Here is a 72,089-nt window from a genome sequence, read left to right as displayed (position 1 = left end):
AACAACCATCCTGACCCAGCTCCACCACGTACCTTCGTTCACTAACAACCATCCTGACCCAGCTCCACCACTTTGTTCACTAACAACCATCCTGACCCAGCTCCACCACGTACCTTCGTTCACTAACAACCATCCTGACCCAGCTCCACCACGTACCTTCATTCACTAACAACCATCCTGACCCAGCTCCACCACGTACCTTCGTTCACTAACAACCATCCTGACCCAGCTCCACCACTTTGTTCACTAACAACCATCCTGACCCAGCTCCACCACATACCTTCGTTCACCAACAACCATCCTGACCCAGCTCCACCACGTACCTTCATTCACTAACAACCATCCTGACCCAGCTCCACCACTCCATTCACTAACAACCATCCTGACCCAGCTCCACCACCTACCTTCATTCACTAACAACCATCCTGACCCAGCTCCACCACTTACCTTCATTCACTAACAACCATCCTGACCCAGCTCCACCACATACCTTCGTTCACTAACAACCATCCTGACCCAGCTCCACCACGTACCTTCATTCACTAACAACCATCCTGACCCAGCTCCACGACGTACCTTCATTCACTAACAACCATCCTGACCCAGCTCCACCACATACCTTCGTTCACTAACAACCATCCTGACCCAGCTCCACCACATACCTTCGTTCACTAACAACCATCCTGACCCAGCTCCACCACTTCATTCACTAACAACCATCCTGACCCAGCTCCACCACATACCTTCGTTCACTAACAACCATCCTGACCCAGCTCCACCACATACCTTCGTTCACTAACAACCATCCTGACCCAGCTCCACCACGTACCTTCATTCACTAACAACCATCCTGACCCAGCTCCACCACTTCGTTCACTAACAACCATCCTGACCCAGCTCCACCACTTCGTTCACTAACAACCATCCTGACCCAGCTCCACCACGTACCTTCGTTCACTAACAACCATCCTGACCCAGCTCCACCACGTACCTTCATTCACTAACAACCATCCTGACCCAGCTCCACCACTTCGTTCACTAACAACCATCCTGACCCAGCTCCACCACGTACCTTCATTCACTAACAACCATCCTGACCCAGCTCCACCACGTACCTTCGTTCACTAACAACCATCCTGACCCAGCTCCACCACGTACCTTCATTCACTAACAACCATCCTGACCCAGCTCCACCACGTACCTTCGTTCACTAACAACCATCCTGACCCAGCTCCACCACTTCGTTCACTAACAACCATCCTGACCCAGCTCCACCACTTCATTCACTAACAACCATCCTGACCCAGCTCCACCACATACCTTCATTCACTAACAACCATCCTGACCCAGCTCCACCACATACCTTCGTTCACTAACAACCATCCTGACCCAGCTCCACCACGTACCTTCATTCACTAACAACCATCCTGACCCAGCTCCACCACTTCATTCACTAACAACCATCCTGACCCAGCTCCACCACATACCTTCATTCACTAACAACCATCCTGACCCAGCTCCACCACTTCGTTCACTAACAACCATCCTGACCCAGCTCCACCACATACCTTCGTTCACCAACAACCATCCTGACCCAGCTCCACCACGTACCTTCATTCACTAACAACCATCCTGACCCAGCTCCACCACTCCATTCACTAACAACCATCCTGACCCAGCTCCACCACCTACCTTCATTCACTAACAACCATCCTGACCCAGCTCCACCACTTACCTTCATTCACTAACAACCATCCTGACCCAGCTCCACCACATACCTTCGTTCACTAACAACCATCCTGACCCAGCTCCACCACGTACCTTCATTCACTAACAACCATCCTGACCCAGCTCCACGACGTACCTTCATTCACTAACAACCATCCTGACCCAGCTCCACCACATACCTTCGTTCACTAACAACCATCCTGACCCAGCTCCACCACATACCTTCGTTCACTAACAACCATCCTGACCCAGCTCCACCACTTCATTCACTAACAACCATCCTGACCCAGCTCCACCACATACCTTCGTTCACTAACAACCATCCTGACCCAGCTCCACCACATACCTTCGTTCACTAACAACCATCCTGACCCAGCTCCACCACGTACCTTCATTCACTAACAACCATCCTGACCCAGCTCCACCACTTCGTTCACTAACAACCATCCTGACCCAGCTCCACCACTTCGTTCACTAACAACCATCCTGACCCAGCTCCACCACGTACCTTCGTTCACTAACAACCATCCTGACCCAGCTCCACCACGTACCTTCATTCACTAACAACCATCCTGACCCAGCTCCACCACTTCGTTCACTAACAACCATCCTGACCCAGCTCCACCACGTACCTTCATTCACTAACAACCATCCTGACCCAGCTCCACCACGTACCTTCGTTCACTAACAACCATCCTGACCCAGCTCCACCACGTACCTTCATTCACTAACAACCATCCTGACCCAGCTCCACCACGTACCTTCGTTCACTAACAACCATCCTGACCCAGCTCCACCACTTCGTTCACTAACAACCATCCTGACCCAGCTCCACCACTTCATTCACTAACAACCATCCTGACCCAGCTCCACCACATACCTTCATTCACTAACAACCATCCTGACCCAGCTCCACCACATACCTTCGTTCACTAACAACCATCCTGACCCAGCTCCACCACGTACCTTCATTCACTAACAACCATCCTGACCCAGCTCCACCACTTCATTCACTAACAACCATCCTGACCCAGCTCCACCACATACCTTCATTCACTAACAACCATCCTGACCCAGCTCCACCACTTCGTTCACTAACAACCATCCTGACCCAGCTCCACCACGTACCTTCATTCACTAACAACCATCCTAACCCAGCTCCACCACGTACCTTCATTCACTAACAACCATCCTGACCCAGCTCCACCACATACCTTCATTCACTAACAACCATCCTGACCCAGCTCCACCACTTTGTTCACTAACAACCATCCTGACCCAGCTCCACCACGTACCTTCGTTCACTAACAACCATCCTGACCCAGCTCCACCACATACCTTCATTCACTAACAACCATCCTGACCCAGCTCCACCACGTACCTTCATTCACTAACAACCATCCTGACCCAGCTCGACCACTTCATTCACTAACAACCATCCTGACCCAGCTCCACCACTTCGTTCACTAACAACCATCCTGACCCAGCTCCACCACTTCATTCACTAACAACCATCCTGACCCAGCTCCACCACTTCATTCACTAACAACCATCCTGACCCAGCTCCACCACATACCTTCATTCACTAACAACCATCCTGACCCAGCTCCACCACATACCTTCATTCACTAACAACCATCCTGACCCAGCTCCACCACGTACCTTCATTCACTAACAACCATTCTGACCCAGCTCCACCACATACCTTCATTCACTAACAACCATCCTGACCCAGCTCCACCACGTACCTTCATTCACTAACAACCATCCTGACCCAGCTCCACCACGTACCTTCATTCACTAACAACCATCCTGACCCAGCTCCACCACTTACCTTCATTCACTAACAACCATCCTGACCCAGCTCCACCACATACCTTCGTTCACTAACAACCATCCTGACCCAGCTCCACCACGTACCTTCATTCACTAACAACCATCCTGACCCAGCTCCACGACGTACCTTCATTCACTAACAACCATCCTGACCCAGCTCCACCACATACCTTCGTTCACTAACAACCATCCTGACCCAGCTCCACCACATACCTTCGTTCACTAACAACCATCCTGACCCAGCTCCACCACTTCATTCACTAACAACCATCCTGACCCAGCTCCACCACATACCTTCGTTCACTAACAACCATCCTGACCCAGCTCCACCACATACCTTCGTTCACTAACAACCATCCTGACCCAGCTCCACCACGTACCTTCATTCACTAACAACCATCCTGACCCAGCTCCACCACTTCGTTCACTAACAACCATCCTGACCCAGCTCCACCACGTACCTTCATTCACTAACAACCATCCTGACCCAGCTCCACCACGTACCTTCGTTCACTAACAACCATCCTGACCCAGCTCCACCACGTACCTTCATTCACTAACAACCATCCTGACCCAGCTCCACCACTTCGTTCACTAACAACCATCCTGACCCAGCTCCACCACGTACCTTCATTCACTAACAACCATCCTGACCCAGCTCCACCACGTACCTTCGTTCACTAACAACCATCCTGACCCAGCTCCACCACGTACCTTCATTCACTAACAACCATCCTGACCCAGCTCCACCACGTACCTTCGTTCACTAACAACCATCCTGACCCAGCTCCACCACTTCGTTCACTAACAACCATCCTGACCCAGCTCCACCACTTCATTCACTAACAACCATCCTGACCCAGCTCCACCACATACCTTCATTCACTAACAACCATCCTGACCCAGCTCCACCACATACCTTCGTTCACTAACAACCATCCTGACCCAGCTCCACCACGTACCTTCATTCACTAACAACCATCCTGACCCAGCTCCACCACTTCATTCACTAACAACCATCCTGACCCAGCTCCACCACATACCTTCATTCACTAACAACCATCCTGACCCAGCTCCACCACTTCGTTCACTAACAACCATCCTGACCCAGCTCCACCACGTACCTTCATTCATTAACAACCATCCTGACCCAGCTCCACCACGTACCTTCATTCACTAACAACCATCCTGACCCAGCTCCACCACATACCTTCATTCACTAACAACCATCCTGACCCAGCTCCACCACTTCGTTCACTAACAACCATCCTGACCCAGCTCCACCACGTACCTTCGTTCACTAACAACCATCCTGACCCAGCTCCACCACATACCTTCATTCACTAACAACCATCCTAACCCAGCTCCACCACGTACCTTCGTTCACTAACAACCATCCTGACCCAGCTCCACCACGTTCCTTCATTCACTAACAACCATCCTGACCCAGCTCCACCACGTTCCTTCATTCACTAACAACCATCCTGACCCAGCTCCACCACTTCATTCACTAACAACCATCCTGACCCAGCTCCACCACTTCGTTCACTAACAACCATCCTGACCCAGCTACACCACTTCATTCACTAACAACCATCCTGACCCAGCTCCACCACTTCATTCACTAACAACCATCCTGACCCAGCTCCACCACATACCTTCATTCACTAACAACCATCCTGACCCAGCTCCACCACATACCTTCATTCACTAACAACCATCCTGACCCAGCTCCACCACGTACCTTCATTCACTAACAACCATCCTGACCCAGCTCCACCACGTACCTTCATTCACTAACAACCATCCTGACCCAGCTCCACCACGTACCTTCATTCACTAACAACCATCCTGACCCAGCTCCACCACATACCTTCATTCACTAACAACCATCCTGACCCAGCTCCACCACATACCTTCATTCACTAACAACCATCCTGACCCAGCTCCACCACTTCATTCACTAACAACCATCCTGACCCAGCTCCACCACGTACCTTCGTCAGGTCATTGAGTTTATGGCTCTATTTATTTGTTACATAGAGCCCAACCCAAAATAAATATATAATTTGTTTACAATAACAATATGCCAGACCAAAATAACCTTCAAGTTCGTGATGAAATAACACATTATTATTAAACCCCACATTATTAAAAACATCTTTTAAAATGTAAGCTACCATTTCAGCAGAGGGAGGTTTGGTAGTCATTAATAAAGTATTAGGTCATTAGCTGTCTAATCGCCTAAACAGAATTGGGTCATTTGTTGGATGATTGACAAGTGAGTGCCAGCAGCCTCGAAACACCATACAAGGATAGATTGACTTATGATTAGCGACCTGTAACAACAATGTAACTATTCAGGAATGCACCAAGATACAATTGTATCTCCTCAAAAGATGTAGGCCTATGTATGGCAACAAAACAGCTGGCAACAAAATTAATTCAAACATTGGGGGTGGTGTTACATAAATCGGCCCAAATAAGGCAGCCCTCAGAATTATCTACGTGGCAACGCACGACTCCAACACCATCATTAAGTTTGTTGACGACACGACGGTGGTAGGCCTGATCACCGAAGACGATGAGACAGCCTATTTTGGGAGGAGGTCAGTGACCTGGCAGTGTGGTGACAGAACGACAACCTCTCTCTCTCAACATCTGCAAGACAAAGTAGCTGATCGTAAAAAACTACAGGAAACGGAAGGCCAAGCACGCCCCCATCCACATCAACGGGGTTGTAGTGGAGCGGGTTTTAAATTCCCTTGGCAACACCTCTTCCCCCTCAGGAGGTTGAATAGATTCGGCATGGGCCCTTAGATCCTCAAGAAGTTCTACAGCTGCACCATTGAGAGCATGTTGACTGGATGAATCACCACTTGGTACGGCAACTGCTTGGTATCCGACCGGTAGGGCGCTACAGAGGGTAGTGTGTACGGCCCAGTACATCACTGAAGCCGAGCTCCCTGCCAACCAGGACTTCTATACCAGGCGGTGTCAGAGGAAGGCCCTAAAAATTGTCAAAGACTCCAGCCACCCAAATTATAGACGGTTCTCTCTGCTACCGCACTGCAAGTGGTACCGATGAACAGGTCTGGAACCAACAGAACCTTGAACAGCTTCTACCTCCCCAAGCCATAAAACTGTGAAAATGATTAACCAAATAGTTACCCGGACAATCTGCATTGACCCCCTTTTAGCACCAACTCTTTGACTCATCACATACTAAAAGCTTATTATCTTTACTTAACCTTTACTTAACCTTTATTTAACTAGGCAAGTCAGTTAAGAACTCATTCTTATTTACAATGATGGCCTACCAGAAGGACTCCTGCGGGGGGATGGGGGCCTGAGATTAAAAATACATTTTTTATTAAATAATAAATATAAGACAAAACACACATCCTGAAGAGAGACAACACAACACTACATAAAGAGAGACCTAAGATGACAATATAGCATGGCAACAACACATGACAACACAACATGGCAACAACACAACATGACAACACAGCATGGTAGAAATATAACATGACGACAACATGGTAGCAACACAACATGGTAGCAACACAACATGGTAGCAACACAACATGGTAGCAACACAACATGGTAGCACAACATGGTAGCAACACAACATGGTAGCACAACATGGTAGCAACACAACATGGTAGCAACACAACATGGTAGCAACACAACATGGTAGCAGCACAAAACAGGGTACAAACATTGTTGGGCACAGACAACAGCACAAAGGGCAAGAAGGTAGAGACAACAATACATCACGCAAAGCAACCACAACTGTCAGTAAGAGTGTCCATTGCTGAGTCTTTAAATGAAGAGATGGAGATAAAACTGTCCAGTTTGAGTGTTTGTTGCAGCTCGTTCCAGTCGCTAGCTGCAGCGACCTGAAAAGAGATAAGTGTGGGATGTCCGAACCAGGGATGAGTGTGCGTTGGGAACCTTTAACCGAATGTGACTGGCAAAACGGGTGTTGTATGTGGAGGATGAGGGCTGCAGTAGATATCTCAGATAGGGGGGAGTGAGGCCTAAGAGGGTTTTATAAATAAGCATCAACCAGTGGGTCTTGCGACGGGGATACAGAGATGACCAGTTTACAGAGTATAGGAGTGCAGTGATGTGTCCTATAAGGAGCATTGGTGGTAAATCTGATGGCCAAATGGTAAAGAACATCTAGCCACTCGAGAGCACCCTTACCTACCAATCTATAAATTACGTGTCTGTAATCTAGCATGGGTAGGAAGATCATCTGAATCAGGGTTAGTTTGGCAACTGGGGTGAAAGAGGAGCGATTGCGATAGAGGAAACCAAGTCTAGATTTAACTTTAGCCTGCAGCTTGGATAGGTGCTGAGAGAAGGACAGTGTACCGTCTAGCCATACCTCCAAGTACTTGTATGAGGTGACTACCTCAAGCTCTAAACCCTCAGAGGTAAAAATCATTCTTCTTATCTATTCTGTTGCCCAATCACTTTACCCATACCTATATGTACATATCTACCTCAATTACCTCGTACCCCTACACATCGACTCAGTACTGGTACCCCGTGTATATAGCCATGTTATTACCTCGTACCCCTACACATTGACTCAGTACTGGTACATTTACATTTACATTTAAGTCATTTAGCAGACGCTCTTATCCAGAGCGACTTACAAATTGGTGCATTCACCTTATGACATCCAGTGGACAGCCACTTTACAATAGGAGAGAGATAGGCCGTAATGTCAATATTACCAGAGAGATAGACAGCATGTCAACATTACCAGAGAGATAGGCAGCATGTCAACATTACCAGAGAGATAGGCCGTAATGTCAACATTACCAGAGAGATAGGCCGTAATGTCAACATTACCAGAGAGATAGGCAGCATGTCAACATTACCAGAGATAGGCCGTAATGTCAACATTACCAGAGAGATAGGCCGTAATGTCAACATTAGCAGAGAGATAGGCCGTAATGTCAACATTACCAGAGAGATAGGCAGTATGTCAACATTACCAGAGAGATAGGCAGTATGTCAACATTACCAGAGAGATAGGCAGCATGTCAACATTACCAGAGAGATAGGCAGCATGTCAACATTACCAGAGATAGGCAGCATGTCAACATTACCAGAGAGATAGGCAGCATGTCAACATTACCAGAGAGATAGGCAGCATGTCAACATTACCAGAGAGATAGGCAGCATGTCAACATTACCAGAAAGATAGGCCGTAATGTCAACATTACCAGAGAGATAGGCCGTAATGTCAACATTACCAGAGAGATAGGCAGCATGTCAACATTACCAGAGAGATAGGCAGCATGTCAACATTACCAGAGAGATAGGCAGCATGTCAACATTAGCAGAGAGATAGGCCGTAATGTCAACATTACCAGAGAGATAGGCAGCATGTCAACATTACCAGAGAGATAGGCCGTAATGTCAACATTACCAGAGATAGGCAGCATGTTAACATTACCAGAGAGATAGGCAGCATGTCAACATTACCAGAGAGATAGGCCGTAATGTCAACATTACCAGAGAGATAGGCAGCATGTCAACATTACCTGAGAGATAGGAAGCATGTCGACATTACCAGAGAGATAGGCCGTAATGTCAACATTATCAGAGAGATAGGCCGTAATGTCAACATTACCAGAGAGATAGGCCGTAATGTCAACATTACCAGAGAGATAGGCAGAGCTACTATTTCAGCCATAATTTTCGATCTATGCTAAACAAGAAAAAATGGACATCAGATTATGACCAGAATTAACAAACATTCAGGCACTTAATCACAAGACTCCTTCATCAGTAATGTCATCTGACCAGAAATATGATGGAACGTCCATCTAGATTACGAGAGAGATAGGCAGAGCTTGTATTTGCTTAAGCTTGCCCTATACACCCATCCAAACCATTCAGAACGAGGAGAACTTTATTTAACTAGGCAAGTCAGTTAACAACAAATTCATATTTACAATGACTGGTCTACCCGAGCCACACCCGGACAACACTGGGCCAATTGTGTGCCGCCCAATGGGACTCCCAATCACGACCGGATGTGATACAGCCTGGATTCGAACCAGGGACTGTAGTGACGCCTCTTGTACTGAGATGCAGATGCCTTAGACCGCTGCGTCACTCGGGTTTCAGGACAACAAGAATCATTTTGTGACAAGCAAGAACAATCATTCACACACCTAATCAGAGTCAATCAGGACGCTCTTGAAAAAGAGATTTTAAATCTCAATGAGCCCTTCCTGGTTAAATAAAAGGAAAATAAATAAATCAGTAATCATTCATTTCATCAATGTAAAGCCTGCCCAGTAATATGGTAGAGGTCCAAACTAGATAGATTTACTATATACACGGGGTACCCGTGTATATAGCCATGTTATTACCTCGTACCCCTACACATAGACTCAGACTCAGACCCTACACATAGACTCAGTACTGGTACCCCGTGTATATAGCCATGTTTTTACCTCGTACCCCTACACATCGACTCAGTACTGGTACCCCGTGTATATAGCCATGTTATTACCTCGTACCCCTGCACATCGACTCAGTACTGGTACCCCGTGTATATAGCCATGTTATTACCTCGTACCCCTACACATAGACTCAGTACTGGTACCCCGTGTATATAGACTCAGTACTGGTACCCCGTGTATATAGCCATGTTATTACCTCGTACCCCGTGTATATAGACTCAGTACTGGTACCCCGTGTATATAGCCATGTTATTACCTCGTACCCCTACACATAGACTCAGTACTGGTACCCCGTGTATATAGCCATGTTATTACCTCGTACCCCGTGTATATAGACTCAGTACTGGTACCCCGTGTATATAGCCATGTTATTACCTCGTACCCCTACACATTGACTCTGTACTGGTATATATAGCCAAGTTATCTTTACTCAGTGTATTTATCTTTCTGCAATTTCTCTATTTTCTTTCTCTCTGCATTGTTGGGAAGGGTCCGTAAGTAAGCATTGCACTGGTAGTCTACACCTGTTGTTTAAGAAGCATTTCCCTGTTAGTCTACACCTGTTGTTTACCAAGCATTTCCCTGTTAGTCTACACCTGTTGTTTACCAAGCAGTTCGCTGTTAGTCTACACCTGTTGTTTACCAAGCATTTCACTGTTAGTCTACACCTGTTGTTTACCAAGCATTTCACTGTTAGTCTACACCTGTTGTTTACCAAGCATTTCACTGTTAGTCTACACCTGTTGTTTACCAAGCATTTCACTGTTAGTCTACACCTGTTAGTCTACACCTGTTGTTTACCAAGCATTTCACTGTTAGTCTACACCTGTTGTTTACCAAGCATTTCACTGTTAGTCTACACCTGTTAGTCTACACCTGTTGTTTACCAAGCATTTCACTGTTAGTCTACACCTGTTGTTGTTAGTCTACACCTGTTGTTTACCAAGCATTTCACTGTTAGTCTACACCTGTTGTTTAAGAAGCATTTCACTGTTAGTCTACACCTGTTGTTTACCAAGCATTTCACTGTTAGTCTACACCTGTTGTTTAAGAAGCATTTCACTGTTAGTCTACACCTGTTGTTTACCAAGCATTGCACTGTTAGTCTACACCTGTTGTTTAAGAAGCATGTGACAACTACATGATGATTTGATCTAAAGACTGTATTGGCATCATTTTGTTACCTGTGATAAGAAGGATAAACAGCCGCGGAAGATGGCGAGAATTACATTGTCATTGTTCATCCAAATGTAAGCAATACAATAACAGAGAAAATACAAAGTATGAAAATATATTACCAGATAGTCCATGAACTGTCATTTGAAATCAGTCTTCCGATGAGTCGATCTACTCAATGCGGATGATTGCTGGAGTGCACTTTGCTTTGTATTTCCTCGCCTTTCCATAGAAAACCAGACAAAATAACATCAAGCAGGTTGGGAATACCGTTGGAGTTTGTCTGCTTGTATAGTATATGCACCCAACTGTGTATCTAAAATCACTGTATCCACGTTGAATTACATGAATGAATGGATCTATTGGCTGCTACGACCACTTCTGTGTTTCACTCTGTGATAGAAACACTCCCACGACCACCGCGCAACATCCACCGGCTCCGTTTGCGAATGTGTATCCCGTCAATATCAGTGTCGGTTTGGAGGAAACTACAGCGCTACGTTATTTGTCTCCTTTCACAACGTAGCATATGGATGGTCAGCTGACCAAACCATCCCATTGGTTGAATCAACGTTCTTTTCCACGTCATTTCAACATAAAAAAATAAGTAATTTCTTGACGTTGAGTCAACGTGGGAAACTAATTGGGTTTTGCCCCCTCAATAAAGTTATCAGCGTAAGGGAATTTTTAACCACGTGTTGTACATGAATCCAATGATATGGAGAAATGTTTTGTTGATGTCACGTTAGTTGATAACTCACAAAAAATGTTAATCAAAACTAGAGGTCGAACTGACATCTATGCGCAGTGGTTACTGTCCATGATGTAGACCGTTTGTGTTACTACATTACACAAGCTGACGTGTTGACCACATCTAGTGGTGAAGTGAAGGGTAATATATTGTAATGACCTGACTAGATCATAAATGAACAATTGTCCAGACAGAGGCTTGAGTTTGCGAATTGACGGTTTATTGAACCAACTTTACACAGGCTACTGTTTGGGCCGTAGCACACGCCAAATAGATGACAGATAACCCACAATCCAACCGTGACCTTCTCTTGTGAAGCCCAGATGTAAGAGAGAGAGAACAAAGGCTGAACCTGGTCTTAACTTCCAATGCCCAACCCCCCCTCCACGCCACTCCGCCAACCACCAGGATGCCCGGCATCAGAACATTCCAGGCATTCCCGTGATTGGCAGATAGCAGGTTGATTGACATGTCGGACCCCGCGAACACCGGGTACTGGTCAGTACAACACAACCACCTCCTAGCCTAGCACATAACACACAGCTGTCTGTGCGGGTCGCTACACAGCCCCCCCACCACAAAGTCCCTCGTCCCCGAGGGAACAAACAAAGTCTCTGAAGCGACCCGGAGGTCTCCTTTGCCTGCGTGGCCGTGATGGTCGCAGAGTGCCCCTCTGGGAACCAGGGGATAAAGGCAGGGATATGGGGGACAAGGAAGCGGGAACGGGTAATACAGTCCGTGGTTCTGGGGAACCACGCGGTGACACAGGGGGGGAGACAGGGGGAGTGGGCTGTCTGGAGCCTTGTCTGCGGCACCTGAGGGTGGGTGCCTGGAGAATGTCATTGCCAGAGAGGGGAATTGTGGGGGTTCCTGGGGTTTGGGGAGAAGAGGCCCCTCTGTATGGGGCTAACCTGTCCCGGTGCAGTGCCACCTTTCTCCCCCTGGGAGGAAGCTGCACCCGTACACAACCTCCCCTACCCTCTCCAGGACACTGCAGGGTCCCACCCAGTGACTGTCCAACTTGGGGCATCTGCCTTTTTTCCTTAGGGGCTGTAGACCCAGACCAGCTCCCCAGCCACAAAGTGCCTTCCCGGGTGTGCACGTCATAGTTCCTTTTCTGCCTCACACCTGCATTCACCAGCTGCTCTCTGGCGAAGGTGTGGGCTGTCTCCAGGCGGTCCTGGAGTCTTCGGGCATACTCCGGCCCCGGAGGAACATGAGGGCTATCCAGGGGCCGACCAAACGCCATCTCCGCAGGGGTGCGGATCTCTCCCCAGCATGAGGAGGGCAGGCGTGCAGGAGGTGGAGTCTTGGACAGCGGAGCGGCATGCCATGAGGACCATAGGCAGGTGCTTGTCCCAGTCACGCTGGTGTTTGGAAGAGACGATGGCCAGCTGCTGTCCAAGCGTTTTGTTGAAGCGCTCCACAAGGCCATCACTTTGAGGATGGAGAGGAGTAGTGCGGGTCTTGTGCATACCCAGCCTCTCACACATGGTGGCGAACACACGGGACTCAAAGTTTCTGCCTTGGTCGCTGTGGATGGACTCTGCAGCTCCAAACCTGCTGAACATCCCCGCTGTCAGGGCGTCGACGATGGTCTCTGCCTCCTGGTCAGGCAGAGCATAGGCCTCGGGCCATTTTGTGAAATAGTCCATGGCCGTGAGCACCCAGCGGTTTCCACTGTCTGTGGTGGGGAACGGCCCAACTACATCCACTCCCACCCTCTCCATGGGAGCCCCCACTGGGAACTGTTGGAGCTGAGCATGAGAGCGGCCTGGGGGCCCTTTCTCGCTGTGCAGTTGTCACAGCGGCGACAAAAGTCCTCCACATCCCTCTTGTGCTGCCCCCAGTAGAAGCCCTGACGGAGACGGCGCAGTGTTTTTGTGACCCCAAAGTGTCCAGTCCCCACCCCCATGAGTACTCTGGAGCACAGCCTCCCGCAATGCTTTTGGGACCACCACCTGCCACCTCTCCTCTCCCGTAGCTGACTCCTTCCATGCCCGCTGTAGCACGCCATCAGCCAGCCGCAGTCTCTCAAACTTCGACCACAACCCTTTGGTCGCGAGTGAGAGCGCTGTCACCTCTTCCCATGGTGGCCTCACCTGCGCCTCTACCCACTGTAGCACTGGCTGTAGGTCTGTGTCCCGTCCCTGCTGCTGCCGCCATTCAGCCACGTCGACAGTCTGCAGCTCACAGCAGACAGGCCCGCTCGCCCGACACACTGTGGCACAGACACCCTCCTCTGCCCGCAGCTCTCTCTCCCGTCCCTCTCTCCGTTCACAGTGGCGGCAGCCGTCTGCAGTACAGGGCCGACGGGACATGGCGTCGGCGTTGGAGTGGCGTGCCCCTGCCCTGTGCACCACCGTGAAGTCATACGGCTGAAGCTCCTCCAACCAGCGTGCCACCTGCCCCTCTGGCTCTCTGAAAGACATGAGCCACTGGAGAGCAGAGTGGTCAGTCCTTACAGTAAAGGGCAGACCACCCAGGTAGTACTTGAAGTGTTTGACGGAAGCCACAACAGCCAAGAGCTCCCGCCGGGTGACACAGTAGCGGCGCTCATGTTTGTCAAATGTTTTGCTGAAGTACGCCACCACTCTCTCCCCCTCTGGCCCCACCTGGGCCAGCACCCCACCCATGCCCACATTGCTCGCGTCTGTGTCCAGGATAAAGGGCAAGGTGAGGTCAGAGGGGCGAGCACGGGGCCTCGATCAGTGCACGTTTGAGGGTGTTGAACGCCTCCTCACACTCCACTGTCCAAGTGAAAGCCTTGTCCTTCGGCAGCAGGCGGTTCAGTGGAGCAGCAACGCTTGAGAAGCCCCGTACAAACCTCCTGTAGTACGAGGCCAGGCCCAGGAAGCTCTTCAGCTGACGCTGGTCGGTGGGGGTGGGCCAGTCTCTGACAGCCCCTACCTTGTCCTCCATGGTGCTGATCCCCTCCTTCCCCACTCGGTGGCCCAAGAAGGACACCTCTCTCCTCATGAAGTGGCACTTCTCGGGGTGGAGCTTCAGACCTGCGGCAGCCACCCTCTCCAGCACACGCCGTAGCGCCCCAGGGCTGACTGGAAGGAGCTGCCATGGGCCAGGATGTCATCGAGGTATACCAGACACTGCTGTCGGGGATGCCATCCAGCACCCTGTCCATCAAACGCTCAAAAGTAGCTGGAGCGTTGCACAGGCCAAAGCACAGGACCTTGAACTGCCAGTGTCCTCTGTTAGTGGAGAACGCAGTTTTGGCTCTGGCCTCTGGGGAGAGGGGCACCTGCCAGTAGCCACTGCGGAGGTCTAGTGAGGAGAACCAGGAGGACCCCTAACCAGGTCCAGCGACTCATCGATACGTGGTATGGGGTATGAGTCCTTCCTGGTTACCTCATTCAGCCGCCTGTAGTCCGCACAGAACCTCAGCTTGCCCCCTTCTTCGGAACCATGACGACTGGCGCCGCCCAGGGGCTGTCTGAGGGCTCAATGAAGTCTGCCCGCTGCATCTCCAACACAGCCTTGTCTGCCGCCTCCTGGCGTGCCAGCGGGATACGGCGGGGACGCATCTTGATGGGTCGAGCATCACCTGTGTCGATCTCATGCTGCACCAGAAGAGTCTGACCCACCTCTTCCTCACTCAACGCAAAGCTGTCTCTGAATTCAAACAGCAACTGCCACAACCGTTCCTGCTGCTCAGGGTCAAGACCAACACAGTTCCTCCCCATATCTCCCTCACTGCAGACAGTGTCCTCTCCTCTCCCATCTGGGGTAGCTGGGCTGGGGGTGCGGCCCGGGCTCACAGAGGGCTGTGTCATGGAGGTAGCTGGGGGAATGTAACACACCGCCGTAGGTGACAGGGGGACTGGGGAAAAGTCACACACAGCTGTGGGGGAGGGCGCAGCCATGAGTCTCTGCTGCTTTAACTGTTGGAGTAAAGGGTTTGTTGGGTTGAGTGAATGTGACATTAGGGGGCCATGGTGACTTCCGTCCCTCCCTGGAAGCTCAGTGTGCCCCTATTTAGGTCTAACTGGCAGCCTGTGCTCCTAAGAAAGTCCAACCCCAGGATACAAGGGTCCTGCACAGCCGCCACCCACACAGGATGACGCACAGTCCTGCCCCTACTGTCAGAGTCATTATTCCCTTCCCTTTCATGGGTGCCAGCTCACCTGTGACTGTGCGGAGCTGCACAGTTGTAGGCTCACACTGAGTCCAACCTGGCACAATATCTGGCCTCACCAGGGTTACTGTGGACCCAGTGTCCACCAGGGCGGAGCAGGGCACCCCCTCCACAGTGACAGGGACATGACAAAAGTCCCCAACACAGGTCCGGCCCACCACAACAACAGGCTCCCTCCGCTTGCCCTCGTCTGCTTCTGGGGGAAGTGGAGCCTTGCTTCCCCGTCTGTGCCGGTGGGCTCCTCCTGAAGATGATGGTGGTTGGGATAGAAAGCCAGGGGTCCGCACTACCCGGTCTATGCGGACCCCGAGCCGTTTCCCTGAGCTCTGGGGGACATGGGGCAATCTCGGCGCAGATGGCCTGGCTGGCCACAACCCCAGCAGACCCTGGGACCAGGGCTTGTGTTTCGTGCCGCCTGTAGCGACACAGCCCGAATGAGTTCTGTCATTTCGGCCACCCAAGCAGGCTTTTCCGGCTCCGGGCTGCTCTGCCCCCCAGCTCGCACAGAGGGTGTGTCTCCCTGCACCCCCACCAAAGCCCCAGCTGAAGCCCCAGCCCACACCAGCTCCCTCTCCAAAGCCATCTCCAAGGCTGTCTGCAATGACTCAGGATGAGCCAGCTGGGTCTGTATGCGCAGCTCCGTAGGGGAGAGCGCCTGTATGAACTGGTCCCGTGCTAGCTCGCTCTGCACGGAGGGGGCATGTGAGCATATGCCCGCCGAGAGAGGCTCTCAATGTCATTAGCTAGCACCCGCACTCGGGGTCTTAACAGATACGGACGCAGCCGGGAACTGGGCGCCGCCATGTTTGTTTACATCCTGAGCCCCAGATTCCTCGTCACGCCGCGTCGACGTCGCCACTTCGGTCCGCCCACCAGAATCCGCGCGAAATACACTCGACGAAGCACTCATGCCCGCTTCAGCCACCATCCCTCTAACGTCCTCCCTCAAGCGGCCTCTGCGCTCCGACGCCCTGGCGATCTCCTCAGACAGAACCCCCGACGTCCATTCACACGCACCTCCTTGGCCATAATCGTCCCCTACCTCCACCTTCACTTTCGGATTCCCTCGAAGCATTTTCAATCCCCGTTCTCACCTACGGTAGCTAGCCACATAAGTCAGCTAGCTAGCTGGCTAACTTGTATCAACGTTTTTACTTCTGACACCAATGTAATGACCTGACTAGATCATAAATGAACAATTGTCCAGACAGAGGCTTGAGTTTGCGAATTGACGGTTTATTGAACCAACTTTACACAGGCTACTGTTTGGGCCGTAGCACACGCCAAATAGATGACAGATAACCCACAATCCAACCGTGACCTTCTCTTGTGAAGCCCAGATGTAAGAGAGAGAGAACAAAGGCTGAACCTGGTCTTAACTTCCAATGCCCAACCCCCCCTCCACGCCACTCCGCCAACCACCAGGATGCCCGGCATCAGAACATTCCAGGCATTCCCGTGATTGGCAGATAGCAGGTTGATTGACATGTCGGACCCCGCGAACACCGGGTACTGGTCAGTACAACACAACCACCTCCTAGCCTAGCACATAACACACAGCTGTCTGTGCGGGTCGCTACAATATTTTTAAAATAAATCTATGTCTTGTCCATAAGGGAGCAGCGACGGCATCATTTTCAACTTAACTTTTAGGTACATAAATGGAACTTCCTACATTAACTTCCAATGATAAATACTACTGAATGGGTCCAAAAACATGCTGTGATTGATTTATTTTGATATTCCAGAAATCACCAAAACGGATTTGCCCTGCCTAGTAGAAGGCTAGAACGCATTGGAACGGAGGCAGCAGTATGGAGTCACTGTTTTGGATTCATTCAAACAAATATGTGGAGTTCCAGGTACCGGTGGGCATTACTTACAGTGCACAGTAGGACAAACACAAGGCTTAAACTGGGTGTTTTAGGTTGTCCCATTTGGCTTAGGCCCTAAAAAGATCCTGGCTTCCACATCAAAGGTTTCCAATGGTCTGCCGTTTACCAAAGCACTCTACTCTAGACCGTACATACTGTACTTAGCTTGGCACTTACTGGATATAGAACAAACATAGTTAACCCATCAAACAACAAAATATTCAAAAAATCACATATTCTCCTAAATATAAGATACAAGTAGTATAAATGGATAATGAAAATCAGACAAATTACTAACTTTTCATAAACAATTTGGAGTTGAACTTCTTATTTATCGTGAGGCTACTTGGTTTGAACCCCGAGAACCAATCTACATAATTGAAATATCCCAACTCCCAAGTTTTTATTGTAAATCCAGTGATTTACATATAAACTTCATAAAAGTCACCTTGTCTGAGAGATATTTACATGGTTGTCAAAATGTCACGCCAGGGTAAGCCCTTATGTTAAGTGTTTCTAAAATCCCCTGTGGGATAAAATTAATGGTCGAAAAACGATTGGAACCTTTTCTTTGTTTGACTTCTAGGTTTCTCTCTCTGTGTCCAGTGCCCCCTCTCCCAGCTATCCAGGAGGTGTCGCTGTTTTGCATGCTATACCGGTATTCATTGATTGATTCTAGTAAAAATAAACTTTCTTCCTAAAAAAACAATTTTGCTCCACTCCTGTGGTCTTCTGTACAATATTTTTGGGTGTTCATAACTCTTCATAGATATGGCTGATGATGCATTATCACATTAGCCTGGTTAAAACAGTTGTTTCGATGGTGAGTGGAGCATTCAGTCTGGTTTAACCAGGCTATTATCACCAGCATCAAAGAGAAGAAGAAAAAATCACATTTGATTTTATAATGTGACGCAGACTGTATGCCAGGCTGAAGTAATCCTCTCTCTCCCTCTCTCTCTTTCTCAAATCAAAAGGACTTTATTGGCATGGGAAACATATGTTACCAAAGCAAGTGAAACGTTGTTTCAAATCGAATTCATTTTACGCGGGGTTCGAAATACGGGGGAGCTAGGGGGGGGGGGGGGCGGGGCTCAGCTCGGCTGAATGAGACGTCATCTCTCCTAAATGCAACAAAAGTCAAACGTTACTACGTCTAAACAATGCTAATTAAAGCCAATGTTTGTTTAAAACGCAGTGGTAAATATGTTTTACAGTGGCAAATATGAAAATAAAAGCTTCAAAATGAAACGAACACCCCGACCTCTTGTCATTTCCAAATGACTGCACGAACCGTTTCCCTGTCCATTAATGGTACTGAAGAGTGGACGTCGTCACTGGCTAGACAATGACGTGGTCCACTCAATAGTGCAACATTTCGGGCCTCAGCTGAGCTCCTTTTAAACGCATAGCTTTTCCTTTGTACTTCCTCATTTTCGCAATTTGTTTGCCTTGCGTCCTCGATCAAAATAAAATAGCCTTAATTCCAATGTGTTCGATTTATCAATTGATTTTTATCATTGTTTGTTTGGTTTTCAGGTGCCGCACGGGTGTTGGTATTCTCCGTGCCTTCCGTGGCCAGAAGAAGTAGATCATTTTATTTTCTATCAATATTTGTTTTCTTTTCCTGGATCAGCTGAAGATGGTCGACAATGTCACTGGACAACTAGCCTACAGCTAGACACGAATGTGCATCCAAATCCATCCAACAATTATAGCTAATGACAGTAGGCCTGTAGTTAAGTGACTCTTTCGGTTATAAGTCTTTGATTTTTTTTTAGGAATGGCATGGACCTGCATTATTTTGGATTTGTCTGCCCATGTTTTCCAGGCGAAACATAATGGCCAGCCGTAGAAAAATGCTTATTGAAATTCTCAATTATAGTGGATTTATCGGTGGTGACAGTGTTTCCTATCTTCAGAGCAGTGGGCAGCTGGGAGGATGTGTTCTTATTCTCCATGGACTTTACAGTGTCCCGGAACTTTTTTGAGTTAGTGTTGCAGGAAGCAAATTTCTGCTTGAAAAAGCTTGCCTTGGCTTTTCTAACTGCCTGTGTATATTAGTGCCTAACTTCCCTGAAAAGTTGCATATAACGGGGCTGTTCGATGCTAATGCAGAACACCATAGGATGTTTTTGTGTTGGTTAAGGGCAGTCAGGTCTGGAGAGAACCAAGGGCTATATCTGTTCCTGGTTCTACATTTCTTGAATGGGGCATGCTTATTTAAGATGGTGAGGAAGGCTTTTTTTTTTTAATAACCAGGCATCCTCTACTGACGGGATGAGATCAATATCCTTCCAGGATACCCCAGCCAGGTCGATTAGAAAGGCCTGCTCGCTGAAGTGTTTCAGGGAGTGTTTGACAGTGATGAGTGGAGGTCGTTTGACTGCTGACCCATTACGGATGCAGGCAATGAGGCAGTGATCGCTGAGATCTTGGTTGAAGACAGCAGAGGTGTATTTAGAGGGCAAGTTGGTTAGGATGATATCTATGAGGGTGCCCGTGTTTACGGCTTTGGGGTGGTACCTGGTAGGTTCATTGATAATTAGTGTGAGATTGAGGGCATCAAGCTTAGATTGTAGGATGGTGTTAAGCATGTTCCAGTTTAGGTTGCCTAGCAGCACGAGCTCTGAAGATAGATGGGTGGCAATCAGTTCACATATAGTGTCAGGAGCACAGCTGGGGGCAGAGGGTGGTCTATAGGAGGCGGCAACGGTGAGACACTTGTTTTTAGAGAGGTGGATTTTTAAAAGTAGAAGTTCAAATTGTTTGGGTACAGACCTGGATAGTAGAACAGAACTCTGCAGGCTATCTTTGCAGTAGATTGCTTGATTGTTGTAGTTAGGCATGAACATTTCTGAATTTTGGGTGGTCTTCCTAAGCCAGGATTCAGACACAGCTAGAACATCCGGGTTGGCAGAGTGTGCTAAAGCAGTGAATAGAACAAACTTAGGGAGGAGGCTTCTAATGTTAACATGCATGAAACCAAGGCTATTACGGTTACAGAAGTCATTAAAAGAGAGCGCCTGGGGAATAAGAGTGGAGCTAGGCACTGCAGGGCCGGGATTCACCTCTACATCACCAGAGGAACAGAGGAGGAGTATGATAAGGGTATGGCTAAAAGCTTTGAGAATTGGTCATCTGGAACATCTGGAACAGAGAGTAATATGAGGTTTCTGGGGGCGATAAAATAGCTTCAAGGTATAATGTACAGACAAAGGTATGGTAGGATGTGAATACAGTGGAGGTAAACCTAGGTATTGAGTGATGATGAGAGAGATATTGTCTCTAGAAACATCATTGAAACCAGGTGATGTCATCGCATGTGTGGGTGGTGGAACTGAAAGGTTGGATAAGGTATAGTGAGCAGGGCTAGAGGCTCTACAGTGAAATAAGACAATAAACACTAACCAGAACAGCATTGGACAAGGCATATTGACATTAAGGAGAGGCATGCTTAGTCGAGTGATCATAAGGGTCCAGTGAGTAGTGAGGTTGGTTGGGGTCACGGCGATTCAGACCGCTAGCCGGGCCATCGGTAGCAATCTAGCATAGGATGGAGGTCTGTTTTTAGCCACCTTCGGCGTTTCCGTCGGTAGATTAGTGGGGTTCCGTGTGATAGAGGGGATCAATCCAATTGGCAAAATAGATATAGTTATAGTGACCCCCCCAAAATTGTCCGATAGACCTATTCAGATAGCAGCAGATAAGACAGCTATCGATTAGCGGGCCGCAGATGGGCGTTCAGGTAACGTCGCGACGGAGGGGCCAGTTAGATAACTCCCTCGGGCAGATAATGTCGGTAGTCCAGTTGTGAAGGCCCGGTGGGGCTCCGCATTGGCAGTAAAACGGTTCCAGATAGGTGATTGTAGGATAGCTGATGACCACAAACCGTGGTTAGCTGATTACTAACGTTAGCCAGTAAACTGGCTAGTTCTGGCTAGCTTATGGTTAGCTTCTGGCTAGCTTCTATTGTGGATTTCAGATTTGAGTTAAATAATACTTCTTTTTTTAATTGGTGAGGCGGGTTGCAGGAGAGTGTTTTGAAGTTGAGTTTTTGGAAAATAAAATATATAAAAGATATGCGAAGAAAGGTGTAAATATATATATATACACATGGGACACGACAAGACGAGGACAAAGGACGTCTGACTGCTATGCCATCTTGGGATAAAGATGGGATAAAGACATAACGATCAAGAATTGATACCCCTCTACCACACCTCTCCTCGGCTTTTGAACCTCTCCAGGGGGCTACCATCTTCTCCAAGCTGGACCTTCAGAATGCCTACCAAATCAAATCAAATCAAATGTATTTATATAGCCCTTCGTATATCAGCTGATATCTCAAAGTGCTGTACAGAAACCCAGCCTAAAACCCCAAACAGCAAGCAATGCAGGTGTAGAAGCACGGTGGCTAGGAAAAACTCCCTAGAAAGGCCAAAACCTAGGAAGAAACCTAGAGAGGAACCAGGCTATGTGGGGTGGCCAGTCCTCTTCTGGCTGTGCCGGGTGGAGATTATAACAGAACATGGCCAAGATGTTCAAATGTTCATAAATGACCAGCATGGTCCAATAATAATAAGGCAGTTGAAACTGGAGCAGCAGCACGGCCAGGTGGACTGGGGACAGCAAGGAGTCATCATGTCAGGTAGTCCTGAGGCATGGTCCTAGGGCTCAGGTCCTCTGAGAGAGAGAAAGAAAGAGAGAAAGAGAGAATTAGAGAGAGCACACTTAAATTCACACAGGACACCGAATAGGACAGGAGAAGTACTCCAGATATAACAAACTGACCCTAGCCCCCTGACACATAAACTACTGCAGCATAAATACTGGAGGCTGAGACAGGAGGGGTCAGGAGACACTGTGGCCCCATCCGAGGACACCCCCGGACAGGGCCAAACAGGGAGGATATAACCCCACCCACTTTGCCAAAGCACAGCCCCCACACCACTAGAGGGATATCTTCAACCACCAACTTACCATCCTGAGACAAGGCCAAGTATAGCCCACAAAGATCTCCGCCACGGCACAACCAAAGGGGGGGGGGGCCAACCCAGACAGGAAGATCACATCAGTGACTCAACCCACTCAAGTGACGCACCCCACCCAGGGACGGTATGAAAGAGCCCCAGTAAGCCAGTGACTCAGCCCCTGTAATAGGGTTTAGAGGCAGAGAATCCCAGTGGAAAGAGGGGAACCTGCCAGGCAGAGACAGCAAGGGCGGTTTGTTGCTCCAGAGCCTTTCCATTTACTTTCCCACTCCTGGGCCAGACTACACTCAATCATACCACCTGGTTCGGATACGCGAGGGGGATGAGTGGAAGACAGCCTTCAACACTGCCAGTGGATATTATGAGTACCAGGTCATGCCGTTTGGACTCACCAATGCCACCACTGTCTTCCAAGCCCTGGTAAACGATGTGCTCCGGGAGATGTTAAATCGTTTCGTGTTCGTCTACCTCGACGACATCCTGTTTTTTCCGTTCTGCCCAAGAACACGTCCTCCATGTCCGACAAGTTCTTCAGTGCCTCCTGGAGAACCAGTTATATTGAAAGCGGAGAAATGCGAGTTCCACCGTTCTACCCTCTCCTTTCTGGGATATGTCATCGCTGAAGGAAATGTCCAGATGGACCCGTAAAAGGTGAAAGCAGTAGTGGATTGGCCCCAACCTACGTCCAGGGTACAGCTACAACGGGTTTGCCAATTTCTATTGGCTTTTTGTTCAAGGCAACAGCACCCTAGTGGCCCCCTTCTCGGCATTCACCTCTCCCAAGGTACCGTTCACAGCGCTTGACAGAGCCTTTATGGACATGAAGCATCGGTTCACCACAGCCCCCATCCTCGTCCATCTGGACCCGTCCCGTCAGTTTGTGGTTGAGGTCGATGCTTCTGACGTTGGAGTGGGGGCCATCCTGTCCCAGCGATCTGCCCAGGACCAAAAGCTCCATCCCTGTGCCTTTCTGTCCCATCATCTCAACTATGACGTGGGTAACCAAGAACTCCTGGCGGTCAAGATGGCACTGGAGGAGTGGAGACACTGGCTGGAGGGAGCATAACATCCGTTTTTGGTTTGGACCGAACACAAGAATTTGGAATATCTCTGCACAGCCAAGTGCCTTAACTCCCGGCAAGCCCGGTAGGCTCTGTTATTCACCAGGTTCAACTTGCCTATCGCCCAGGGTCCAATAATGTTAAACCTGACGGCCTCTCACGCCTGTACAGTCCCACTGCCACATCCTCTGACTCCGAGACCATCCTCCCTACCTCATGCCTTGCAGTTGCTGTGGTCTGGGGTATTGAGACCCTGGTCCGCAAGGCACAATGTTCCCAGCCTGCCCCTGGAGGGGGCCCAGCTTACCGGTTGTTTGTCCCTAATTCAGTCTGGTCCTGGCTCATTCCTCCAGGTTTACCTGTCATCCGCGTTACCGTCGAACCCTGGCCTTCCTCCGATAATGTTTATGGTGGCCCACAATGGTTCCTGACGCCTCTACCTTTGTGCTCAGAATAAGACTCCGCAGCAAGCCATTTCCGGCTTCCTTCAGCCACTAACTGTCCCTCATCGTCCCTGGTCCCATATCTCCCTGGACTTTGTCACTGGGCTCCCTCTGTCTGATGGCAACACCGTCATACTGACGGTAGTGGATCGGTTTTCCAAGGCCGTCCATTTCATCCCTCTCCCAAAACTATCCTTTGCCAAAGAGACGGCCCAGCTCATGGTGCAGCACGTCTTCAGAATCCACGGACTCCCAGTGGACATGGTCTCCGACCGGGGTCCTCATTTCTCGTCTCAGATCTGGAAGGCGTTCTGCACCCTTATTGGGTCATCGGCCAGCCTGTCCTCTGGATTCCATCCCCAATCCAACGGAGTGAACAAATCAAGACCTGGAAACAACCTTTAGATGTCTCACCACAGATTCATGAGAATGGTGTGCTTGAAAGGATGTTCATAACTCTGCAATGTTGGATTGTAATTGGACAGAGTCTCAGTCATAAATCATTTTCTACACACAGTCTGTGCCTGTATGTAGTTTTCATGCTAGTGAGGGCCGAGAATCCACTCTCACATACAGTTGAAGTCGGAAGAGTACATACACCTTAGCCAAATACATTTAAACTCAGTTTTTCACAATTCCTGACATTTCCTGAAGTTCCTGACATAAACATTTTTCACATTTCCACAAAAATGATATCAAGAATATGCATATCCTTGCTTCAGGTGCTGAGCTACAGGCAGTTCGGTTTGGGTATGTCATTTAAGACTAACATTTTTTTTTAAAGAATTAGATCCTTTTAATGGGTGATATTGTTGTAATAACCTAATGATTTTTTCCCCCTAGAGAAACACATTTGCTGTGCTCAAAAACATTTAGAAATAGTTATATTACATTTTGTCTGGCCTTTTATTCATAAATGTAGTTTGTTCGTTAGTCTAATGAATATATTACATTTAGTGTGTAAAGAAACATATGACTCATATGAGTTATTAACTGTGTTGACAGTTTACATTAGTAGTGAACTCAACGGTCTCAAATGACACGTCAACATGACAAATGATCAATTCACATGACATCACCCAAAACAAACAAGATCCACGACACTCTGATCATGACAAGCTATTACAAGGACCACGGGTAAATATATCTCTAAGGGGACTCTCTGGCCCGGTGTCCATATGTAATCTGATCTCCTGCTGCATATCTGCCAGCTCTGAAAACAGCCCTCTTATATCCCCACCAGGTCCAGACCTGGGTTCAAATACTATTTGAAATCATTGCAAATACTTACCTGGCCAATGGTAGCAAAATAAAATAGTTGTAAAAGGGTGAACCCCATCCATCTGGTACTCCAGGCAAAAGCAAATACTAAAAGTATTGGAAAGATTTTAAATAACAATTTGAATGCAGGTCTGATCCCCTCCCGCTATTAGGACTTGAGACCAACCTCCAGCCCCCACCTTCAGGCCTCCAGGCCCCCACCTCCAGGCCCCCACCTCCAACCCCCACCCCCAGAACCCCACCCCAGGCCTCCAGGCCCACACCTCCACCCCCCACCCCCAGGTCCCCACCTCCAGGCCTCCAGGCCCCCACCTCCAGGCCCCCCACCTCCAGCCCCCCACCCCCAGAACCCCACCCCAGGCCTCCAGGCCCCCACCCCCAGGTCCCCACCTCCAGGACTCCAGGCCCCCACCTCCAGGCCTCCAGTCCCCCACCCCCAGGCCCCCACCTCCAGCCCCCACCCCCAGGCCCCCACCTCCAGCCCCCCACCCCCAGGACCCCAGGCCTCTAGCCCCCCACCTCCTGGCGCCCATGCCCCCACCTCCAGCCCCCCACCCCACCCCAGGCCTCCAGCCCCCCACCCCCAGGCCTCTAGCCCCCACCTCCGGGCCCCCAGGCCTCAGGCCTCCAGGCCCCCACCTCCAGCCCCCCACCCCCAGGACCCCAGGCCTCTAGCCCCCACCTCCTGGTGCCCATGCCCCCACCTCCAGGCCGCCACCCCCTGGCCCTCACCCCCGGTATGATGGGATACTGGTGGTGGATTCTAAACAGCTGTGTTATGCTGGAATACTGGTGGTGGAGTCTAACCAGAAGGACACCTGTTAGGATACAAAGTGAGGAGAAGGACTATTAATGATTGACTATTGATTATTACTCTATTGATTAGGTACACACGGGGACCTGATCAGACAATACAGTACCGCTAACAATAGTGATTGATTGCGTTATGTTTATGTTTAATTATAAATATTTATCTAACCATACCATTTCTATCTGGCATTGCTTTGCTATATAAAGCTATTGGTAGTAATGTTATTGAATTACTTAACTGTATAAATGCTTTATTTTAAAACAATTTTCTTAAAAATATATTTTTGTTTAAGTGTTCAATTTGCTTTAGATTGTAAATAGACACATGAGGTGTGTTAGTCATTGAGAACTTGATAATATAGTTGTTATGATATCTGACATGTATGAATAGATGTTCTGTACATTGAGGGCTGACTGATACTATAAATATAGACTTGAAAGAAGATACAAATGTGATTAAAAAGTGATACATTGTCACATTATAATCACCAATGTTACTACATTGATCAATTGCTATTCAAATCTTTTACATATTTTTTTTAACGACTTTTTTTACATTCATGCTACATTCTGATAATACAAATAAATACATGTAAATGCAGTAGGATTCTGGTAACATCTATGAATTGATACGTTAAAGAAAATCACATCACATAACTGAAATTCCACACCCGCCCATCAACTAAAGCATAGGCGTTTGATTAATGTCGCCTGTTATCTGATCGTCCTCCTAGCTCCACCCTCCATTATTCGGACTGATTATGTGTGGTTGTTGCGCGGAGAAGGGAGTCTGCGAGGAGAGAGAGAGAGACACAGTAACTAGGCTACACATCTAACGGGGTAAACCTGGACGAAAGAACAGGATTTTATTGCACGTTTTAACGGTAACAAAATCAAATTGGATTGTAATACGTAAGTCGCTTGAAGAAGGGACATTTCGGTGGGAGTTTTCCCCAAAGCAGTGTGCCTTCTCAACCTTCATACACAGACTTCTAGTAGTTTGGATAGGCTTGTCCGCCGGGGGAGAGTTTGTTTTGTAGCTCTAGCTGGTTATTTTGTTGCGCGTTAGGCGCTCCAGTTGTTGTGGAACTATGGCGCTCAAGGCGAGGGCTTTATACGACTTCAATTCCGAAAACCCCGGGGAGATATCAGTGAAAGAAAATGAAATAGTGACTCTGTACAGCGAACAGGATATTGAAGGCTGGCTAGAAGGATCCAACAGCAAAGGCGAGAGAGGTCTCTTCCCCGCGTCCTACGTTGAGATCCTGAAGAACGACACCGCGTCCACGTTTAACAACAACAGCACATCTGGATCCCGATACGCCAATATTCCAACCGGAGGATTCGGGGATGCCTCCTCTTATAACATCCAGAATCATACTGACAACTTGTCCAAAACATCAGTAACATCGCCCGGGCTTACAGCGTTGTCACCGCCTGCCCCAGCACAGCAGCAACCCATTTATCAAGCCAGCCAGGGCAGCGACGAAGACTGGGATGATGACTGGGATGACAGCTCGACAGTGGCGGACGAACCCGGGGTTGTTGGGGTTAATTACCAAAGGGACTTTGATGGCAACGGACCGTCTACATACAGAATGTCAACATCAATGTCTAAAGGTAGCAACGTTCAACAAGTCAAGAGCTCTGCTACGGTCAGTAGAAACCTCAATAGGTTTTCAACATTTGTGAAATCAGGAGGGGAAGCGTTCGTGTTAGGTGAGGCAGCTGGGTTTGTGAAAGATGGGGATAAGATCTGTGTTGTACCGGGACAATATGGTCCAGAATGGCAGGAAAACCCATACCCATTCGCCTGTACCATAGACGACCCCACCAAGCAGACCAAGTTCAAAGGGATGAAGAGTTACATTGCCTACAAGCTGACGCCCACCCACACACAGACCCAGGTAAACAGAAGGTATAAACACTTTGACTGGCTCTACGCCAGGCTGGTGGAGAAGTTTCCTGTCATCTCGGTGCCCCACATCCCAGAGAAACAGGCCGCGGGGCGGTTTGAGGAGGACTTCATCTCTAAAAGGAGGAAAGGGTTGATATGGTGGATGAGTCACATGACCAGCCACCCGGTCCTGTCCAAGTGTGATGTCTTTCAGCACTTCCTCACCTGCAACAGGTAGGCTTCTCCTCTCCCCATCTCTCTCTCTCCTCCCCTCTCTCCTCTCCCCATCTCTCTCTCTCCTCCCTTCTCTCCTCTCACCATCTCTCTCTCTCCTCCCCTCTCTCCTCTCCCCATCTCTCTCCTCTCCCCATCCCCCTCTCTCCTCTCCCCATCTCTCTCTCTCCTCCCCATCTCTCTCCCTCCTCTCTCTCCTCCCCATCTCTCTCTCCCTCCCTCCCCTCTCTCCTCTCCCCATCTCTCTTTCTCCTCCCCTCTCTCCTCTCCCCACCCCACCCCCTCTCCTCTCCCCATCTCTCTCTCTCCTCTCCCCATCTCTCTCTCTCCCCCCTTCTCTCCTCTCCCCATCTCTCTCTCTCCTCCCTTCTCTCCTCTCCCCATCTCTCTCTCTCCTCCCTTCTCTCCTCTCCCCATCTCCCCATCTCTCTCTCCTCCCCTCTCTCCTCTCCCCATCTCTCTCTCTCCTCTCCCCATCTCTCTCTCTCCTCCCCTCTCTCCTCTCCCCATCTCTCTCTCTCCTCTCCCCATCTCTCTCTCTCTCTCTCCTCCCCTCTCTCCTCTCCCCACCCCACCCCTCTCCTCTCTCCATCCCTCTCTCCTCTCCCCACCCCCCTCTCCTCTCCGTGTTTCTTTGCTCTGTAAAGCTAGCCTGAGTGCCAGTCTGTTTTTTGTTGTTGCTCTCTTGCGAACTCCTCATAGAATTGGTGTGTTTGGCGTGATGATGACAGCAATGAAGTTGTCATAATAGCACAAACAGACTGGCACTCAGGCTAGCGTAAAGCGTATTTTGGGTCATTGAAAAGCTCTAGCCAGTAGTGGCCTAGGGATGGTCTGGTGGTAAATGCTTGCCATTCAGATCACACAATTAGGCTAGGCCTGTGTTGGTATGGGTACGAATCTGGCCCACGCCAACCGTGTTCTTCACTGGCTCTGTAAAACAAAATTAAAACGCTTTGTGAAAACCCAAGGTTTAATTATTTTCCACAGCACAGACGAGAAGTCATGGAAGCAGGGGAAGAGGAAGGCGGAGAAGGACGAGATGGTGGGGGCTAACTTCTTCCTCACTATCTCCACGCCCTCCGGACCCCCCCTGGACCTGGTCGAGGTCGAGTCCAAGATCGACGGCTTCAAAGCTTTCACCAAGAAAATGGACGACAGCGTGGTCCAAGTCAACGCCACCACTAACGAGTTCGCCCGGAAACAGATCACGGGGTTTAAGAAGGAGTACCAGAAAGTGGGCCAGGCGTTTAAAGTCCTGGGGCAGGCGTTTGAGCTGGACCAGCAGGCGTATTCAGTAGGGTTGAACCAGGCCATAGCGTATACAGGAGAAGCATACGATGCTATCGGAGACTACTTTGCAGAGCAGCCGAGACAAGATGTGGATCCGTTAATGGATTTGTTACAGCTGTACCAGGGACATCTGGCCAACTACCCTGACATCATCCACGTACAGAAAGGTAATGTCATCATACTACCCTGACATCATCCACTGTACAGAATAGGTAATGTCCTCATACTAACCTGACATCATCCACGTACAGAAAGGTAATGTCCTCATACTACCCTGACATCATCCACATACAGAAAGGTAATGTCCTCATACTACCCTGACATCATCCACATACAGAAAGGTAATGTCCTCATACTACCCTGACATCATCCACGTACAGAAAGGTAATGTCCTCATACTAACCTGACATCATCCACGTACAGAAAGGTAATGTCCTCATACTACCCTGACATCATCCACTGTACAGAATAGGTAATGACCTCATACTAACCTGACATCATCCACGTACAGAAAGGTAATGTCCTCATACTACCCTGACATCATCCACTGTACAGAATAGGTCATGTCCTCATACTAACCTGACATCATCCACATACAGAAAGGTAATGTCCTCATACTACCCTGACATCATCCACTGTACAGAATAGGTCATGTCCTCATACTACCCTGACATCATCCACTGTACAGAATAGGTCATGTCCTCATACTACCCTGACATCATCCACTGTACAGAATAGGTCATGTCCTCATACTACCCTGACATCATCCACTGTACAGAATAGGTCATGTCCTCATACTACCCTGACATCATCCACATACAGAAAGGTAATGTCCTCATACTACCCTGACATCATCCACATACAGAAAGGTAATGTCCTCATACTACCCTGACATCATCCACGTACAGAAAGGTAATGTCCTCATACTACCCTGACATCATCCACTGTACAGAATAGGTCATGTCCTCATACTACCCTGACATCATCCACTGTACAGAATAGGTCATGTCCTCATACTACCCTGACATCATCCACTGTACAGAATAGGTCATGTCCTCATACTACCCTGACATCATCCACTGTACAGAATAGGTCATGTCCTCATACTACCCTGACATCATCCACATACAGAAAGGTAATGTCATCATACTACCCTGACATCATCCACGTACAGAAAGGTAATGTCCTCATACTACCCTGACATCATCCACTGTACAGAATAGGTCATGTCCTCATACTACCCTGACATCATCCACGTACAGAAACCATACTACCCTGACATCATCCACGTACAGAAAGGTAATGTCCTCCTCATACTACCCTGACATCATCCACGTACAGAAAGGTAATGTCCTCATACTACCCTGACATCATCCCATGTACAGAATAGTTAATGTCATCATTCTACTAGACTCAGGCCTAGTAACTCCACTAATCAGCTGATTGTAAATCTGTGTGCGATTAACATTTGAATGGGTGTAACTAAGTGTAAACATTGGTTCATCATGGATTGGTTCATCAGGGATCAAATGACTTTGTTGCAACCTCATGGGCTGTCAGACAGCAACAACAACATACATGGGCTCGATCAGAGCCTTCATGTTTTGTTTCTGATAAGGAACCTCCCTCCCTAGGCTTTTTCTCCACCTGTCATGGTGGCTGTAGTCTCCGTATCGTCAGCTCTGCAGCAGTCGTCGCCATTATCACTGAGAGGAGGGGACTTCAGCTTTGCATGAGTGATGGGGAAATGTTTATGTTGAGGGTATTGACTCACACCACACGTCCTGCCTTACACACACACACACACGCATACACACACACACACGCACACACACACACACGCATACACAGGTTTCATTTGACTGCTGAGTCATATGGGAGGTAGCCTGTGGTTTAGCTGATGCGTTGTGTTTTCACGTCTGGTTGTGTGTGTGTGTGTGTGTGCAGTCATTGTGGTGCATGACCCATGTATAAAGCCTGGAAACAACAGAAATTGCCACAGGGGTTTTGCCAGGAAAGCCAGTCAGTCTATCACCTGTGACCTACAGTAGTATCTAAGGCTGTGATGGTCATGGAACTTTGGATGAAAGGTTGATTGGCCAGCCAAATTACCACGGTCACCGTGGTAACCATTTGAATAGCAAAACATGTTTTTATTTTTATTTAAAAAAATATTCTTTAAGTTACATTTTCTCCTTTGCTCAGCCTGCATTTGCTGCAGTAGAAATAGAAGGAAGAGAATGGGTGTCCCAGTTCAAGTCAATGATGATACTGTACTCTATATCATCTACTGCATCTTTATGTGATACATGTATCACTAGCCACTTTAAACTATGCCACTTTGTTTACATACCCTACATTACTCCTCTCATATGTATATACTGTACTCGATACCATCTACTGCATCTTGTTTACATACCCTACATTACTCCTCTCATATGTATATACTGTACTCTATACCATCTACTGCATCTTGTTTACATACCCTACATTACTCATCTCATATGTATATACTGTACTCGATACCATCTACTGCATCTTGTTTACATACCCTACATTACTCATCTCATATGTATATACTGTACTCGATACCATCTACTGCATCTTGTTTACATACCCTACATTACTCATCTCATATGTATATACTGTACTCTATACCATCTACTGCATCTTGTTTACATACCCTACATTACTCATCTCATATGTATATACTGTACTCGATACCATCTACTGCATCTTGTTTACATACCCTACATTACTCCTCTCATATGTATATACTGTACTCGATACCATCTACTGCATCTTGTTTACATACCCTACATTACTCCTCTCATATGTATATACTGTACTCGATACCATCTACTGCATCTTGTTTACATACCCTACATTACTCCTCTCATATGTATATACTGTACTCGATACCGTCTACTGCATCTTGTTTACATACCCTACATTACTCATCTCATATGTATATACTGTACTCGATACCGTCTACTGCATCTTGTTTACATACCCTACATTACTCATCTCATATGTATATACTGTACTCGATACCATCTACTGCATCTTGTTTACATACCCTACATTACTCCTCTCATATGTATATACTGTACTCGATACCATCTACTGCATCTTGTTTACATACCCTACATTACTCATCTCATATGTATATACTGTACTCGATACCGTCTACTGCATCTTGCCGTTCTGTACCATCACTCATTCAATAATCTTTATGTACATATTCTTTATCCCTTTACACTTGTGTGTGTGTGTGTATATGGTAGTAGTTGTGGAATTGTTAGGTTAGATTACTCGTTGGTTATGACTGCATTGTCGGAACTAGAAGCAACAAGCATTTTCGGGACACTCGCATTAACATCTGCTAACCATGTGTACGTGACAAATACCTTTTTTGATTTGACATAATGGGTGGAATGGTGGCCATTGCGAGGAGCAAAGCAGGAAGTATAAAAGCAGGAAGTATAAAAGTAGGAAGTATAAAAAGCAGGAAATGTACCCATCGATATGTGCTGTGATTTGTTTTTGATTAAAAAAAATACATTCCATAGATCTCGCCAGCTTGTAGTCCTACGTCCAGGCAATGAGTTTCCTCTGGTTCGTTCAGCCATTCCTGTGGTGAAAGAATAGGGGTTTGGGATAAACGTGGAAAATAAAGTCTGAGGTTAACACAGGCTCAGGAAATCACAGCAGTCATTTTACATAACTTTTAAAAAATTAATTATGAAGCTTTTATGTGCTTTATGTGTTTTTCTATTCCATAAATGCTTCATCATTTCACAAAAAGTGACGTTAGCTGATGATTATTACATAGAACTAAACGTATAAGATCTGTGTTCACCTCTGACCTTATTTAAGGAATTTATCCCCCCCCCTCCCCCAAAAAACTACAAAAAAAACAGCATTAATTTCCACGTGGCTTTGTCCAACAAACCATGGCGGTGTTGAGCCCCTCTTCCATTGGCAGTTTGAAGTCCACCTAGGTTGGGCTGGCCTTGGGTGGGCTATGTCAAATTGTGTTTTCACTGCCTCCAGAAATGAGAAATGATGTCATGTTGCTAGGTAGCCAATATGTGTCTGCAGCTGACGTAGCTAGCTAGCCTTTTACTGAGGAGCTGAAATGATGTCATGTTGCTAGGTAGCCAATATGTGTCTGCAGCTGACGTAGCTAGCTAGCCTTTTACTGAGGAGCTGAAATGATGTCATGTTGCTAGGTAGCCAATATGTGTCTGCAGCTGACGCAGCTAGCTAGCCTTTTACTGAGGAGCTGTCGTCAAGGCAAAGGGTGGCTATTTTGAAGAATCTCAAATATAAAATCCATTTTGATTTAGTTTTGATGTCTTTACTATTATTCCACAATGTAGAAAATAGTAAAAAAATATATATATATTTTAATGTGGTTATGTATGTGTATGTGTGTATATGTGTGTGTGTGTGTGTGTATACAGTGCCTTGCGAAAGTATTCGGCCCCCTTGAACTTTGCGACCTTTTGCCACATTTCAGTCTTCAAACATAAAGATATAAAACTGTATTTTTTTGTGAAGAATCAACAACAAGTGGGACACAATCATGAAGTGGAACGACATTTATTGGATATTTCATACTTTTTTAACAAATCAAAAACTGAAAAATTGGGCGTGCAAAATTAAGAATGTGAAATGTCAGAATAATAGTATAATTATTTATTTCAGCTTTTATTTCTTTTATCACATTCCCAGTAGATCAGAAGTTTACATACACTCAAATAGTATTTGGTAGCATTGCCTTTACATTGTTCAACTTGGGTCTGTCACACTCTGACCATTATTTGCGCTGTTTGTTTCTATGTTTTGTTTGGTCAGGGTGTGATATGAGTGGGCATTCTATGTTGCATGTCTAGTTAGTCTGTTTCTATGTGTTTTGGCCTGATATGGTTCTCAATCAGTAGCAGGTGTTTGTCGTTGTCTCTGATTGGGAACCATATTTAGGTAGCCTGTTTTGTGTTGTGGTCCGTGGGTTATTGTCTATGTTTCTATAGCGGTCACGTTCGTCTTGTTAGTTTGTTTAATGAACTTCGTGTTTTTCGTCAATCATTAAAGTTCACACCACGCTGCGCTTTGGTCTACTCTATACGACGATCGTGACAGGGTCAAATGTTTTCGGGGAGCCTTCCACAAGCTTCCCACAATAAGTTAGGTACATTTTGGCCCATTCCTCCTGACAGAGCTGGTGTAACTGAGTCAGGTTTCTTGGCCTCCTTGCTTTCACACGCTCTTCCCACAAATGTTCTATAGGAGTGAGGTCAGGTGATGGCCACTCCAATACCTTGACTTTGTTGTCCTGAAGCCATTTTGCCACAACTTTGGAAGTATGCTTGGGGTCATTGTCCATTTGGAAGACCCATTTGCAACCAAGCTTTAACTTCCTGACTGATGTCTTGAGATGTTGCTTTAATATATCCACATATTTTTCCTTCCTCATGTTGCCATCTATTTTGTGAAGTGCACCAGTCCCTCCTGCAGCAAAGAACTCCCACAACATGATGCTGCCAACCCCGTGCTTCACGGGTAGGATGGTGTTCTTCGGCTTGCAAGCCTCCCCCTTTTTCCTCCAAACATAACAATGGTCATTATGGCCAAACAGTTCTATTTTTGTTTCATAAGACCAGAGGACATTTCTCAAAAAGTATGATCTTTGTCCCCATGTGCAGTTGCAAACCGTAGTCTGGCTTTTTTATGGCGGTTTTTGAGCAGTGGCCTCTTCCTTGCTGAGTGGCCTTTCAGGTTATGTCGATATAGGACTCGTTTTACTGTGGATATAGATACCTTTGTACCTGTTTCCTCCAGCATCTTCACAAGGTCCTTTGCTGATGTTCTGGGATTGATTTGCACTTTTCGCACCAGAGCACGTTAATCTCTAGGATACAGCACACGTCTCCTTCCTGAACCGTATGACGGCTGGGTGTTCCCATGATGTTTATACTTGAGTACTATTGTTTGTACAGATGAACGTGGTACCTTCAGGCATTTGCAAATTGCTCCCAAGGATTAACCAGACTTGTGGAGGTCTACAAAAAAAATATTGGCTGATTTCTTTGGTTTTCCCATGATGTCAAGCAAAGAGGCACTGAGTTTGAAGGTAGGCCTGGAAATACATCCACAGGTACACCTCCAATTGACTTGAATGATGTCAAATGATGTCAATTAGCCTATCAGAAGCTTCTAAAGCCATGACATCATTTTCTGGAATTTTCCAAGCTGTTTAAAAGGCACAGTCAACTTAGTGTATGTAAACTTCTGACCCACTGGAATTGTGATACAGTGAATTATAAGTTAAATAATCTGTCTGTAAACAATTGTTGGAAAAATTACTTGTCATGCACAAAGTAGATGTCCTAACCGACTTGCCAAAACTATAGTTTGTTAACAAGAAATGTGTGGAGTGGTTGAAAAACGAGTTTTAATGACTCCACCCTGTATGTGAACTTCCGACTTCAACTGATGTATGTATTGTGTTTGTGTGTGTGGGTGGGTGGGTGGGTGGATAGATAGATAGATAGATAGATAGATAGATAGATAGATGCAAAGTTTGGTAACAGAATGACAGTAAATTTGACCATTTATGTGACCACGTTTTCAAAAAAACTCACATCTCGTCCACTTTTAAGATTCAAAGATGTCTGCAATAAGAATGGGGTGTCAGCTATGACATGACACCTTGACTCTCGTTTGGGTTATTTTACTACAGTAAGTGAAATGGTTTAACACCCGGTAACAGAAGGACGGTAACATTGACATCATGGGTCCTTGATCTGTACTGTGGAGGAATGCATCATTCTGAATGTCGTTCTGTTCATGGTGATGTCGTCTCAATAGGTAGGAACATTTTAATGTTCTCCAAAAGGGAATTGTTCTACACACGGGTTTTTATTCTAATTATGCCCCAAAAACAAGACCACGTGGTTGATCCAGACCAAATCTGTACCAATCATTATGTCTATATTTTACACGTGTGGACATCACAGTTCGGCAGAGCAGGGTTCGGTCCCGGCAGAGCAGAGCAGGGTTCGACAGAGCAGGGTTCGGTCCCGGCAGAGCAGGGTTTGGTCCCGGCAGAGCAGAGCAGGGTTTGGTCCCGGCAGAGCAGAGCAGGGTTCGGTCCCGGTAGAGCAGAGCAGGGTTCGGTCCCGGTAGAGCAGAGCAGGGTTCGGCAGAGCAGGGTTCGGTCCCGGTAGAGCAGGTTTCGGTCCCGGTTCGGCAGAGCAGGGTTCGGTCCCGGCAGAGCAGGGTTCGGTCCCGGTAGAGCAGAGCAGGGTTCGGTCCCGGTAGAGCAGAGCAGGGTTCGGTCCCGGCAGAGCAGGGTTCGGTCCCGGCAGAGCAGAGCAGGGTTCGGTCCCGGCAGAGCAGGGTTCGGTCCCGGCAGAGCAGAGCAGGGTTCGGTCCCGGTAGAGCAGAGCAGGGTTCGGTCCCGGTAGAGCAGAGCAGGGTTCGGTCCCGGTAGAGCAGAGCAGGGTTCGGCAGAGCAGAGCAGGGTTCGGCAGAGCAGAGCAGGGTTCGGTCCCGGCAGAGCAGAGCAGGGTTCGGTCCCGGTAGAGCAGAGCAGAGCAGGTTTCGGTCCCGGCAGAGCAGAGCAGGGTTCGGTCCCGGTAAAGCAGAGCAGGGTTCGGTCCCGGTAAAGCAGAGCAGGGTTCGGTCCCGGTAGAGCAGAGCAGGGTTCGGTCCCGGTAGAGCAGAGCAGGGTTCGGTCCCGGTAGAGCAGAGCAGGGTTCGGTCCGGGCAGAGCAGAGCAGGGTTCGGTCCGGGCAGAGCAGAGCAGGGTTCGGTCCCGGCAGAGCAGAGCAGGGTTCGGTCCGGGCAGAGCAGAGCAGGGTTCGGTCCGGGCAGAGCAGAGCAGGGTTCGGTCCGGGCAGAGCAGAGCAGGGTTCGGTCCGGGCAGAGCAGAGCAGGGTTCGGTCCGGGCAGAGCAGAGCAGGGTTCGGTCCGGGCAGAGCAGAGCAGGGTTCGGTCCCGGTAGAGCAGAGCAGGGTTCGGTCCGGGCAGAGCAGAGCAGGGTTCGGTCCCGGTAGAGCAGAGCAGGGTTCGGTCCGGGCAGAGCAGAGCAGGGTTCGGTCCCGGTAGAGCAGAGCAGGGTTCGGTCCCGGTAGAGCAGAGCAGGGTTCGGTCCGGGCAGAGCAGAGCAGGGTTCGGCAGAGCAGAGCAGGGTTCGGTCCGGGCAGAGCAGAGCAGGGTTCGGCAGAGCAGAGCAGGGTTCGGCAGAGCAGAGCAGGGTTCGGTCCCGGTAAAGCAGAGCAGGGTTCGGTCCGGGCAGAGCAGAGCAGGGTTCGGTCCCGGTAAAGCAGAGCAGGGTTCGGTCCGGGCAGAGCAGAGCAGGGTTCGGTCCGGGCAGAGCAGAGCAGGGTTCGGTCCCGGTAGAGCAGAGCAGGGTTCGGTCCGGGCAGAGCAGAGCAGGGTTCGGTCCGGGCAGAGCAGAGCAGGGTTCGGTCCCGGTAGAGCAGAGCAGGGTTCGGTCCGGGCAGAGCAGAGCAGGGTTCGGTCCCGGTAGAGCAGAGCAGGGTTCGGTCCGGGCAGAGCAGAGCAGGGTTCGGTCCCGGCAGAGCAGAGCAGGGTTCGGTCCGGGCAGAGCAGAGCAGGGTTCGGTCCCGGTAGAGCAGAGCAGGGTTCGGTCCCGGTAGAGCAGAGCAGGGTTCGGTCCCGGTAGAGCAGAGCAGGGTTCGGTCCCGGTAGAGCAGAGCAGGGCAGGGTTCGGTCCCGGTAGAGCAGAGCAGAGCAGGGCAGGGTTCGGTCCCGGTAGAGCAGGGCAGGGTTCGGTCCCGGTAGAGCAGAGCAGAGCAGAGCAGGGTTCGGTCCCGGTAGAGCAGAGCAGAGCAGGGCAGGGTTCGGTCCCGGTAGAGCAGAGCAGGGCAGGGTTCGGTCCCGGTAGAGCAGAGCAGGGTTCGGTCCGGGCAGAGCAGAGCAGGGTTCGGTCCCGGTAGAGCAGAGCAGGGTTCGGTCCCGGTAGAGCAGGGCAGGGTTCGGTCCCGGTAGAGCAGAGCAGGGTTCGGTCCCGGTAGAGCAGAGCAGGGTTCGGTCCCGGTAGAGCAGAGCAGGGTTCGGTCCCGGTAGAGCAGAGCAGGGTTCGGTCCGGGCAGAGCAGAGCAGGGTTCGGTCCGGGCAGAGCAGAGCAGGGTTCGGTCCCGGTAAAGCAGAGCAGGGTTCGGTCCCGGTAGAGCAGAGCAGGGTTCGGTCCGGGCAGAGCAGAGCAGGGTTCGGTCCGGGTAGAGCAGAGCAGGGTTCGGTCCCGGTAGAGCAGAGCAGGGTTCGGTCCCGGTAGAGCAGAGCAGGGTTCGGTCCGGGCAGAGCAGAGCAGGGTTCGGTCCCGGTAGAGCAGAGCAGGGTTCGGTCCCGGTAGAGCAGAGCAGGGTTCGGTCCCGGTAGAGCAGAGCAGGGTTCGGTCCCGGTAGAGCAGAGCAGGGTTCGGTCCCGGTAGAGCAGAGCAGAGCAGGGTTCGGTCCCGGTAGAGCAGAGCAGGGTTCGGTCCCGGTAGAGCAGAGCAGAGCAGGGTTCGGTCCCGGTAGAGCAGAGCAGGGTTCGGTCCCGGTAGAGCAGAGCAGAGCAGGGTTCGGTCCCGGTAGAGCAGAGCAGGGTTCGGTCCCGGTAGAGCAGAGCAGAGCAGGGTTCGGTCCCGGTAGAGCAGGGTTCGGTCCCGGTAGAGCAGAGCAGGGTTCGGTCCCGGTAGAGCAGAGCAGAGCAGGGTTCGGTCCCGGTAGAGCAGGGTTCGGTCCCGGTAGAGCAGAGCAGGGTTCGGTCCCGGTAGAGCAGAGCAGGGTTCGGTCCGGGCAGAGCAGAGCAGGGTTCGGTCCCGGTAGAGCAGAGCAGGGTTCGGTCCCGGTAGAGCAGAGCAGGGTTCGGTCCCGGTAGAGCAGAGCAGGGTTCGGTCCCGGTAGAGCAGAGCAGGGTTCGGTCCCGGTAGAGCAGAGCAGAGCAGAGCAGGGTTCGGTCCCGGCAGAGCAGAGCAGGGTTCGGTCCGGGTAGAGCAGAGCAGGCTTCGGTCCCGGTAGAGCAGAGCAGGGTTCGGTCCCGGTAGAGCAGAGCAGGGTTCGGTCCCGGTAGAGCAGAGCAGGGTTCGGTAGAGCAGGTTTTTTTTATTTTTTATTGTAGTATTTATTTAACCTTTCATTTAACAAGGCAAGTCAGCAGAGTAGAGTTCAGCACAGGAAAAATAATAATAGTCATTGAGTAGTAACAATTAACAGGATGCTACAGTAAGAAATGAACGAGGACAATAATGAAATAGTGACAAAGACACAGGAAGCAACGATAATGCTGTGATTGGTCATTCCACTGGCTGGCCCTACGGTGTGGCAGGTGCTATATATTCTGCAACTAATATGGCACAAAGATACTGGATTTTCTGGTTTTGTTTTCAAAATGTTTTTGTTTTCAATTTTGTAAAATAAATTGCTGATAAGTCTATCGTTCTCTCAGTGTAGGAGAAAATACAGCCTCTCTCTTCCTGTCTCTCTCGCTCTCCCTCTTCTCTTGCTCTCTCTCACTTCTCTCTCGCGCTCCCTGTTCTCTTGCGCTCTCTCTCTCACTTCTCTCTCCCTCTTTCTCTCTGTTCTCTCCTTGTCTCGCTCTCCCTGCTCTCTCTCTCACTTCTCTCTCCCTCTGTTCTCTCCTTCTCTCTCTCTCCCCGTCTCTCTGTTTTCTACTTCTCTCTCTCTCTCTCTCGTTTGTCTGTGTATCTGTATTAATCTGTTCTGCATTAGAGATTCGGTGGATCTGGGTTAAACCTCAGCAGTGGAGCAGAGATATTTCCAAGATGAGGGGGGGGGGGCTTATTTTAGGGAATGTCAGCATGTTTTCCTCGCTTCATGCACAAGTCTGTCTGTGGTATGTCTGGACAGAATACTGTAGAATAAAATAGATTTATTGTCCTCTGAGCAGGAAATTGTTTTTCATAAGCTTGTACATTTTACACAAACCTCAAACCAACATCAAACCTACGGCTCATCACTCAGACATAGGGATGGGCATTTTACATTTTTTTGGACTGTTAGAGCAATTTTTTTCTTTTTCTGTAATATATATATATATATATATGTACAGTGGGGCAAAAAAGTATTTAGTCAGCCACCAATTGTGCAAGTTCTCCCACTTAAAGATGAGAGAGGCCTGTAATTTTCATCATAGGTACACTTCAACTATGACAGACAAAATGAGGAAAAAAAATCCAGAAATTCACATTGTAGGATTTTAAATGTATTTATTTGCAAATTATAGTGGAAAATAAGTATTTGGTCAATAACAAAAGTTTATCTCAATACTTTGTTATATACCCTTTGTTGGCAATGACAGGGGTCAAACATTTTCTGTAAGTCTTCACAAGGTTTTCACACACTGTTGCTGGTATTTTGGCCCATTTCCCCCATGCAGATCTCCTCTAGAGCAGTGATGTTTTGGGGCTGTTGCTGGGCAACACGGACTTTCAACTCCCTCCAAAGATTTTCTATGGGGTTGAGATCTGGAGACTGGCTAGGCCACTCCAGGACCTTGAAATGCTTCTTACGAAGCCACTCCTTCGTTGCCCGGGCGGTGTGTTTGGGATCATTGTCATGCTGAAAAACCTAGCCACGTTTCATCTTCAATGCCCTTGCTGATGGAAGGAGGTTTTCACTCAAAATCTCACGATACATGGCCCCATTCATTCTTTCCTTTACACGGATCAGTCGTCCTGGCCCCTTTGCAGAAAAACAGCCCCAAAGCATGTTGTTTCCACCCCCATGCGTCACAGTAGGTATGGTGTTCTTTGGATGCAACTCAGCATTCTTTGTCCTCCAAACACGATTTTTGCTCACCGTTCTTGTGATCATTTTGACCCCACGGGGTGAGATCTTGCGTGGAGCCCCAGATCGAGGGAGATTATCAGTGGTCTTGTATGTCTTCCATTTCCTAATAATTGCTCCCACAGTTGATTTCTTCAAACCAAGCTGATTACCTATTGCAAATTCAGTCTTCCCAGCCTGGTGCAGGTCTACAATTTTGTTTCTGGTGTCCTTTGACAGCTCTTTGGTCTTGGCCATAGTGGAGTTTGTAGTGTGACTGTTTGAGGTTGTGGACAGGTGTCTTTTCTACTGATAACAAGTTCAAACAGGTGCCATTAATACAGGTAACGAGTGGAGGACAGAGGAGCCTCTTAAAAAAAAGTTACAGGTTTGTGAGAGCCAGAAATCTTGCTTGTTTGTAGGTGACCAAATACTTGTTTTCCACCAAAATTTGCAAATAAATTCATTAAAAATCATACAATGAGATTTTCTGGATTTTTTTTCTAATTTTGTCTGTCATAGTTGAAGTTTACCTATGATGAAAATTACAGGCCTCTCTCGTGTTTTTAAGTGGGAGAACTTGCACAATTGGTGGCTGACTAAATACTTGTTTGCCCCACTGTGTGTTTCTAACACAAGGCCCGCACCACATTTTTTTGTTGCATTTATCTATATGCCAACAGATCAACCATTACAGATAACAAATCCTAATTGCTCAATTGCCCCATATACAGTGCATTCAGAAAGTATTCAGACCCCCTGACTTTTTCCACATTTTGTTACGTTACAACCTCTAAAAGATATGACATCCTCCCAACTAGCTAGCTAGTTAATGTTAGACTAATGTGTTTTTTTAGCTTGCTAAATAAATAGCTACGCTAGCCATGGGGTGTCAAACTCAAACGGTGCAGTATTGAAAAAAAATCCAAAACGAAATCGTGGACAGCCTATTTGTTTTTACAATTCTTTTTACAACTGCTACCCAAACTGGTCTTTGTTTTTATTAGAAAAAATGTGCCCTTTTTATAATGTCCACTTATGTATATACTGTAGGATAGCATTTAACATATTAAAACAACAGATAAATCATATTTGTCCAGCCTTTGCTGCTATGCTTGCAGATGTGTATAATAATGCAAAAGTATTTAACTCCAAATAACAACAATATAGCTATAGGTTGTTTTGTAACCATTTAATATTAAATTAAATTTAATATTTTTAAAACGTGTTTTTCCTTTTTTGCACTGCATGGTTTAGTTTTTTGGGGGGATTTATTATCGGGCTTTAAAAACCAAAGCCAGACTGCAACATTTTTAGTAGCCTAGCTAAGGACTGTGGCACGTGTCTGTACACTTTCCTTCCGCTGCGCGCTGTAAACCGGACACACGAACGTTTGCTTCAGTTGAATTCACCTGCGCAAGCGCATCAGGCTGTAATTTCATAAAGTACATGACTCACTTGTGTGTCCCTTTTTTCTTTTTTAGCCCGCGGGCTTTGTGTTTGGCCACGTTATGACTGCCCTTTGCTAGTGAGATTGTATTGACATTCCCAGCCTTAGTTTACAGTCATTTAAGCCAAAACCGTGCATCCCATTGGCTGGAGGCAGCAAACCATGTACCAGACCAGCTGTGATACCTGATAGCAATATTAATGTTGGACTACCAAGAAATGTATTGGTGAATTATTAAATTAAATAATGCATTGAACTGCATCTATTCTGCCAACAATTCCTTACTATGTCATGGAACGTTGAGTCATGGAACGTCATGTCATGGAACGTCATGTCATGGAATGTTGAGTCACATAAGAACCCTTTTTTTTTCAAACCTCGATAAAGTTGGTTTTGAAGCATATCGATATCTTTTACTGATTTTTGTTTCATATCTGCAAAAGTAGTTTTAAACGCTGTCAGTTTCTCTTTAAATGGTAGATGTTCGCTTTTGTTGCACATGGCATTGAGAAGGGACCATTGCACTTCTATTGCAAAAACAGACATTTCCCCGTTTTTCTTATGGAGTCTGGAATGGAGTAGAAGAGATTATAATGAATGATGATCATCTGGTCTGAATAGAGTGGACTTGAATAGATGTATTTCCTCGGAGAAGGTATCTATTTCTTGTTCCTGTTGTTAAACTTTACACAAACACCAAACCAATATATAATCATTGGGGCGCAGCGGTCTAAGGCACTACAGACACCCTGGTTCGATTCCAGGCTGTATCACAACCGGCCGTGATTGGGAGTCTCATATTGGTGCACAATTGGCCCAGCGTCGTTAGGGTTTAGCTGGGGTAGGCCGTCATTGTAAATAAGAATTTGTTCTTAAAACTAACTTGCCTAGTTAAATAAAGGTTACATTTTTTTTTAAGGGTTTCTTACACATGGAGAAATGACCATTAGACCTCACAAGAAACAGGAAATGTCTGTTTTTGCAATAGAGGTCTATGTGAGAGAGCAGACAACAGAGTGCAACGTCAGTGTATTTACGTTCTCTTGATGATTGGCCAATGAAAGGTCTTCCTGTCAGGGACAGACCAATCCCAGCTCTTTTATTTTGACAGAGGCAATTACTCATGGTGACTGAGTTCACTAAATGACACCAAATCCCGGGGCAGAATCATGCAGGAAGGTTGGCTGCATGCCTGAAAGGTGAGGATAGTTTCACTCCCTCCCCCTGAAAGACCAACAACATGTCTGAACTCATGAGGGATTTCACTGGTTCTGAGATGGCTGTCCCGTGACTGGGGTCACACGGGTTCTGAGATGGGTGACTAGGGTTTCACTAGCCACCCCCCCCCCCCCCCCCCCCAGTAGGGAATCTACTGTGAGGGAATCCTTTGGGCTCCCGAGTGGTGCAGTGGTCTAAGGCACTGCAATTCAAATCATATTTTATTGGGTCACAAAACACATGGGTTAGCAGATGTTAATGCGAGTGTAGCGAAATGCTTGTGCTTCTAGTTCCGACCGTGCAGTAATATCTAACAAGTAATCTAACAATTTCACAACAACTACCTTATACACACAAGTGTAAAGGAATGAATAAGAATATGTACATATAAATATATGGATGAGCGACGGCCGAACGGCATAGGCAAGATGCAGTAGATGGTATAGAGTACAGTATATACATATGAGATGAGTAATGTAGGGTATGTAAACATTATATAAAGTGGCATTGTTTAAAGTGGCTAGAGATACATTTATTACATCCAATTTTTCCATTATTAAAGTGGCTAGAGGTTTGAGTCAGTATGTTGGCAGCAGCAACTCAATGTTAGTGATGGCTGTTTAACAGTCTGATGGCCTTGAGATGGAAGCTGTTTTTTAGTCTCTCGGTCCCAGCTTTGATGCAAATGACTGATGTACTAGAGGTCGACCGATTTATGATTTTTCAACGCCGATACCGATTATTGGAGGACCAAAAAAAAGCAGATACCAATTAATCGTCCGATTTCTTTTAAAATGTATTTATTTGTAATAATGACAATTACAACAATACTCTGAATGAACACTTATTTTAACCTAATATAATACATCAATAAAAATCAATTTAGCCTCAAATAAATAATGAAACATGTTCAATTTGGTTTAAATAATGCAAAAACAAAGTGTTGGAGAAGAAAGTAAAAGTGCAATATCTGCTATGTAAGAAAGATAATGTTTCAGTTCCTTGCTCAGAACATGAGAACATTTGAAAGCTGGTGGTTCCTTTTAACATGAGTCTTCAATATTCCCAGGTAAGAAGTTTTAGGTTGTAGTTATTATAGGAATTATAGGACTATTTCTCTCTATACCATTTGTATTTCATTAACCTTTGACTATTGGATGTTCTTATAGGCACTTTAGTATTGCCGCTCCTACCTGGGCTCGAACCAGCAACACAACGACAACAGCCACCCATGCAGAGCAAGGGAAACAACCACTCCAAGTCTCAGAGCGAGTGACCTTTGAAACGCTATTAGCTAATTAGCTAACCATTTCACATCGGTTACACCAGCCTAATCTCGGGAGTTGGTAGGCTTGAAGTCATAAACAGCTGCTGGCAAACACACTAAAGTGCTGTTTGAATGAATGTTTACGAGCCTGCTGGTACCTACCAGCGCCCAGTCAGACTGCTCTATCAAATCATAGACTTAGTTATAACATGATACCACACAGAAATACGAGCCTTCGGTCATTAATATGGTCGAATCCGGAAACTATCATTTAGACAACAAAACGTTTACAAACCGTTCGGTATTTTATCTAACGGGTGGCATCCATAAGTCTAAATATTGCTGTTACATTGCACAACCTTCAATGTTATGTCATAATTACGTAAAATTCTGGCAAATTAGTTCGCAACGAGCCAGGCGGCCCAAACTGTTGCATATACCCTGACTCTGTGTGCAATGAACTCAAGAGAAGTGACACAATTTCACCTGGTTAATATTGCCTGCTAACCTGGATTTCTTTTAGCTAAATATGCAGGTTTAAAAATGTATACTTCTGTGTATTAATTTTAAGAAAGGCATTGGTGTTTATGGTTAAGTACACGAATGCGCACTGCATCGATTATATGCAACGCAGGACACGCTAGATAAACTAGTAATATGATCAACCATGTGTTATGACTAGTGATTATGATTGATTGATTGTTTTTTATAAGATAAGTTTAATGCTAGCTAGCAACTTACCTTGGCTTCTACTGCATTCGCATAACAGGCAGTCTCCTCTGGAGTGCAATGTAATCAGGTGGTTAGAGCATTGGACTAGTTAACCGTAAGGTTGCAAGATTAAATCCCCGAGCTGACAAGGTAAAAATATGTTGTTCTGCCCCTGAACGAGGCAGTTAACCCACTGTTCCTAGGCCATCATTGAAAATAAGAATTTCTTCTTAACTGACTTACCTAGTTAAATAAAGGTTCAAATCAAATTAATAAAAAAAAACACGTTTCCAGAATGTTACACTGTATGTCAACAATCCCATTCATATTTGTGTAGGCAAAATCCTCCCAGCTCTATTGAAATGAGCTAATGTAGGACTAAGCTATGCTTCCTCCCAAGCCCCACCAACAGAACACAACGGGGAAGTAGAACACTGCTTTTAGCAGTAGGTCGAACCAACCAAACCTGGTTCTCTGCTCCATGAATCTGAGGCATCGCAATCAAACAGTAGTCTAACTAGTCCTACATGTTGACCACATCCGACAAAAGCCAACATCGGACACTTGTTGCATTTGCTTGTTTCACACCAGAGTCAGACCCAAGGTAATTTGAGGAGAGTAGGGTTAGGATGAGAGAGAGAGTAGGGTTAGGATGAGAGAGAGAGAGTAGGGTTAGGATGAGAGAGAGAGAGTAGGGTTAGGATGAGTGAGAGAGTAGGGTTAGGATGAGAGAGAGAGTAGGGTTAGGATGAGAGAGAGAGAGTAGGGTTAGGATGAGAGAGAGAGAGAGTAGGGTTAGGATGAGAGAGAGAGAGTAGGGTTAGGATGAGAGAGAGAGAGAGTAGGGTTAGGATGAGAGAGAGAGAGAGTAGGGTTAGGATGAGAGAGAGAGAGTAGGGTTAGGATGAAAGAGAGAGAGTAGGGTTAGGATGAGAGAGAGAGAGTAGGGTTAGGATGAGAGAGAGAGAGTAGGGTTAGGATGAGAGAGAGAGAGTAGGGTTAGGATGAGAGAGAGAGAGTAGGGTTAGGATGAGAGAGAGAGAGGGTTCGGGTTAGGATGAGTGAGAGAGTAGGGTTAGGATGAATCTTAGAATTTCTTCTTAGCTAGGGTTCAGGATGAGAGAGAGTAGGGTTAGGATGAGAGTAGGGTTAGGAAGAGAGAGAGAGAGTAGGGTTAGGATGAGTGAGAGAGTCTTTGGGTTAGGATGAGAGTTTAGAGTAGGGTTAGGATGAGAGAGAACAGTAGGGTTAGGATGAGAACTTCTGCACTAGGGTTAGGATGAGAGAGAGAGTACAACGGCTAGGGTTAGGATGAGAGAGAGAGAGTCTAGGGTTAGGATGAGAGAGAGTTCTTTTAACGAGTAGGGTTAGGATGAGTGAGAGAGTAGGGTTTACATGAGAGAGAGTAGGGTTAGGATGAGAGAGAGTAGGGTTAGGCCTATGAGAGTAGGGTTAGGAAGAGAGAATAGGAGAGAGAGTCAAATCTCCTTTTGTAGGGGGAGAGAGACTAGGTCTGTTAGGATGACAGACCAGAGTAGGGTTAGGATGAGTGAGAGAGTAGGGTTAGGGATGAGAGAGAGTTCAGGGTTAGGATGAGAGGATCACCACAGAGTAGGGTTAGGATGAGAGTAGGGTTAGGAAGAGAGAATTCCAGCTGTCACAGAGAGAGTAAAGGTAGGGGAGAGAGAGTAGGGTTAGGATGAGAGAGAGAGTTCTGGGTTAGGATGAGAGAGAGACCCTCTCACCTTCCCCCCTTAGGATGAGAGATCTTTAGAGATGCTGTTCTTCCACTAGGGTTAGGATGAGAGAGAGAGAGAGCCCCCTAGGGTTAGGATGAGAGAGAGAGAGATCTCTTCCCTCTGCTCAGGGTTAGGATGATTCTGAGAGAGAGAGAGAGTCCTCCCCGCTCCGTGCCTCGACGAGGGCCACTACCTCCCCTCCCGTTAGGATGAGAGAGAGAGAGAGAGAGTAGGGTTAGGATGAGAGAGAGAGAAAGCCACTTTCTACCACTCTAAATTCCAAGCATCTGCCTCTAGGGTTAGGATGAGAGAGAGAACCATTTTGAAAAGGGTTAGGATGAGAGAGATGAGGGTTAGGCTGAGAGAGAAATCTCGCGTAGGGCCCGCTTAGGATGAGAGAGAGACCATTTCCGGGTTAGGATGAGAGATCCCTGAGTAGGGTTTCAGGATGAGAGAGAGCAGGGTTCCGAGGATGAGAGACCAGTATCCTTCTTTCTTTTCTCTCCAAAACTCTTGGGTTAGGGATGAGAATGAGAGAAAGAGGAGGGTTTCAAGACTAGTCATTCAACTGAGAGAGAGAGAGTAGGGTTAGGATGAGAGAGAGAGACCCTCTCCGAGGGTTAGGATGAGAGAGAGAGGATTGTAGACAGGTTAGGTGGCGTGAGAGAGAGATAGTAGGGTTAGGATGAGAGAGAGAGAGTCAGGGTTAGGTCTCTCCTATGAGAGAGAGACACACAATAGGGTTAGGATGATCTCTGATGAGATGAGGGTTAGGATGAGAGAGAGCTCTTCCTCCCGGGGAGGGTTAGGATGAGAGAGAGAGCGCTAGGGTTAGGATGAGAGAGAGGCGGGGTTAGGTTCATGAGAGAGAGCCTAGGGTTAGGATGAGAGAGAGTAGGGTGGGATGAGAGAGAGTAGGGTTAGGATGAGAGAGAGAGCCTAGGGTTAGGATGAGAGAGAGAGAGCTAGGGTTAGGATGAGAGAGAGAGAGTAGGGTTAGGATGAGAGAGAGAGAGTAGGGTTAGGATGAGAGAGAGAGGCTCTGAGGCCCTAGGGTTAGCCTGATGAGAGAGAGTTCCCGCTCAGCCCAGTAGGGTTAGGAACAAACTGAGAGAGAGAATCACCACCTTCCGAGAAACCCCACCTCTTTAGGGTTAGGATGAGAGAGAGAGAGTTCCAGGGTTAGGATGAGAGAGAGAGAGGATAGGGTTAGGATGAGAGAGAGAGAGTAGGGTTAGGATGAGAGAGAGAGATGAGAGTAGGGTTAGGATGAGAGAGAGAGTAGGGTTAGGATGAGAGAGAGAGAGTAGGGTTAGGATGAAAGAGAGAGAGTAGGGTTAGGATGAGAGAGAGAGAGGGTTAGGATGAGAGAGAGAGAGTAGGGTTAGGATGAGAGAGAGAGAGTAGGGTTAGGATGAGAGAGAGAGAGAGGGTTAGGATGAGTAGAGAGTTTAGGATGAGAGAGAGTAGGGTTAGGATGAGAGAGAGTAGGGTTAGGATGAGAGTAGGGTTAGGAAGAGAGAATAGGGAGAGAGAGTAAAGGTAGGGGGAGAGAGAGTAGGGTTAGGATGAGAGAGAGAGTAGGGTTAGGATGAGTGAGAGAGTAGGGTTAGGATGAGAGAGAGTAGGGTTAGGATGAGAGAGAGTAGGGTTAGGATGAGAGTAGGGTTAGGAAGAGAGAATAGGGAGAGAGAGAGTAAAGGTAGGGGAGAGAGAGTAGGGTTAGGATGAGAGAGAGAGTAGGGTTAGGATGAGAGAGAGAGAGAGTAGGGTTAGGATGAGAGAGAGAGAGAGTAGGGTTAGGATGAGAGAGAGAGAGAGTAGGGTTAGGATGAGAGAGAGAGAGTAGGGTTAGGATGAGAGAGAGAGTAGGGTTAGGATGAGAGAGATGAGGGTTAGGATGAGAGAGAGTAGGGTTAGGATGAGAGAGAGTAGGGTTAGGATGAGAGAGAGTAGGGTTAGGATGAGAGAGAGTAGGGTTAGGATGAGAGAGAGTAGGGTTAGGATGAGAGAGAGAGAGAGTAGGGTTAGGATGAGAGAGAGAGAGAGGAGGGTTAGGATGAGAGAGAGAGAGTAGGGTTAGGATGAGAGAGAGAGAGTAGGGTTAGGATGAGAGAGAGAGAGTAGGGTTAGGATGAGAGAGAGAGAGTAGGGTTAGGATGAGAGAGATGAGGGTTAGGATGAGAGAGAGTAGGGTTAGGATGAGAGAGAGAGTAGGGTTAGGATGAGAGAGAGAGTAGGGTTAGGATGAGAGAGATGAGGGTTAGGATGAGAGAGAGTAGGGTTAGGATGAGAGAGAGAGGGTTAGGGTTAGGATGAGATGAGAGAGAGTAGGGTTAGGATGAGAGAGAGAGGGTTAGGATTAGGATGAGGATGAGAGAGAGTAGGGTTAGGATGAGAGAGAGAGTAGGGTTAGGATGAGAGAGAGAGAGTAGGGTTAGGATGAGAGAGAGAGAGTAGGGTTAGGATGAGAGAGAGAGAGTAGGGTTAGGATGAGAGAGAGAGAGTAGGGTTAGGATGAGAGAGAGTAGGGTTAGGATGAGAGAGAGAGAGAGTAGGGTTAGGATGAGAGAGAGAGTAGGGTTAGGATGAGAGAGAGAGAGTAGGGTTAGGATGAGAGAGAGAGAGTAGGGTTAGGATGAGAGAGAGAGAGTAGGGTTAGGATGAGAGAGAGAGAGAGTAGGGTTAGGATGAGTGAGAGAGTAGGGTTAGGATGAGAGAGAGTAGGGTTAGGATGAGAGTAGGGTTAGGAAGAGAGAATAGGGAGAGAGAGTAAAGGTAGGGGGAGAGAGAGTAGGGTTAGGATGAGAGAGAGAGTAGGGTTAGGATGAGTGAGAGAGTAGGGTTAGGATGAGAGAGAGTAGGGTTAGGATGAGAGAGAGTAGGGTTAGGATGAGAGTAGGGTTAGGAAGAGAGAATAGGGAGAGAGAGTAAAGGTAGGGGGAGAGAGAGTAGGGTTAGGATGAGAGAGAGAGTAGGGTTAGGATGAGAGAGAGAGTAGGGTTAGGATGAGAGAGAGAGAGAGTAGGGTTAGGATGAGAGAGAGAGAGTAGGGTTAGGATGAGAGATGAGAGGGTTAGGATGAGAGAGAGAGTAGGGTTAGGATGAGAGAGAGAGAGTAGGGTTAGGATGAGAGAGAGAGTAGGGTTAGGATGAGAGAGATGAGGGTTAGGATGAGAGAGAGTAGGGTTAGGATGAGAGAGAGTAGGGTTAGGATGAGAGAGAGTAGGGTTAGGATGAGAGAGAGTAGGGTTAGGATGAGAGAGAGGAGGGTTAGGATGAGAGAGAGAGAGAGTAGGGTTAGGATGAGAGAGAGAGAGTAGGGTTAGGATGAGAGAGAGAGAGTAGGGTTAGGATGAGAGAGAGAGAGTAGGGTTAGGATGAGAGAGAGAGTAGGGTTAGGATGAGAGAGATGAGGGTTAGGATGAGAGAGAGTAGGGTTAGGATGAGAGAGAGTAGGGTTAGGATGAGAGAGAGTAGGGTTAGGATGAGAGAGAGTAGGGTTAGGATGAGAGAGAGTAGGGTTAGGATGAGAGAGAGTAGGGTTAGGATGAGAGAGAGAGTAGGGTTAGGATGAGAGAGAGAGAGTAGGGTTAGGATGAGAGAGAGAGAGTAGGGTTAGGATGAGAGAGAGAGTAGGGTTAGGATGAGAGAGAGAGAGTAGGGTTAGGATGAGAGAGAGAGAGTAGGGTTAGGATGAGAGAGAGAGAGTAGGGTTAGGATGAGAGAGAGAGAGTAGGGTTAGGATGAGAGAGAGAGAGTAGGGTTAGGATGAGAGAGAGAGAGGGGGTTAGGATGAGAGAGAGAGAGTAGGGTTAGGATGAGAGAGAGAGAGTAGGGTTAGGATGAGAGAGAGAGAGTAGGGTTAGGATGAGAGAGAGAGAGTAGGGTTAGGATGAGAGAGTAGGGTTAGGATGAGAGAGAGAGAGTAGGGTTAGGATGAGAGAGAGAGAGTAGGGTTAGGATGAGAGAGAGAGTAGGGTTAGGATGAGAGAGAGTAGGGTTAGGATGAGAGAGAGTAGGGTTAGGATGAGAGAGGGAGTAGGGTTAGGATGAGAGAGAGAGTAGGGTTAGGATGAGATAGAGAGAGTAGGGTTAGGATGAGAGAGAGAGAGTAGGGTTAGGATGAGAGAGAGAGGAGGGTTAGGATGAGAGAGAGAGAGTAGGGTTAGGATGAGAGAGAGAGGAGGGTTAGGATGAGAGAGAGAGGAGGGTTAGGATGAGAGAGAGAGAGTAGGGTTAGGATGAGAGAGAGAGAGTAGGGTTAGGATGAGAGAGAGAGAGTAGGGTTAGGATGAGAGAGAGAGTAGGGTTAGGATGAGAGAGAGAGAGTAGGGTTAGGATGAGAGAGAGAGAGTAGGGTTAGGATGAGAGAGAGAGAGTAGAGTTAGGATGAGAGAGAGAGAGTAGGGTTAGGATGAGAGAGAGAGAGTAGGGTTAGGATGAGAGAGAGAGAGTAGGGTTAGGATGAGAGAGAGGAGGGTTAGGATGAGAGAGAGTAGGGTTAGGATGAGAGAATAGGGAGAGAGAGTAGGGGTAGGATGAGAGAGAGTAGGGGTAGGATGAGAGAGAGTAGGGGTAGGATGAGAGAGAGTAGGGTTAGGAAGAGAGAGAGTAGGGTTAGGAAGAGAGAGAGTAGGGTTAGGAAGAGAGAATAGGGAGAGAGAGTAGGGGTAGGGGGAGAGAGAGTAGGGTTAGAGAGATAGGGGTAGGGGGAGGGAGAGTAGGGGGAGAGAGAGAGAGAGAGGGTGAGGGAGGGAGAGAGAGTAGGGTGAGGGAGGGAGGGAGGGAGAGAGAGAGAGAGTAGGGTTAGAGAGAGAGGGATTAGAGAGAGAGAGGGTTAGGGGGAGAGAGGGAGAGTAGGGTTATGGGGAGAGAGTAGGGTTAGGGAGCAAGTAGGGTGAGGGGGAGAGAGTAGGGTGAGGGGAGGGAGAGTTGGGTTAGGGAGCGAGTAGGGTGAGGGGAGGGAGAGTTGGGTTAGGGAGCGAGGGAGAGGGTGGTTAGGGAGAGGGAGTTTCTGATTATGTGCTAATTATTTGTGCACGCTTCAGTCAAGCAGAAACTAAGTGGGATGCAGCTGTCTGGTCAGCTGGGTCACACATTGTTTAGGCATACAACTTGGCAACGAAAGGGGTGAAGTAGTGTAATTGTGAGAATCAAAACCCGTGCCTCCTTTCTAAAAGGGAGGTTCAGTAAAGGTCTTGTTTAGCCTGCCATATTTGTTGAATATAACTTAATATTCACAATATTGTTTGTTTAGGTTAATGAAGTAGCATTGCTTTTGCATGTAAATTAAGAGTATCCTAAATTGACAAAAAGACAAAACAAATGAATTCCCCTTCCCTTGTTCTGTTGGCTTCTGCCAGTGCCCCGGAACTCTGTCAGTGCCCCGGAACTCTGTCAGTGCCCCGGAACTCTGTCAGTGCCCCGGAACTCTGTCAGTTCCCCGGAACTCTGTCAGTTCCCCGGAACTCTGTCAGTGCCCCGGGAACTCTGTCAGTGCCCTGGACTGTATTCATTGTTTGAAAAGCCATGCTGCGTTGTAATGCTTTAAATCCCCTCCATGGCTATAGACCAGGCCTGTGCGGTAATACATGAGTATTTTTAGCTTTTACTTCCCCCTTTCAGACCCATTATCATAGCCAATAATAATGCACACAGACTCGGGCCTAGACAGATCTCAGGCCGATGGGAACCGGTTGTTCATGCCAGGAATCTGGAGACTATTTTTGGGTTGAGCCCTCTGTGTCATCGAGCCTGTTGTAGATCTATAATGATCTGTTATGAGAGGTTTTAATGGAAGTCTCTTTATGTCATATAATGTTATGTCTGTGTAATGGTAAAGTAATGTTGTTGTGATGTTGACTTTAGAACTCTTCCTCTAAAATTCACCCAAATTACAAAATGACACGTTGGATTCTTTACCCTGTCAGCAGGACAAGTTATGACGGCACTGTTTCCACATGCTAATGGTTTTGTTTCCCTGACTGTTTCCACATGCTAATGGTTTTGTTTCCCTATACTGTTTCCACATGCTAATGGTTTTGTTTCCCTGACTGTTTCCACATGCTAATGGTTTTGTTTCCCTATACTGTTTCCACATGCTAATGGTTTTGTTTCCCTGACTGTTTCCACATGCTAATGGTTTTGTTTCCCTATACTGTTTCCACATGCTAATGGTTTTGTTTCCCTGACTGTTTCCACATGCTAATGGTTTTGTTTCCCTTTACTGTTTCCACATGCTAATGGTTTTGTTTCCCTGGACTGTTTCCACATGCTAATGGTTTTGTTTCCCTGGACTGTTTCCACATGCTAATGGTTTTGTTTCCCTGGACTGTTTCCACATGCTAACGGTTTTGTTTCCCTTCACTGTTTCCACATGCTAATGGTTTTGTTTCCTTGGCTGTTTCCACATGCTAATGGTTTTGTTTCCTTGGCACTGTTTCCACATGCTAATGGTTTTGTTTCCCTGGACTGTTTCCACATGCTAATGGTTTTGTTTCCCTGGACTGTTTCCACATGCTAATGGTTTTGTTTCCCTGGTCACTGTTTCCACAAGCTAATGTTTTAGCATTTGTAGCACACATATCATTTAAGTTATGAGACCAATATTAGCGGGGGGTTTTTTCTTCACATGTCCAAATTAACGGAAAATATCTCAAATTCATTGTGAAGCTCAACACAGTTGCTTATAGGCGTTTTGAACATGTGTGGAAAAAGTCTGATATTTGCGCCACAAAATGCTAAAATGTTGGCACAGTGTTAGGGAAACTAAACCAAAGCATGGATTTCTGTCACACCTTGTCCAAAGACAACGTACAGGGTGAGGAAACCATTGTCGTGTTGTAATTTGGGTTAACTGCCTTTTTAATGAAGTCGATAAAAATGGCAACTCAGACTATTTGCCCCACGCGATGCACATATGTGAGCTTGCTTTCAATTGAGACTTAAAACCCTCTATTCTGTTGTTTCCTCTCCTCTCTCCCTGGACCACTGACCCTCTCCTCTCTCCAGGACCACTGACCCTCTCCTCGCTCTCCAGGACCACTGACCCTCTCCTCGCTCTCCTGGACCACTGACCCTCTCCTCTCTCTCCAGGACCACTGACCCTCTCCTCTCTCTCCTGGACCACTGACCTTCTCTCTCTCCGGGTCCACCTACCCTCTCCTCTCTCCTGGTCCACTGACACTCTCCTCTCTCTCCAGGACCACTGATACTCTCCCCTCTCCTCTCTCTCCAGGACCACTGATACTCTCCCCTCTCCTCTCTCTCCAGGACCACTGACACTCTCCTCTCTCTCCAGGACCACTGACACTCTCCTCTCTCTCCAGGACCACTGACACTCTCCTCTCTCTCCTGGACCACTGACCCTCTCCTCTCTCTCCTGGACCACTGACCCTCTCCTCTCTCTCCTGGACCACTGACCCTCTCCTCTCTCTCCTGGACCACTGACCCTGTCCTCTCTCTCCTGGACCACTGACCCTCTCCTCTCTCTCCTGGACCACTGACCCTCTCCTCTCTCTCCTGGACCACTGACCCTCTCCTCTCTCTCCTGGACCACTGACCCTCTCCTCTCTCTCCTGGACCACTGACCCTCTCCTCTTTCTCCTAGAGTACTGACCCTCTCCTCTCTCCTCTCTCTCCAGGAGCACTTACCAAGGTGAAGGAGTCCCAGAAGCACGTTGAGGAAGGCAAGATGGACGCTCCCCAGGCGGACGGCGTCAACGAGCGCTGTAACATCATCTCCTTCGCCACGCTGGCAGAGATCCAGCACTTCCACCAGGTCCGGGTGAGGGACTTCAAGGCCCAGATGCAGCAGTATCTAACCGAGCAGATTGGCTTCTTCCAGAAGATCACCGGAAAGCTGGAGGAGGCCCTACAGAAGTATGACAACGCTTAGAGTAGAGGGGGGAGACTAAGGGACACCCCTGATTGGTCTAAATCCGATTGACCACGTTCTGATTGGTCGAGATCTCATATCCGACCCCCCCCCCTTCCCCGATTGGTCCAGAAATGACCCTTGACCTCCCTCAGTCGACCAATCATTGAAGCCCCAGGTGGACATTACCTTCAACTGCCAAACAGCAATACAATCCACTGTGAGAAGACGCAGACAACACTGACCGACCTGGATAGTCCCCTGAAGGCTGGATGTTGATTCCATGTATGGTGGCTACTGTTTTGAAGGGGCTTGAGTTGACGTCTGGCTTTGTTTAAATGGGTTTTAATGCAGTGTTGTTTTTCCTGGATCAAAATGGGGCTTGGGTGGTGGGTGTGGCAGGGGCGTGGCCATGAGCGTGACAAAATGTATCTGTTTTAAAGCTAATCTCCTGCAATTCTACACATTTTGCCATGTGGCTGAGAGAACATTTGCAGTTTTTTAAAGCTTATATCCTGTAATTCTACACATTTTGCCATGTGGTTTATGCTGTCTGAGTGACTAATGGGGGCCCCATGCCATGACAAATATTTCTGAATCATTTTTTAATTTTAGATTCTCCCTGACAGTCTGGCTTTTGTTATGGTGATTATTACTTTTTAAAGAGGCTGTTATTTAAGAAATATATATATATATCTATTAGTTTTTCTACATACTTTATATCTTGTTTTAGTCGTTTTAAGTTTACACTGAAAAATGTTTTTCCATATTTAGTTTTTTTCTTTTACTGTTTGGACATAGACGGTCCGAAAACAACACTGAGGCAGCAGACAGCCCAATGCTTTTCTATGTAGAGAAAACACTGAGGCAGCAGACAGCCCAATGCTTTTCTATGTAGAGAAAACACTGAGGCAGCAGACAGCCCAATGCTTTTCTATGTAGAGAAAACACTGAGGCAGCAGACAGCCCAATGCTTTTCTATGTAGAGAAAACACTGAGGCAGCAGACAGCCCAATGCTTTTCTATGTAGAGAAAACACTGAGGCAGCAGACGGCCCAATGCTTTTCTATGGAGAGAAAACACTGAGGCAGCAGACAGCCCAATGCTTTTCTATGGAGAGAAAACACTGAGGCGGTTTAGGAGGTGAGCCACTCAGACGTGAGACTACAGAAGCAGAAGGTCGTTAAAGCTTCTGTTTTTGTTTTTGATCGACGATGAGGCAAACCTCGGGTTGGTTGTAAGTGTTGATTTTAACGAGGGCTATCCTCGCCGCGATTTGGTTTGGTAGGTGTCCGTAGTCCAGCGAGTGGGTGGCTTATTATCTTAATCGTGACTTAAGACAGAGCGGGACGATCAAAATACCCTCTCCTGTAAACTTGTTATTCCCTACTGCTGCTTGTAGCTACACGGGGAGGTATCTTAACCTTGTAGATCACATGTCCACATCACACTATGTCCACTAAACCTGTTTTAAACAACGTGACTGGTTATTAAGATGGAGTCCCATAAAGGGACAGTGATTTGTTCAGAGGGGGGAGTCTCTACCGTTAAAGCAATGCTGTTTAGTGGCTTTAAACCGTTACAATGCTGCCTTCTGCTATAACACTTGAGCTTCTCATAGTGTGTGTGTCCCAAATGTCTTCATCCTTCCTAGTATATAGTGCACTACTTTTGACCAGAGCCCCTATGCGTAGTGCGCTATATAGGGGAATAGTGTTCCATTTGGGAAGTCCCATCTCTAGCAGGAACATGTTTACACACACAGACTCCTAGCAGACCAGACAACCGGACTTGTGCCTTCTTTTTTCTTTTTTTTGATTGTTTCTCTCTGATGATACATTATTTTTATTTTTTTTATTAAATAACTTCTATAAAGGTTTATGTAATGTAAATATATTCTCATATTTAGTTTTTAAGATGCTTGTTTGTTGCAAATATTATAGAAAGATTATCAAGGACCACGCGATGCTTTTGGACTTGTGTTTTGTTGGAGTTGAGAGAAGTGCCCAGCCGATGGGGAGCAGAGTCCGTCTGGACTGCTTGGAGTGCTGACCTCGATGATTCTCCCTTCAGAGACTGAAGTCTGATTCAGGGGCGTCAATGTAGAGCACGTGAAGGGATCATTCTGACTGGGACAAGGCTGATTTACACAGAGAGGAAGAAAGCGACACTGCGTTCGGTGGGATAACCTGTTCTGTTCTTACTGCAGGCTTGGATTCCATTCAGTGGATATCATGGGACCATGAACTCTGCCTGCTTAAAGGCTCAGAGCCTTGGAACGCAAAGGAACATGTCTCAGACTGAAATGGACTGGACAGTCGGCTCAGACTGTAATGGACTGGACAGTCGGCTCAGACTGTAATGGACTGGACAGTCGGCTCAGACTGTAATGGACTGGACAGTCGGCTCAGACTGTAATGGACTGGACAGTCGGCTCAGACTGTAATGGACTGGACAGTCGGCTCAGACTGAAATGGACTGGACTGTCGGCTCAGACTGAAATGGACTGGACAGTCGGCTCAGACTGAAATGGACTGGACAGTCGGCTCAGACTGTAATGGACTGGACAGTCGGCTCAGACTGAAATGGATTAACACAGACTGAAATGGACTGGACTGTCTGCTCAGACTGAAATGGACTGGACAGTCGGCTCAGACTGAAATGGACTGGACAGTGGACTGTGGATTAACACAGACTGAAATGGACTGGACCTGAAATGGACTGGACAGTCGGCTCGGACTGAAATGGACTGGACAGTTGGCTCAGAGACTGAAATGGACTGGACAGTCGGCTCAGACTGTAATGGACTGGACAGTCGGCTCAGACTGTAATGGACTGGACAGTCGGCTCAGACTGAAATGGATTAACACAGACTGAAATGGGCTGGACAGTCGGCTCGGACTGAAATGGACTGGACAGTCGGCTCAGACTGTAATGGACTGGACAGTCGGCTCAGACTGAAATGGATTAACACAGACTGAAATGGGCTGGACAGACTGAAATGGACTGGACCGTCGTCTCAGACTGAAATGGACTGGACAGTCGGCTCAGACTGAAATGGACTGGACAGTCGGCTCAGACTGTAATGGACTGGACAGTCGGCGCAGACTGAAATGGATTAACACAGACTGAAATGGGCTGGACAGTCGGCTCGGACTGAAATGGACTGGACAGTCGGCTCGGACTGAAATGGACTGGACAGTCGGCTCGGACTGAAATGGACTGGACTGTCGGCTCGGACTGAAATGGATTAACACAGACTGAAATGGACTGGACTGTCAGCTCGGACTGAAATGGACTGGACTGTCGGCTCAGACTGAAATGGATTAACACAGACTGAAATGGACTGGACAGTCGGCTCAGACTGAAATGGATTAACACAGACTGAAATGGACTGGACTGTCGGCTCAGACTGAAATGGACTGGACTGTCGGCTCAGACTGAAACTAAACTGGACATTTTAGCCCTCCCTGAAATCACAAAGTTATTTGGAAAAAAATGTTATTCTTGCACAATGTTAATTTTTTTTACTTGTATTTTTTTTTACGGTTGATGGATGTTAGTCTGTCAGTCAGACTGGTTGATGGGTAGACATCCTTCCTCTCCTGTTATTAATTGTCTACTGATCCTAGTACAGATCTGGACACCTCAGCCAGCCTGACTCTCCTGTAATTTCAATTTATGTGCCAGTTTTGGTGTCGAGTCAGAGACTAAATAAACTACATAAACTCCTCCACGTATCTCATTTGTCTGCCGTCACATTGTGATGTTTCTGCTCAGGGACTCCCAGGGGTCTTGTCTGGTCCCAAAGGGTTAATTTCTCCCTGCTTCTTTACACGTAATCTAACTAGTCCGACGTAGGCTACACTGATCTGATGACAGACCTGCCATCAGGCTCGGGATCAGACTCAGGATCAGGCTCGGGATCAGGCTAGCCCTCAGATGCACATGTCCAGTGTTTTAAAGGTGCCAGAGAAGATGACAAGGTACATCCTCCAAGCAGCCAAGTTCAACAGCTTTTCACTGAATGTGACGGAAGATTTGAGTGGTACTTATTTAAGAGTATGTTGTTTGATTGAACATCCATCATCCCTGAGAAATCCTATTAATCCCTGAGTCTGTACTGGGGAGAAAAAAAAAGAGTTTTGTCACGGACAAATTTGCTGTGGAAAAAAATCTCAGCCTTGTCTTGGAATGGAGAAAGATAGATAGATAGATATTTGGAGAAAGGAAGGAAGTGTGTTTTGTTTGGGTTGGAGGAGAATCCATGCGTGAAGGATGTGGTGGTGGTGGTTGATGGCAGCAGGATCTGAGACAGTCCTTTCAGCTCTTCTGGACATTAACTGGGTTCGTGGTAGGGCTCTGTTAATGTGTTCAACACTGTGAGACAGACAAGACTTCCCCCTGCCTTCTCGTTGACCTAGCTGGGTTCGTGGTTGGGCTCTGTTAATGTGTTCAACACTGTGAGACAGACAAGACTTCCCCCTGCCTTCTCGTTGACCTAGCTGGGTTAGTGGTAGGGCTCTGTTAATGTGTTCAACACTGTCAGACAGACAAGACTTCCCCCTGCCTTCTCGTTGACCTAGCTGGGTTAGTGGTAGGGCTCTGTTAATGTGTTCAACACTGTGAGACAGACAAGACTTCCCCCTGCCTTCTTGTTGACCTAGCTGGGTTAGTGGTAGGGCTCTGTTAATGTGTTCAACACTGTCAGACAGACAAGACTTCCCCCCTAGCTGGGTTAGTGGTAGGGCTCTGTTAATGTGTTCCTGTCAGACAGACAAGACTTCCCCCTGCCTTCTCGTTGACCTAGCTGGGTTGACCTAGCTGGGTTAGTGGTAGGGCTCTGTTAATGTGTTCAACACTGTCAGACAGACAAGACTTCCCCCTGCCTTCTCGTTGACCTAGCTGGGTTAGTGGTAGGGCTCTGTTAATGTGATCAACACTGTGAGACAGACAAGACTTCCCCCTGCCTTCTTCTAGCTGGGTTAGTGACCTAGCTGGGTTAGTGGTAGGGCTCTGTTAATGTGATCAACACTGTGAGACAGACAAGACTTCCCCCTGCCTTCTCGTTGACCTAGCTGGGTTAGTGGTAGGGCTCTGTTAATGTGATCAACACTGTGAGACAGACAAGACTTCCCCCTGCCTTCTCGTTGACCTAGCTGGGTTAGTGGTAGGGCTCTGTTAATGTGATCAACACTGTTAGACAGACAAGACTTCCCCCTGCCTTCTCGTTGACCTAGCTGGGTTAGTGGTAGGGCTCTGTTAATGTGTTCAACACTGTCAGACAGACAAGACTTCCCCCTGCCTTCTCGTTGACCTCCTGTAAATGAAATACTGTCCTATGAAAATTGTTTCCAGATGCCTGTTCCAAAAAAAAAAAAACACAAAGTAAACTGCTGTAATCAGAGCTTAGTCTGGTTCTGAGGGCTGTTTGCTATTGTCAAGACTGGACAGCAAAGGTGACCATGTGTTCAGTTCTTGACGGAATGCTCCGGGTTGACTCAACATGTTGATGTAGTAAAATGTTTGCGTGTCATTTCCATTAAAACAATAAAGGTCAAAGAAGGGCCTATACTGATACTGTGGCCTTCCGTTTGGATTGTAACATGAACCCAGTGTCTGAAGGAATGACTAAACGTTGTTGTTGTAGCAAAAGGTTTTGCTATTGTGTGCCTTAATGAATACAACCCTGGGTTCCTAGATCTGCCAATTCTGTGTCCAGGGTCCCTGGATTGAGGGTAGTGATAGCTCCCAGAATGTTCCTAGATCTGTCCAGGGTAACCTCTGTGAGGCTAGCGGCCCATCAAAGAGCAGCAGAGGCTCAACAGACAGGCAGTAATTGAAAACAGACCAGAGCCTGTTTCCATGAGGAATCTGCTGTGTACAAGCTCCTCACATTCCAGCAGAATGAACTCTGCAGAAAGAGAAGGGGGGGGGGGGGGGGGGAAGCACTTGGAAGTCTTCTTTTTCATAAGACTGAAAAAAAAAACATTGTAGAGTGCGCTGACCCTGGTGCTAGAGGGGGTACAGCTGACCCTGGTGCTAGAGGGGGTACAGCTGGAGGTTGAACGTTTGAAGGGATACGGGACTATATAAAACGTCTGGGAACCACTGCGTTAGGTGTATCCTATACTTGTTCAGTAACACCTTCACTACACCACTTCCATTAAACGACTGAGAGGACTTCCTTTTAAATAAATTACCACTTCCTCCCTTTCAAAAAAAAAAAAGCAAAGAAGAGATATGAGAGTGAGAATGATGAAATATCTTGTTCTGAGTCCCAAACGGCATGCTATTCCCTACATCTTTGACCTGAGCTTTATGGGCCCTGGTGGTAGTGCGCTAGATAGGGAATAGGGTGCCATTTGTGATGCAAGTCTCTGTTTTCTTCCTGATTCCACTTCCTGATCTATAGTATGTGTTTTGGGAAGCCTTTATCAACTGTTGGTAATGTTGGCAGGGAAAAGGCTGTCACAATATCACAATGGCGTTTGTCCATAAAATGTCTTGAGGGCATTCTCAGAGAGTAGAACCTTTCCTGTGTGTTCTAGCAACACTGCTGCAGGTGATGAGGGTTCGATGCAGAGAGACATAAGGCTTGTGCAATTCACGCACACACACACACGCACACACACACACACACACGCACACACCAATACTACACATCAATCCAAGAGGTTATGTTTGTACACTCTTTACTCCATGTACAACAAGTGTTTAGTCTACAATTCAGTAATAGCCATGGCCTGCCCCTTAAGCACCTTACCAGCTACTGTTCTCAACTTATTTCACCATTTCCTCCTCTGGCTCACAGCGGTACTGTTGAATCGCAGGGAAGGATACTGATTCAGTCGTTATGGGAGTTTTGCTGCAGTCGAATGCACCCACCGTGCCAGCTCATTAGGACACAGTTCCTCTGTGTGCTCCATGCTCTCTAGCCAGGTCCCAGAGCTGTTTGTGTTATCTAGTGGGACCAGGATAGGTGTTGGCGAGGCAGGACAAACAGATACGGGGCCAAGCTATTGATTAGACAACACCAAACAGATCTGGGAACAGGCTATTGATTAGACAACACCAACAGTTCTGCGACCAGGCTATTGATTAGACAACACCAACAGTTCTGCGACCAGGTTATTGATTAGACAACACCAACAGTTCTGGGAACAGGCTATTGATTAGACAAGACCAACAGTTCTGCGACCAGGCTATTGATTAGACAACACCAACAGTTCTGCGACCAGGTTATTGATTAGACAACACCAACAGTTCTGCGACCAGGCTATTGATTAGACAACACCAACAGTTCTGCGACCAGGCTATTGATTAGACAAGACCAACAGTTCTGCGACCAGGTTATTGATTAGACAACACCAATAGTTCTGCGACCAGGTTATTGATTAGACAACACCAACAGTTCTGCGACCAGGCTATTGATTAGACAACACCAACAGTTCTCTGATTAGACAACTCCAGCTTTTTAACACAGTGGAACGAGGTCAATTTACTTCTGAACTGTATTAGACAGACCAACAGTGAGGTAATCAACACCAATAGTTCTGAACACAAATTACTTTTCTTTTTTTAATAATACACTGCTCAAAAAAATAAAATACACTGCTCAAAAAAATAAAGGGAACACTTAAACAACACAATGTAACTCCAAGTCAATCACACTTCTGTGAAATCAAACTGTCCACTTAGGAAGCAACACTGATTGACAATAAATTTCACATGCTGTTGTGCAAATGGAATAGACAACAAGTGGAAATTATAGGCAATTAGCAAGACACCCCCAATAAAGGAGTGGTTCTGCAGGTGGGGACCACAGACCACTTCTCAGTTCCTATGCTTCCTGGCTGATGTTTTGGTCACTTTTGAATGTTGGCGGTGCTTTTCACTCTAGTGGTAGCATGAGTGAAACCCACACAAGTGGCTCAGGTAGTGCAGCTCATCCAGGATGACACATCAATGCGAGCTGTGGCAAGAAGGTTTTCTGTGTCTGTCAGCATAGTGTCCAGAGCATGGAGGCGCTACCAGGAGACATGCCAGTACATCAGGAGACGTGGAGGAGGCCGTAGGAGGGCAACAACCCAGCAGCAGGACCGCTACCTCCGCCTTTGTGCAAGGAGGAGCACTGCCAGAGCCCTGCAAAATGACCTCCAGCAGGCCACAAATGTGCATGTGTCTGCTCAAACGGTCAGAAACAGACTCCATGAGGGTGGTATGAGGGCCCGATGTCCACAGGTGGGGGTTGTGCTATCATCCCAACACCATGCAGGATGTTTGGCATTTGCCAGAGAACACCAAGATTGGCAAATTCGCCACTGGCACCCTGTGCTCTTCACAGATGAAAGCAAGTTCACACTGAGCACATGTGACAGACGTGACAGAGTCTGGAGACGCCGTGGAGAACGTTCTGCTGCCTGCAACATCCTCCAGCATGACCGGTTTGGCGGTGGGTCAGTCATGGTGTGGGGTGGCATTTCTTTGGGGGGCCGCACAGCCCTCCATGTGCTCGCCAGAGGTAGCCTGACTGCCATTAGGTACCGAGATGAGATCCTCAGACCCTTTGTGAGACCATATGCTGGTGCAGGTGGCCCTGGGTTCCTCCTAATGCAAGACAATGCTAGACCTCATGTGGCTGGAGTGTGTCAGCAGTTCCTGCACGAGGAAGGCATTGATGCTATGGACTGGCCCGCCTGTTCCCCAGACCTGAATCCAATTGAGCACATCTGGAACATCATGTCTCGCTCCATCCACCAACGCCACGTTGCACCACAGACTGTCCAGGAGTTGGCGGATGCTTTAGTCCAGGTCTGGGAGGAGATCCCTCAGGAGACCATCCGCCACCTCATCAGGAGCATGCCCAGGTGTTGTAGGGAGGTCATACAGGCACGTGGAGGCCACACACACTACTGAGCCTCATTTCGACTTGTTTTAAGGACATTACATCAAAGTTGGATCAGCCTGTAGGGTGGTTTTCCACTTTAATTTTGAGTGTGACTCCAAATCCAGACCTCCATGGGTTGATACATTTGATTTTGTTGTCAGCACATTCAACTATGTAAAGAAAAAAGTATTTAATAAAAATATTTTATTCATTCAGATCTAGGATGTGTTATTTTAGTGTTAGTATTTTTTTGAGCAGTGTATATATATACAGTACATTTGTTATTATTCTTTTATTTCACAACAAATACACTTGTGAACAAGATCTTACAGGTGCATACAAACAAACAACCCTAACCCTAGTGTCCTGACCCTAACCCTAGTGTCCTGACCCTAACTCCTAACCCTAACCCTAACCCCAACCCTAGTGTCCTGACCCTAACCCCTAACCCTAGTGTCCTGACCCTAACCCTAGTGTCCTAACCCCAACCCTAGTGCCCTAACCCCAACCCTAGTTCCCTAACCCTAACCCCAACCCTAGTTCCCTAACCCCAACCCTAGTGTCCTAACCCTAACCCCAACCCTAGTGTCCCAACCTTAGCGTCCTAACCCAAACCCTAGTGCCCTAACCCTAGTGCCCTAACCCCAACCCTAGTGTCCTAACCCTAACCCCAACCCTAGTGCCCTAACCCCAACCCTAGTGTCCTAACCCTAACCCAAACCCTAGTGCCCTAACCCTAGTGCCCTAACCCCAACTCTAGTGTCCCAACCTTAGCATCCTAACCCTAACCCAAACCCTAGTGCCCTAACCCTAGTGCCCTAACCCCAACCCTAGTGTCCTAACCCTAACCCCAACCCTATTGTCCTAACCCTAACCCCAACCCTAGTGTCCTAACCCTAACCCCAACCCTAGTGTCCTAACACCTAACCCTAGTGTCCTAACCCTAACCCCAACCCTAGTGCCCTAACCCAAACCCCAACCCTAGTATCCTAACCCAAACCCCAACCCTAGTGTCCTAACCCAAACCCCAACCCTAGTGTCCTAACCCTAACCCTAGTGTCCTAACCCAAACCCCAACCCTAGTGCCCTAACCCTAACCCTAGTGTCCTAACCCCAACCCTAGTGTCCTAACCCTAACCCCAACCATAGTGTCCTAACCCTAACCCTAGTGTCCTAACCCCAACCCTAGTGCCCTAACCCTAACCCTAGTGTCCTAACCCTAACCCTAGTGTCCTAACCCCAACCCTAGTTTCCTAACCCTAACCCTAACACTTGTGTCCTAGCCCTAACCCTAACCCTAGTGTCCTAACCCTAACCCTAGTATCCTAACCCTAACCCTAGTGTCCTAACCCTAACCCTAGTGTCCTAACCCTAACCCTAGTCTCCTAACCCTAACCCTAACCCCAACCCTAGTGTCCTAACCCTAACCCCAACCCTAGTGTCCTAACCCTAGTGTCCTAACCCTAACCCTAGTGTCCTAACCCTAGTGTCCTAACCCTAACCCTAGTGTCCTAACCCTAGTGTCCTAACCCTAACCCTAGTGTCCTAACCCTAACCCTAGTGTCCTAACCCTAGTGTCCTAACCCTAACCCAAGTGTCCTAACCCTAACCCTAGTGTCCTAACCCTAGTGTCCTAACCCTAACCCTAGTATCCTAACCCTAGTGTCCTAACCCTAACCCTAGTGTCCTAACCCTAACCCTAGTATCCTAACCCTAACCCCAACCCTAGTGTCCTAACCCTAACACCAACCCTAGTGTCCTAACCCTAGTGTCCTAACCCTAACCCTAGTGTCCTAACCCTAGTGTCCTAACCCTAACCCTAACCCTAGTGTCCTAACCCTAGTGTCCTAACCCTAACCCTAGTGTCCTAACCCTAGTGCCCTAACCCTAACCCTAGTGTCCTAACCCTAGTGTCCTAACCCTAACGCTAACCCAAGTGTCCTAACCCTAGTGTCCTAGTCTAGTGTGGAGCTAACAGAAGAGCAGCTGAGGAGGAATTCAGGCCAAGGGCTTTCACAGAAGTTCTTATCTTAGGTCATCTTCACTCTGACCACAGAAGAGCAGAGGGAACGTTTCAGGCCCGGGGAACGTTCAGTATATTCCAGAATCCAGGGACAGTTCTGAGGCCAAAATGAAACATACAGACACTGAACAACACTCTTAGGAAATGCCATGACAACTAAGAAAAACCTGTTTAAACAATTCCACCAGTCTTGCTTGAATCTTACGTGAGACCTGTATTTATGGTTGAAGTACTCTAAACTGCTTCCTACCAGCATTCAGTAGAGAATCACCCCCCCCCCCTCCCTCACTCTCCGTGGCTACAACTCTTATATAGTTGCATTGTGTCACATTTGTTTTCCTGCTGTTGCAAGGCATTTCCTGTAATACACTGGGGGGACGGGACATTTTGACATTTCTACCTCCGGTCCTATGGAATGTGGTCAGCTGTGTCTTAACAATGTCCTTGTCACAAGAAAATGTCACAAGCCCAAGTCTATTGTGCTATTCTCTCATCAATCTCGATCTTGACGAAGACGATGACATAGAGGCTATAGCTGTTACCGAACAATAGGATTGAAAAATGTTGCTTTTTTTTTTGTATAAGATAAGGATTTGTGAAACTCACTTGTCAGCCTGAACATGGCACTGTGTTGCCGACTGGTTAGAACGTTGTGAGGTGTGAGCGTGCACGTGTATTTAACGAGGCAGAGCTCTCAGGTTCTAGGTGCGAGCGTGCACGTGTGTTTAACGAGGCAGAGCTCTCAGGTTCTAGGTGCGAGCGTGCACGTGTGTTTAACGAGGCAGAGCTCTCAGGTTCTAGGTGTGCGCGGGCACGTGTGTTTAACGAGGCAGAGCTCTCAGGTTCTAGGCGTGAGCGTGCACGTGTGTTTAACGAGGCAGAGCTCTCAGGTTCTAGGTGTGAGCGGGCACGTGTGTTTAACGAGGCAGAGCTCTCAGGTTCTAGGTGCGAGCGGGCACGTGTGTTTAACGAGGCAGAGCTCTCAGGTTCTAGGTGCGAGCGGGCACGTGTGTTTAACGAGGCAGAGCTCTCAGGTTCTAGGTGCGAGCGGGCACGTGTGTTTAACGAGGCAGAGCTCTCAGGTTCTAGATGCGAGCGGGCACGTGTGTTTAACGAGGCAGAGCTCTCAGGTTCTAGGTGCGAGCGGGCACGTGTGTTTAACGAGGCAGAGCTCTCAGGTTCTAGGTGCGAGCGGGCACGTGTGTTTAACGAGGCAGAGCTCTCAGGTTCTAGATGCGAGCGGGCACGTGTGTTTAACGAGGCAGAGCTCTCAGGTTCTAGATGCGAGCGGGCACGTGTGTTTAACGAGGCAGAGCTCTCAGGTTCTAGATGCGCGCGGGCACGTGTGTTTAACGAGGCAGAGCTCTCAGGTTCTAGGTGTGCGCTAGTGCTGGAGGAAGTGGTACAGCTAAGCAACGTGATGTCAATTAAACACAGAAGAAAAATATAAATGACACATGCAACAATTACAAGGATTTTACTGAGTTACAGTTAATATGACGAAATCAGTCAATCTAATCTATGGATATCACATGACTGGGCATAGAGATATGTATCTGTTGGTCACAGAGACCTTTAAAAACGTAGGGGCGTGGATCTGATAACCAGTCAGTATCTGGTGTGACCACCATTAGCCTCATGCAGCGCGACATATCTCCTTCACATAGAGTTAATCAGGCGGTTGATTGTGGCTTGTGGAATGTTGACTCCTCTTCAATGGCTGTGTGAAGTTGCTGGATATTTGCGGAATTGGAACAGGTTGTTGTACACTTCGATCCAGAGCATTCCAAACTTGCTCAATGGGTGACCTGTCTGGTGAGTATGCAGGCCATGAAAGAACTGGGACATTTTCAGCTTCCAGGAATTGTGTACAAATCCTTGCAACATGAGTCTGTGCATTATCATGCTGAAACATGAGGTGATGGAGGCGGATGAATGACACGACAATGGGCCTCAGGATCTCCTCACGGTATCTCCGTGCATTCAAATTGACATTAATAACATGCAATTGTGTTCTTTGTCCGTAGCCTATGCCTGCCCATACCATAACCCCACCACCACCATGGGGCACTCTGTTCACAACGTTGACATCAGCAAACCGCTCGCCCACACAACGCCATACACCTACATACAGTGCCTTGCGAAAGTATTCGGCCCCCTTGAACTTTGCAACCTTTTGCCACATTTCAGGCTTCAAACATAAAGATATAAAACTGTATTTTTTTGTGAAGAATCAACAACAAGTGGGACACAATCATGAAGTGGAACGACATTTATTGGATATTTCAAACTTTTTTAAGAAATCAAAAACTGAAAAATTGGGCGTGCAGAATTATTCAGCCCCCTTAAAGTTAATACTTTGTAGCGCCACCTTTTGCTGTGATTACAGCTGTATGTCGCTTGGGGTATGTCTCTATCAGTTTTGCACATCGAGAGACTGAATTTTTTTCCCATTCCTCCTTGCAAAACAGCTTGAGCTCAGTGAGGTTGGATGGAGAGCATTTGTGAACAGCAGTTTTCAGTTCTTTCCACAGATTCTCAATTGGATTCATTTCTGGACTTTGACTTGGCCATTCTAACACCTGGATATGTTTATTTTTGAACCATTCCATTGTAGATTTAGCTTTATGTTTTGGATCATTGTCTTGTTGGAAGACTAATCTCCGTCCCAGTCTTCTTCCAGAATGGTCCTGTATTTGGCTCCATCCATCTTCCCATCAATTTTAACCATCTTCCCTGTCCCTGCTGAAGAAAAGCAGGCCCAAACCATGATGCTGCCACCACCATGTTTGACAGTGGGGATGGTGTATTCAGGGTGATGCGCTGTGTTGCTTTTACGCCAAACATAACGTTTTGCATTGTTGCCAAAAAGTTCAATTTTGGTTTCATCTGACCAGAGCACCTTCTTCCACATGTTTGGTGTCTCCCAGGTGGCTTGTGGCAAACTTTAAACAACACTTTTTATGGATATCTTTAAGAAATGGCTTTCTTCTTGCCACTCTTCCATAAAGGCCAGATTTGTGCAATATACGACTGATTGTTGTCCTATGGACAGAGTCTCCCACCTCAGCTGTAGATCTCTGCAGTTCATCCAGAGTGATCATGGGCCTCTTGGCTGCATCTCTGATCAGTCTTCTCCTTGTATGAGCTGAAAGTTTAGAGGGACGGCCAGGTCTTGGTAGATTTGCAGTGGTCTGATACTCCTTCCATTTCAATATTATCGCTTGCACAGTGCTCCTTGGGATGTTTAAAGCACAACTATTACACTCAACTGAACGACTTGATTAGTGTAGTGTTAGCTAGCTACATAGTTGTCTTTGCTGTCTTCGTATCCAAGATAATTGTGTAGTTTAGAGTGTGTAGTTTTAGAGTGATTATCTTAATTTACCGAGGTTAGCTAGCCAGCTATTTGTCGTCCTTAACGTAGGAGACACTGCTAGCTAGCCAACAGCATAGCCGTCTTTGTATCAAAGATAATTGTGTAGTCTTGAGCGATTTCCTAGGTTAGCTAGCCAGCTATTGTCGTTCTTTTAACGCAACGTAACGTAATCAACACTGCTAGCTAGCCAGCTAGCCCCGAATAGCAGCACAGTAGCACAGTAGAAACTATTACACTCAACGGAACGACTTGATTAGTGTAGTGTCAACAACGCAGACACTGCCAGCTAGCCTACATAGTCAACAACGCAGCCTCTGCCAACTAGCCTACTTCAGCAGTACTGTATCATTTTAATCATTTTAGTCAATAAGATTCTTGCTACGTAAGCTTAACTTTCTGAACACTCGAGACGTGTAGTCCACTTGTCATTCCAATCTCCTTTGCATTAGCGTAGCCTCTTGTGTAGCCTGTCAACTATGTGTCTGTCTATCCCTGTTCTCTCCTCTCTGCACAGACCATACAAACGCTCCACACCGCGTGGCCGCGGCCACCCTAATCTGGTGGTCCCAGCGCGCACGACCCACGTGGAGTTCCAGGTCTCCGGTAGCCTCTGGAACTGCCGATCTGCGGCCAACAAGGCAGAGTTCATCTCAGCCTATGCCTCCCTCCAGTCCCTCGACTTCTTGGCACTGACGGAAACATGGATCACCACAGACAACACTGCTACTCCTACTGCTCTCTCTTCGTCTGCCCACGTGTTCTCGCACACTCCGAGAGCTTCTGGTCAGCGGGGTGGTGGCACCGGGATCCTCATCTCTCCCAAGTGGTCATTCTCTCTTTCTCCCCTTACCCATCTGTCTATCGCCTCCTTTGAATTCCATGCTGTCACAGTTACCAGCCCTTTCAAGCTTAACATCCTTATCATTTATCGCCCTCCAGGTTCCCTCGGAGAGTTCATCAATGAGCTTGATGCCTTGATAAGCTCCTTTCCTGAGGACGGCTCACCTCTCACAGTTCTGGGCGACTTTAACCTCCCCACGTCTACCTTTGACTCATTCCTCTCTGCCTCCTTCTTTCCACTCCTCTCCTCTTTTGACCTCACCCTCTCACCTTCCCCCTACTCACAAGGCAGGAAATACGCTCGACCTCATCTTTACTAGATGCTGTTCTTCCACTAACCTCATTGCAACTCCCCTCCAAGTCTCCGACCACTACCTTGTATCCTTTTCCCTCTCGCTCTCATCCAACACTTCCCACACTGCCCCTACTCGGATGGTATCGCGCCGTCCCAACCTTCGCTCTCTCTCCCCGCTACTCTCTCCTCTTCCATCCTATCATCTCTTCCCTCTGCTCAAACCTTCTCCAACCTATCTCCTGATTCTGCCTCCTCAACCCTCCTCTCCTCCCTTTCTGCATCCTTTGACTCTCTATGTCCCCTATCCCCCAGGCCGGCTCGGTCCTCCCCTCCCGCTCCGTGGCTCAACGACTCATTGCGAGCTCACAGAACAGGGCTCCGGGCAGCCGAGCGGAAATGGAGGAAAACTCGCCTCCCTGCGGACCTGACATCCTTTCACTCCCTCCTCTCTACATTTTCCTCTTCTCTCTCTGCTGCTAAAGCCACTTTCTACCACTCTAAATTCCAAGCATCTGCCTCTAACCCTAGGAAGCTCTTTGCAACCTTCTCCTCCCTCCTGAATC

At 47.6% G+C, this 72,089-nt stretch overlaps 1 protein-coding gene across 1 annotated transcript; it reads left to right on the top strand.

The window, feature by feature from the left end:
• Positions 1-26,555: 26,555 nt before the first annotated feature.
• Positions 26,556-58,773, top strand: LOC115119246 (sorting nexin-18-like). The gene is made up of 3 exons (XM_029648003.2): positions 26,556-28,738; positions 29,729-30,198; positions 55,867-58,773. Exons 1-3 carry the CDS (start codon positions 27,699-27,701, stop codon positions 56,118-56,120), a joined length of 1,764 nt encoding a protein of 587 aa, XP_029503863.1. The 5' UTR covers positions 26,556-27,698; the 3' UTR covers positions 56,121-58,773.
• Positions 58,774-72,089: the final 13,316 nt, after the last annotated feature.

Source organism: Oncorhynchus nerka, linkage group LG13, assembly GCF_034236695.1.
Source record: "Oncorhynchus nerka isolate Pitt River linkage group LG13, Oner_Uvic_2.0, whole genome shotgun sequence".
Classification (NCBI taxonomy): Eukaryota; Metazoa; Chordata; class Actinopteri; order Salmoniformes; family Salmonidae; genus Oncorhynchus; species Oncorhynchus nerka.
Note: the sequence above shows the minus strand (reverse complement) of the source record. Positions and strands in the feature narration are given on the sequence as shown.

Excerpts from the sequence above, each read along its gene's own strand:
- LOC115119246 (XM_029648003.2), top strand. The coding sequence starts at position 27,699 with ATGGCGCTCAAGGCGAGGGCTTTATACGACTTCAATTCCGAAAACCCC. Across the intron at positions 28,739-29,728 it reads CACTTCCTCACCTGCAACAG|CACAGACGAGAAGTCATGGA; the intron begins GTAGGCTTCTCC and ends TATTTTCCACAG. Across the intron at positions 30,199-55,866 it reads CATCATCCACGTACAGAAAG|GAGCACTTACCAAGGTGAAG; the intron begins GTAATGTCATCA and ends CTCTCTCTCCAG.